The sequence below is a fragment of the Canis aureus genome, chromosome 33, assembly GCF_053574225.1.
Source record: "Canis aureus isolate CA01 chromosome 33, VMU_Caureus_v.1.0, whole genome shotgun sequence".
NCBI lineage: Eukaryota > Metazoa > Chordata > Mammalia > Carnivora > Canidae > Canis > Canis aureus.
Genome location: NC_135643.1, coordinates 8,361,661 through 8,419,494, shown reverse-complemented (window position 1 = coordinate 8,419,494; position 57,834 = coordinate 8,361,661). Strand labels below are relative to the sequence as shown.

The window sequence follows — 57,834 nt, the reverse complement described above, 5'->3', positions numbered from 1 at the left end:
GGTTTTTCAAAGTGTTGGTGTCTTCAGTGGTTCTATATAGTCAGAAGATCATAGGTGATGATTTTGATCAAGAAAAATGGGAATAGCAATATTTACTCCTTTGTATTGATGTAGAAATTAATTTGGATGAATCTAAAAAGTCTGATGCCAAGTAGGAACTCAATAAATATTAATACCTATCCCCTTGAAACTGCAAATAAGGAATATTGAGAAACTTCACATTATTTATTTATTTGCACATCTATCATCAATCTCCACCCTTTGCCTCAAACCACGCCATCGACATCTTTTCCCCCAGTGCCTAGAATATTGCCTAGCATACAAAAAGATGCTTGTAAAATAATTGTTGAATTGATAGTGGAAAATGATGTAGGATATATAAAAATATATATGTAGGATATATAAAATGAGGTTAAGTTATGGAAGACTAGAGAGCAACAAAAAGATGCTTTTTCATTTCCTATTTAGTAAATATTCATCTTCTTTCTCCAAAACTCAGTTTGCAGAGTTACTCACGTTCCTCCACTAGAAGCTTTGAAGCTGTGTTGAAATCTATCCTTTTCTAGCACCAAATCTTGTCATTTATACCTTTAAATTTGTGGATTCACATTTTCTTCTTTAAAATTCACACTTGTTGAGAGTTTTACTCTATGGTTTATTTCAACAGTATTAAATTTTCAATCCAGGCCTTTGGTCTCTTTTTCTCTTCAACCTCTCCATGTGAGTTGAAAGACTAATCTCTCTAGAACACTCATTTGGTTATTTTTTGACCAGGTTCAAACTTATGAATTTGTCCTTATGACCATGTCTTTCTTCTGCTTAGCAAAACATGTCCAGATTTTTAATCTGGTGATCAGAATCTTCCATTGCATGGAGCCCATTATTTTCATCCTATCTTATTTCTTTCCACATACACCATGAATGCTCTACTCCAGGAAGACTACTATGCCTATGTTTTCCCCCACATCTTTTGACTCCAGCTACTTCTTCCTGCCATTTTACTGTGGTCATTCTTTCCTCTTTTCTGAAATCTTCTCCCTTCTCCCCCACCACACTTTCTTACATCCTATTCATACGATCAAGTCCATCTCCACCACAAAGACTTCTCCAGGTTTCTTAGCTGGTGTGTTATTTTACCTTATTTAAAAACCTCTGGAGTTAAATGCTTTACAATGTTAGTTTTCCCTTTCCTGCTTAATTGTAAGGCTCTTGAGTCCAAGTACCAGAGCATTTATATCTTTTGTGTTCTTCTCAACATAAATAGGAGTTGAAAAATTCTTTTCTTGTTGATGAACTGAATTAGAGAACCATTTAAAATGACTGGGCAAGAAACTCTGTCCAATAAGAAAAGTAGTTCTTAAGGAATATATCATGGTCCAGTGCAGACAATGGAATGGAATGGAGTGAAAGGGGAACTTGTATAGGAATAAACCACTTTAGGTAAATTTGTGAATTGTTGCTGAAAGCTACCTGAATTTTATGTCCAAAATGTGCAGATACTCAAGGATATGGTGCAGAAATACTATTAAAATCTCTTCAGTGTCTCAAGATATAAATCATATAATGGTGTGGATCCCTTGGGCAGCCCGGGTGGCTCAGCGGTTTAGTGCCGCCTTCAGCTCAGGGCCTGATCCTGTCGGGCTCCCTGCGTGGAGCCTGCTTCTCCCTCTGCCTGTGTCTCTGCTTCTCTCTCTCTCTCTGTCTCTCATGAATAAATAAATAAAATCTTTAAAAGAATAAAAAAATGGTGTGGATCCCAGTTTTGAGCTTTTCAAAATTGTTACATGAGACGCTGTGTTCTGTAAGAAAGCAACATTTTTAAAGAAGTGTTTTAGGGTCAATATATTTGGGAAATGTGATTAACTTAAAGGTTTTTTTAACTGTAGGGGCTCTCAGTCTTTTGAATGCTAATCTACCCTATTAGTCTCCAGATTTATGACTATGAACTTCTCCCCCCTTTTTATGAGGAATACAAACTATATCACAATAAATGCTGATGTTCCACAGAACATACTTTAGGAAACAAAGCTGTAAAAGTCAAAGACTTTTCAATTGTTTGAATAATGCTAGTCATTTTTTGTAATTTAATCTAGGTAAATTTAACCTGTCTAATTAGGATATGGTCCCTTCAAATTTCCCAAATGTGTATGACATTGAGATGGTTAATGAAAGTCACTTTACTCAAAGGTAAATTCACAGTAAGCTCTTGAAATGGGCAAGGCATACTCTTTCTACAATTGTGCTATCATCCTGGCAGCTCCAATTTACAAGCTTAAAATATTGCCAATTTTGCTGTTCAAATCCCTATCCTACAGCAATTGGATTTGCAAACCGGGAACTGGTAAATGGATCTTGGATAAAGTTCACAATGGAGACATAAATGCTTTTCTGGCATCATTACTTGGCATGGATGTATGTCAAAGCTTATTTGCTCATTTTTTCCTAAATTGGAGGCATTTTAACCTATTTAAAGTTCTGGATTTTTAGAGTAAATTTTCTATGAGTTCATTATAAAATTGTACTGTAATAACCTTCTGGAAAACTCAAGTTTTTCTAATTCAGTATTCTAGGTCTATTCTTGTTTAAAGTTCCGTGTTTCATTATTCCTTTAGCATACAACCATGACCCAACAGTGACGACCACCATCATTACTTCTATTTATGGTGTTAATGATAAGTACTCTTACTGTGAGCCAGGCACTGAATTAAAAGTACTACATGTATTATTTCACTTAATCCCTAAAATAATTGTTTGAGATAAAGTTTTAAACATGTGAGGAAATTGAGTTTGTGAGAGATTGTAACATTTGAACTCAGTTCTGTCAGATTTCAAAACATATACACTTAACCACTGTACTCCGTGAGTTTAGGCACAGTCCCTAATGGGTGTACACACACACACATGTGTATAAAAAAAATCACATACATTCTTTGGTCCTTTGGGTATTTCTTGGATAAGATGGTCACATCTTGTGTTTAGCTAGGTTCTCTTACCAATTCCAGAAGGCATGGATATCAAATATAGGCAGTCATCACTTTACAAGGCTCTGATATGAGTATATTTCAGTTACTTGGTTTACATAAACAATAACAGTACCCAACAACGTGGTTCAAATTTTAGTTACCATGGTATATTAACTGTGAATAATTGCATAAAATATAAACTTCAGTGCTAGCTCTTTAGTCTATAAATCACTATGTAAATGATGCATGTGTTATGATCAATGACCAATCATCACTGTTTTCAAACTCTGTCACTGATTGGTTATTGAACATCTGTTATTCAGCTCATGCACAGACTACAAAGTAGTTGTTGTGTTGCCTACCTGTTCTTTTTTTTTTTAATTTTCACTATTTATTGAATACTCACTATGTATCAGGCATCATGCTGAGTGCCAGAGACAAGTTGAAGGGTAGATGCATGATGGATCTGGGAGACCGACAAAGCTAAGTGGCATTTTATAGAAATGGACAATAGAACAAAGGGAGTTGACCAACAAAGATGAAATTGCAGCAAAGAAATGAAAAGTGATAATCCTGGAAGTGAAAGTCAAATCAAACTTAAATGGGGTTATAGAAGAAATAACTGATAGAGAATGTTGACACAGTCCTTAAGGAAGAGCCCTCGAACATGCAGTCAGAGGACTTAGTGAAGGGAAACTCACCAAAATAAATGAGGAAAGTGGTTGTAATAAAAAGAATGAACAAGTACTGGATGAACTGAAATTGGCAAAAAATGTCAAATTAAAGGAACTCTCAGAGATAATTCATGTCATTGATATCAAAAGGACAAAAGATTGGAAGCTGATCTATACTTAGAGGGGAATATGACAATTTATCGGTTATTTAGAACGTATCATTTCTTTATTTGTTTGCATATTTATTATTTATTTATAATTTATCAGTTATTTTTATTTGCATAGGAATGATGCTCACTTATATATGAGAAGGAGGCAAGTACTGCTAACCTATTCTTAGTAAGTTTTTTTTTTTTTTTTACAAAGGAGTAAAGCATTAGTGTTCCTGATGATTTAAATTACAGTGTACAGTTGACTCTTAAACAGTGTGAGGGTTAGGGGTATAGACTCCCACAAACTCAAAAATCTGCCTATAACTTTTGACTCCCCTCCAAACTTAACTACTAACAGCCTACTATTGACTGGAAGCCTTATTCATAATATATGAATAGCTGATTAACACATATTTTGTGTTATATGTATTACATACTATATTCTCACAATAAAGTCAGTAAGAGAAAAGAAAATGTTATTAAGAAAATCACAAACAAGGAGAATACATATACAGTTATGTATTATTTTTAAAAAAATCCTCGTATAAGTAGACTCGTGTAGTTCAAATCTGTTGTTCAAGGGTCAACGGTACTAAATAAATACTAGTTTTAGTATTTCAATTTTATTAGAATTTATAATTTATAGTAAGAGAGTTTTGAACATTTAGGCAACATTTTTATATACTGTAGGACCATCATGATTTTTTGTTGTATTGAGATTGCTTTGCATGCTTTCAGCTAGTAAGGTCTCTTTTATGGTCTCATATTACTGTGCAAAGTGAAAGCTAGCTGCATGTAAAAAAAAAGTGGATTTCTGGTCCATTTGAATTCTCTGTTACTCATAAAGTAGGATTTTCAGACACTATTTTGTTGAATGGAAGTCTATAGTCACTATCTATGCTGGAATAAAGAACTTTACCTGCTTAAGAAGACTCTGAGAACATATCCTTTACAACATTGCAAAAGAAAGTGTTTTGCAATTGTTGAGTGGCTGATGAAAATCAGATTCATGGCACTGTGATGGATTATATAACATATTAATGATATTTTCTTATTAATATTCTGATACCAAATACTAATCAAGATGTGGCGATTAAAGAAGCAACTTGCCAAGTGACTAGGGAGGAAACTCAAGGCTAGTGGAAAATATTTGACCCTATCTCAACGAAAATGTGAGAATGGAAATGCTACTGTTAGGTTCCAGAATATCTTTTTTTTTTTTTTTTTTTTTTATGATAGTCACACACAGAGAGAGAGAGAGAGAGAGAGAGGCAGAGACACAGGCAGAGGGAGAAGCAGGCTCCATGCAGGGAGCCCGACGTGGGATTCGATCCCGGGTCTCCAGGATCGCGCCCTGGGCCAAAGGCAGGCGCCAAATCACTGCTCCACCCAGGGATCCCCCGGAATATCTTTTTAAGGTGAAATTACATTTTCAGTCCCTGGTTGTATTCAGTAAAACCAGGCAGAACTGGGATGAGAGTAGGGCTAGACAGGCAGATACCTTGGGCTGATTACCTGACCATTCACTCTTTCATTCATTCAAAATAGTTTCTATCACATACAAGGCCCTGAAGTCTTAGTTGAGTAACTCAGCCATTCCTGTTTTTGTCTTGGGAGGATGTCTTAATTTTTTTTTTATTTGAGTACAGTTGATACATATTGTTATATAAGTTTCAGGTATACATTATAGTGATTCAACTTTTCTGTATGTTATGCTGTGCTCACCACAAGTGTAGCTACCATCTGTCACCATACAATGCTATTACAGTTTCATTGACGATTTTCCTTATGCTGTGCCTTTTATTCTCATGACTTATTCATTCCATAACTGAAAGCCTGTTATCTCCCACTCGCCTTCACCACTCTTGTCTAACAGCCTCTTCCCCTTTGGCAGTTATCAGTTTGTTCTCTGTATTTATAGATTTATTTCTCCTTTTTGTTTGTTTATTCATTTTTTATATTCCGTATATGAATGAAATCATATGGTATTTTTCTTAGTCTAATTTCACTTAACATAATACTCTCTAGTCAATCCATGCTGTTGCAAATGGCACGATCTCATCCTTTCTTTTGCTGAGTATTATTCCCTCATGTATATATATATCACATTTTCCCTGTCCATTCATCTAGCAACATCTATTATATTGCTTCCATATCTTGGCTATTGTAAATAATGCTGCAATAAATCTAGGGGTGCATATTCATATTTCAAATTAGTGTTTATATTTTATTTGGATGGTTATTCAGTAGTGGACTTATTGAATCATATGTATTTCTGTTTTTAATTTGTTGAGGAACCTCCATATTGTTTTCCACAGTGGTTATACCATTTTACATCTTGGGAGGGTATCTTGACTATATGGATCACATATTTGAGGTGATAGCCGGCAAACTCCAGCTACAATGATGTAAACACTCTACATAATGCAGAGGGTTGTTTAAGAGATGCCATTTTGGAAGGTAAAACAAATAGTTTGACAATTTTTACACTTGATCAAGACCTGGGGGAGATGTTCATCTTCATTGTGGAAATAGCTCTTTAGAACATATTTAACTTGACAGTTGTACTACACTCCGTTTATGCATTGCTCCAGATCAGCTCTGTCACATCTGCCTGTCTCTAACCCCCCGATCCTTGAGTGTTTCCCTGCTTTCCAGCTGAATCAACTCCCAGTGACAGCTGACATGCTTCTGTGAGTGTAAAGCTCTGGTGCCACATACTCATCTTCTAATGCCTGGTTTTGTTTTAGCTTCCCATGTGGATGAGCACTGGGCTCCACCATACATAGTTTTCACTGATTCCATAGAAACATGCAGCAGGTAAGTCACCATATTTTAATCTAACAAGACTCAGAGGTCTCTGGATTCCCCAGTGACTCCTTTGAGGGACCATACAACACAAGTGAGAAGCTTTGGATTGTTAATGCCACAGTGACAGAACCTTCATTAATGAAAGATAGGAGTTAGAAAGGAATCAGTGTGGACATTTGCTTGTCCTTCTTTCTTCTGACAGACTTCTAAGACATAGTGATTCTCTGTGTCCTCCTCATAGCTGGTCTAAACCACAGTGATTCTTGGTAACATATTACCTTATATATGCCTTCCCCCTTTCCCTAACTTCATTTTTTTTAACCTCACCCTTGCTTCCCTGGGATTGTACACTGTATAAATCATTAACACTAAGATTTACTTTATGCTGTATTTACTAAGAAATCAGGCAAAGACACTAGTGTCTGCTAAAAATTAATTATCTATTCTTAAGATATTCTGGTAGTTTTCTCATGGCTGAATAATATTCCATTATATCTATTTATCTATCAATCATCTGTCTATCTTGCATCTTCTTTATCCATTTGTCCATCGATGGGCATTTATGATAATTATGTGAAGTGATAGAAGAGCTAGCTAATGCTACAATGACAATCATATTGTAATATATAAATGTATTGAATCAGTGTGTTTTATACTTTAAACTTACATAATGTTACATGTCAAATACAGTTCAATAAAAATATTTTGATAACTGATAAAGACTGATTTCTGTCATTATTAGATATATTTTTAGTAGTTTCTTGATCTATTATAAAAAGAAAACCAACCAAACCCTAACAAACAAACATATTCACAAAATATGTATTTAATAAGCCTTACTTTGTGTATCAAATTATTATACTAGTCCATTTGAGCATTTAAGATGGCACCATGTCTATATGTATACAATGGAATATTACTCAGCCATTAGAAATGACAAATACCCACCATTTGCTTCGACGTGGATGGAACTGGAGGGTATTATGCTGAGTGAAGTAAGTCAAACATTATATGATCTCATTCATTTGGGGAATATAAAAAATAGAAAAGGAATAAAGGGGAAAGGAGAGAAAATGAGTGGGAAATATCAGAAAGGGAGACAGAACATGAAAGACTCCTAACTCTGGGAAACGAACAAGGGGTGGTGGAAAGGGAGGTGGGTGGGGGGTGGGGGTGACTGTGTGACGGGCACCGAGGGGGGCACTTGATGGGATGAGCACTGGGTGTTATACTATATGTTGGCAAATTGAACTCCAATAAAAAAAATTTAAAAACAATCCTAAAAAAATAAAAAGATGACACCATGTCAAAAGCAATGTTGAACTATTAAGCATATGTAAACTATCACCAAAATAACTTAATATGTTATTTCTAAGCCCTCAAAAATTTTCAGGCAATGAATTAATGATTTGTAAAAGTTTTTAAATTTTATTATTAAAGCTACCAATAGTGGTAATAAAAATTTTAATATAGGATTAGAAGGGGGAGATAGATCACTTCAAAAGTTAAATTTTAGAAAATTGTCACTGTTACGCTAATCTTTACCTATTTTCCTTGGGCATAAGGCTTACCATCAGCTGCCTGAGGAACTTACAGTGTGGAGGAACATAAAATACCATAGATAAAGTTATCCAAAGTAATTTTCATTGGAAAGAGAAGTCTCATTTTAAAAGACAAGGCAAGGCAATCAACCTATCATTCTGTAGCACCCGGCCAGCAAGGTGCACAGCCTTAAAAAGATGCCAGCACATAGCTGCCAGGCCACATAGGATGGGTTCTGTTCCTTCTTACTGCCTTTAAGTCCTGAAAACCATTAATCCTATTAATTGCTTATCAAAAGACTGGTAGCAATTCTACAAATGAGTAAACATAGAGATAAAAGTGTAATCATACTAGTCCAGCAAATTGGATTCAGGTCTTCATTGAACAATCCTGTTTCAATTCAGCAATTTTATTATCACTGTTACTGGAACAAATCACTTTATTAAACAGAAAGAGCTTTTGTGGAGAAATTTCTTCTTGTGGCCAACATTATGAAGCTCTCTAACATAAAAACAGCACTTATATTTGTCAAGGGATTTCTTTAGGCAATTCAACTAATGGCTTGTGACAGGTAGGACTTGAAATGTTCATTCAAGCCTTCCATTTTGCTATACAGCTGTATTTTTTTTCATTCTAAGGAGAAAAAAGCTCTTTTGATGCTTTTAGTGGAATTAATATTTTCAGTAAGGAGTTTGCTGACAAGAGGATCCCTCTCTCTCTTCTACCCTTTCCCTCCCCACTCTCTTTTCCTCTCTTCCTCCCTCCCTCTCTTCCTTCTACCCTCCCTCTTTTTCTGGGGACAGTGGGGTTTGAGGAAGGAAAACATTGTAGAATCGGACAAAATGTATTTGCGTTTATTTGAGGAAGATCGTTCTCCAGAAAATTTCACACAGGGACCCTTAAATTATTGTAACAACTCATCCTATTGCTAGGCTAAAAAATGAACAAAATGGAAATGATCAACTGTGAGCTTACTTTCTTTTTTTTTTTAAATTTTTTATTGGTGTTCAATTTACTAACATACAGAATAACCCCCAGTGCCCACCCCCCGCCCTCCTCCCCTTCTACCACCCCTAGTTCGTTTCCCAGAGTTAGCAGTCTTTACGTTCTGTCTCCCTTTCTGATATTTCCCATACATTTCTTCTCCCTTCCCTTATATTCCCTTTCACTATTATTTATATTCCCCAAATGAATGAGAACATATAATGTTTGTCCTTCTCCGACTGACTTACTTCACTCAGCATAATACCCTCCAGTTCCATCCACATTGAAGCAAATGGTGGGTATTTGTCATTTCTAATAGCTGAGTAATATTCCATTGTATACATAAACCACATCTTCTTAGACATGGCCAACATGCATATGAGAAAATGCTCTGCATCACTTGCCATCAGGGAAATACAAATCAAAACCACAATGAGATACCACCTCACACCGGTGAGAATGGGGCAAATTAACAAGGCAGGAAGCCACAAATGTTGGAGAGGATGCGGAGAAAAGGGAACCCTCTTACACTGTTGGTGGGAATGTGAACTGGTGCAGCCACTCTGGAAAACTGTGTGGATGTTCCTCAAAGAGTTAAAAATAGACCTGCCCTACGACCCAGCAATTGCACTATTGGGGATTTACCCCAAAGATACAGATGCAGTGAAACGCCGGGACACCTGCACCCCGATGTTTATAGCAGCAATGGCCACGATAGCCAAACTGTGGAAGGAGCCTCGGTGTCCAACAAAAGTGAGCTTACTTTCTAAATTCCCTTCTTTCCCAGAAGGAGTTGAAACCAGGGGCAGGAATGAGTCTAGCTCATTAGTTTCTGTGGGGCACAGAGCTGAGGGAATCAAAGAATCCTAGAGAAAAGGTAGGGTCACAACACATTAGATAGGTTCAGAACTTTCTGTGATAATGAAAGTATCCCTTATCTGTGCTGTTCAATATGGTAGCCACTTAGCCACATGTGGCTTGCTGTTGATTGCTTGGAATGTGGCTTTTGTATGACTGAAGAACTAAAATTTTAACTTACTTAATTTTAGTTAATTTGAAGTTAGGGAGCCACATGTGGCTGGTGGCTTGCACATCTAAGGGTACAGGTCTAAAGTGTCAGAACAATGAAGTCTGAGCAGAGAGGTGAAAACTTTTTCCAAAGAGAAAGGTATCTAGTAAGGTCAGGTAAGATGTGGCAAATGTTCAGGAAAGTGAGAAAAGGTTGAAAGAAATCAGTAAAAACTGAAAAAATTCCCATATGAAACACTGACATTTGGTCATTGATTAAAATAGACTTTTCTGAATATTAAATATAGTTCTAAGGATATAACTCCCACCTCCAAATATGACCTTAGGTGTTAACAAACTGAATATTCCTTAGAATGCTGTTCTGAAAACAACATAAAAGCTAGTCAGCCAAGGCTACTGATCCAATACAAATTGCTGTAAACTTATATAAGTAGTCAAAGAGGTTTCTTTCTTTCTTTCTTTCTTTCTTTCTTTCTTTCTTTCTTCTTTCTTTCTTTCTTTCTTTCTTTCTGCAAATCAATAAACTTGGTAAATTATGAATTGAATATTTGGTAAATTGATTTTTTAGTAAATTAGCCATTCCACAAATTGGTCAATAAGCAATATGGCTTTTAGTGGATCAGATATCTGTCCTCATTTCTATGCTTCTCCACATGCTCCAATATGCTCAAGTTGTATGGAACAGTATCTCAAATATAGAAAGCCTATCTTATCCTATCCTTCTCCTGGGAAACTCCTACACATTACCAAAATGCAAGTAAAGGTCACTTCCTCCATAAAGTCACCCTTACACTTTCTGATTACCTTTTGGTTCTGGGAAACTGCCTCAGTTTCTTTTTCTTTTTCTTTTTTTTTTTTTTTGATTATGCTATTTTGAGCTGAGTTTTTATAGCTGAGACTAATAAAATTACTCAAAGTAATTTTCATTGAAAAAAGAAGTCTCATTTTATTTTTATTTTTATTTTTTTAAAAGATTTTACTTATTCATTCATGAGAACACAGAGAGAGAGAGGCAGAGACATTGGCAGAGAGGAAGCAGGTCCCTGCAAGGAGCCCAAAGTGGGACTCAATCACTGATCCTGAGATCACGCCAAGAGCCAAAGGCAGACGCTCAACCGCTGAGCCACCCAGGCGTCCCAAGAAGTCTCATTTTAAAAGACAAGTTATAGGAAGTCATAGGCATGCCAATCTGTGCAGACATATCTGTGTTTAGAAAGTTGAAAGTTATACTTCTTTGAACTCCTACCAGTTAGCCTTAGTTCTGCATTTACTTTCCTATTTCAAGTAGAAGATGGTCATTTACCACCATGTCTTAGGTTACCTAGGATAAATGCACCCAGGTTCTGACAAGTCTCTTGTGAAGCAGTTTTTGGTAGTGCTTAATTAAGAACCCACACCCTGAGCCCTGATGCATGGGTATAAATCCCTGTCCTATCAGTTAGTAGCTGTGTGACCTTGGGAAAATTACTTAACCTATCCAGTTTTTGCATTTGAAAATATTAAAGAGAATACTACTTTGTAGTGCTATAGAGGACTTTGTGAGACATTAATAACTTTGCTCTTTGGAATACCTATTCCTAGGACCTTGTAGGGCACCTTGATATGCTTAAGGTAGACCCTGTCCGATAAAGAGAAGCACAGGACAGAGCTGGACATCCTCTAGCTTGTAGACCCACCAATTCTGAACAGCCTGGTGTTGCTATCGAAGGAAAGCATGTAACTCCACCCTGGTCAATGATGGATAGCTTTGAGACAGTTTAACCCTGAACTGAAGAAGCAGTTAAAATGATCTGGATGAAGGAAGAGGCATGAAGCTAGACTTCCCTTGATGTGGAAGACTTAAAAGAAAGTAACAAGGGGAAGGTGAAAGGATTTGCTTCCATTTGAAAGCATTTTAGTTTTCTTATTTTCTTGTATCTGGACCTCCTTAATTACCTCTGCTACTTCCCAAATTTTGTCATGTAATGGTAACAAATGCCTTAAAACACACAAACAGGGATGCCAAGATATCTCAGGTATCTTTCCCAGAGATGCCTCAGCATTGTAAACGACACTTAGCTTTGTGATTTTTCTATCTAGGTTTCAAAGTCCAGATCTCCTTATTAAGCAAGATTTTTAATTTCTTTCTCTCATCTATAAAATAGGATGGATGGTGACAATACTACCTTGAAGAGTTGTGTGAAGATTAAATGAAAAAATGCAAAAGAATCTATAAAAGCATAAATATATTTTTTTATTTCCTACAGTTTTAATAATCTTTCTGTTAAACTTACTGTGTATAGGCTTTATACTGTATAAATAGTCTCTACAAGATTCTGGTTCCTGATTATAGCTACTGAGAGCTTATCCATGAGAAACATACAGGAGGAAAGTAAAAGAAATTTCAGATAGACATAAAGGAGGAAAGCAATAGGATTTTGGTAATTTGTACTAGAGTGTGAATGACTATAGATTTCTCTTACTCTTCCCAGTGATGTTTATTATTTTTGTTGAGACAAAATTGATATTATGACAGTATATTAGCTTCAAGTATACAACCTAATGATTCAGTATTTTTATATATTGCAAAATGATGACAATGTGTAGTTAAAATTCATCACCACATATAGTTACAAAATTTTCTTGTAATGAGAACTTTCAAGATCTATTCTCTTAGCAGATATGCAGTACAGTAATTTTAACTACAGTCACTATATGGTATATTACATCCCATGACTTACTTATCTTATAACTGGAAGTTTGTGCCTTTTGATGCCCTTCACCCATTTTCCCCTACTCATCCCCTGCCCCTGGCAACTAATGGGTCTGTTTTGTTGTTATTGCTTGCTTTTAGATTTCACATGTAAGGGAGATCATCTAGTATTTTTCTTTCTCTGTCTGACATATTTCACTTAGCATGATGCTCTCAAGGTCCTTCTATGTTATCACAAATACCCAGATATCCTTCTTTATTTAGGGCTGAATAATATTCCATTTTCTCTAGCCATTCATCTGCTGAGTGTCCACTTAGATTGCTTCCATGTTTTGGCTCTTGCAAATAATGCAATGAACATGGGGGTTGCAGGTATCTTTTTGAGTTCATGTTTTCATTTCCTTCAGATAAATACCTGGAAATGAGATTGCTGGTCATATGAAAGTTCTATCTTAATTTTTTGAGGAATCTCCATATTGTTTTGTATAGTCATTGCATAAATTTGCATTCCCCCCAAGAGTGTACAAGTATTCCCTTTTCTCCATGTCCTTAGCAACACTTGTTATTTCTTGTCTTTTAGATAATAGCCATTTTGACAGGTGTGAGGTGATATCTCATTGTGATTCTGATTTGTATATCCCTGATGACTGGTGATGTTGAGTACCTTTTCATGTGCCTGTTGCCCATTTGTTTATCTTCTTTGGAAAAAAAGATTTATTCAGATTCTCTGCCCATTTTTAAATTGGATTGTTTGCTTTTTTTTTTTTTTTTTTTGCTGTTACTTACTTATTAATGTGGATGCCTCTCTAACTTTTGAACTGAGCCCTGAGCCAGGCAGTAGGAGAAGATACTTTTTCTTAAATCCACCCACAAGGCCGTGTGTGTGTGTGTGTGTGTGTGTGTGTGTGCACGCGCTAAGCTGGTCTTGAAAGGGAAAATGGGGACATGAGTAGAATCTTGGGCAGCTTCCATGATTGAAAGATAATTAGGTCAAAGAGTAATCTGCCCTGAGATCCCTTGCAATGATTCTGGATCCATTATTAAGAGAGATGAGAAATGGCCTTGGAGATGAGAGGAAATTAGAGTTATGGTTTTCATTGTCCAGAAAAGACTAGAATACCACCATGGCCTCCTCATTTGTTCCTCTGTCCCACAGTAAAGAGGGGACAACACAGCTTCAAGATGGCCTGAGAGTTTGACCCATCTGGGTTGTGAGCACTTTTGATTCTCTCAGCTGGAATGCTGGGAAGACTCATGTCTTTGGTGCTTGAAATCCAGCATTCATAACATTTTTAAGAGTCATATCTTGTTCTGAACAGATCACTTCGCCCCCAGCTACAGTCTGGCTCTAGAAATATTTGGTTTGTAAGTACAGTCAATGATGTGAACTCCATGCCTAGTTGTAATTCATTATGGCAACCATTCACTCATTCATTCAATGAGTAGTTTTGTAGATAAGAATGTGTGTGTGTGTATATGTGTGTGTACAAAGGAAATTAGGGGTCATATGAAAGATAAGGCAGCTTGACTTCACTTTCAAATTATTTAATTTTCAGTTTTGAAAGACTTTTTAGCAGTATGTGATGTGGATATGCTCAACCCATCTCAGCCATATTCCATCCAAGGACATGGAGTCAAGGATGATGTAAGTCTGAGAGGTAACTTTTGCACAGATTACTTGGCATTAAAAAGTGAAAGAAAGAAAAAAGCAACACTACTCTTTTTACCTCATTAAAATGGCTGTATCCAAAAGCTAATATTAACGTCCTGGACTGAAATGCTTCCAGCAGCTTCAGTAAGTCGCCTACATGGAGAACCCTTGCTCCTGGGATCTGCAATTTGAGAAATAATAGTGGTGGTGAGGCAGGTAGCTACCTGTTCATCTTGTCCTTGTACCTTCTGGCTTATTCCCTGAGTGCAGCTAAGAGTTTATACCCTGTGGAGTGGCCAAGGATTGTCTTCACAACTAATTGCTCAACATTTGTTAGTACCAACAATGAAGTGAATCCACTGCTTAAATGAATTTAGGAACATTACAGCTTAAAATATGAGTATTGAGAATAGGTGACATCAAAAGAATTCATTCATTCATTCATTCATTCATTCATTCAACAAACATTTACTAAGTACATCTGTGCCAGGCATTGATCCCTAGGTTATTTAAGGTCTCCTAGATGAATTAAGTGCTTTTCATTTTAATGACACTAACAATTTATTTTTGTCATCCTCAGACTTTCTATGTGATCTGTTCTTTGCCATAAATGCAAACCAAAACCTTTCATTTTTTCCTATCTATCTCCTGCCAAAATTTTCCCAGCAGTCCAAAAACTTAAATTTTCTTCCATCAGTTCTTTTTCCAGAAGTACATTATGTTCACTGAAGCTCTGCTTTCAGTAAAGGGGCAAGAAATTAAACCAATTTGTCTGACTAGAGGAGCTTTTAAAAACTCTACTGTTTGGGGATAGTCATATAATTTCCAGGTTTTCACAAAGGGAATGGAATGAAAATGAAGGTCATCATTAAATTGAAACAAAATTTACTCCTTTTGTACCTCATCAGCTACTAATTAATGAGACTCTCATGAGTACTGAACAATACTATAGATTAGGGGGCTCCTGTCAGCACGAACACTTAGATTGAAATCCATAAAAGGCCCACTCTCCCAGGGATGGCTGGGTAGCAGCCCTGGGCCTGCCAAGTCTCTGTTATTGAGGATTTATTTAAAGATACTTTTTAAAGCATTTCCTCCTACAATGAAGACTTTTCTGTGTGCATTTCGGTAGACATTTAAAACCCCATCCATAATCTTTTTGAAATCTTTCCCTCATTAAAATGACTTGGCTTGAGAGCTACTTGGCATTGCAGTCTCTGATTATGGAAGGAAAAGCTGAGAAAAAAAACAATTAAACTGAAATGAGTTTCCACTGAAGATAAACACTTTGCCCTGAGTTGGGGTGAGTATTGGACTTGGGGATTGGTGAGCATGAGACCTGAGAAAACAAGTTTTTCTTTGCCCATGGCTCTTGTCCTTTCTTTGGAGTAACTCCGGGGACTTAGAAAAGAAGGGGCTGGTCCTGGAACTCCAAAAAATGAACATCTCGCTCTCCCTCATTTTTTGTTTTTGCCTTCTATTCCACTATTTCTATGTGATTTTTAACTTTTCCTTGCTTCTGCTCTTTGTTTTGGGATTCCAAAACAACTGAGTAAGTTTATGGTCTACAGCGTGATGATTTGATATGTGGTACATATTGTGAAATGTTATCACAATAAGTTTGGTTAACACATCTATCCTCTCACATAATTATCTTTTGTGCGTGTGTGTGTGTGTGGTGAGAACACTTAAGATTTGCTCTCTTAGGGATCCCTGGGTGGCGCAGCGGTTTGGCGCCTGCCTTTGGCCCAGGGCGCGATCCTGGAGACTCGGGATCGAATCCCACGTCAGGCTCCCGGTGCATGGAGCCTGCTTCTCCCTCTGCCTGTGTCTCTGCCTCTCTCTCTCTCACTGTGTGCCTATCATGAATAAAAAAAAAAAAAAAAAAAAAAAAAAAAGATTTGCTCTCTTAGTAGATTTAAGTATACAATGCAGTATTGTTAACTATAATCACCATGCTGTACATTAGATCCTCAGAACTTCTTCATCTTATAACTAGAAGTTTGTATCCTTTGATCAGTGTCACCTTATTTCCCCCACCCCCTATTCCAGCAACCATCATTCTACTCTCTGTTTCTATGATTGTGGCTTTTCTAGATTTTGCATATAAGTGAGAACAAACAATATTTGTTTTTCTCTGCCTGACTTATTTCACTTAACATAATACCCTCCAGGTTTATCCATGTTTTTTGCAAATGTCACTGCTTCCTTCTTTTTAATGGCTGAATAATATTCTATTATAGATATAGAAGAGATTTGTATATAGAAATTTGTATGCATATACAATTTTATCTCCGTTCATCTGTTGATGGACACTTAGATTGCTTCCATGTTTTGGCAATTGTAAATAATGCTGCAATGAACATGGGGGTGCAGATATATCTTTGAGTTAGGGTTTTCATTTCCTTCAGATAAATACCTAGAGGTGGGATTACTGAATCACATGGCAGTTCTATTCTGAATTTTCTGAGGAATCTCCATACTGTTTTTCACAGTGTTTGCACAAGTTTACACTCCCACCAATAGCGCACAAGGATTCTCTTTCCTCCACATTCTTGCCAGCACTTGTTATCTCCTGTCTTTTTGACAATAGCCATTGTTACAGGTATCAGATGATATCTCATTGCGGTTTTGATTTGCATTTCCCTGATGACTGGGAATGTTGAGCACTTTTCATGTACCTGTTACCCATTTGTATATCTTCTTTGCCCATTTTCATTTGGGTTACTTGATCAGTGTGTTCAGGTTCTTTGCCCATTTTCATTTGGGTTACTTGCTTTTTTTCTGAGTTGTATATTTTTGATCTATATAACTGTCCCTCTTATGGGCTGAAGTCATGTACATGTTGGCAAGATGGATAACCAGTTAGCAAATTGGTAGGGTTTTGTCCTCTTTGTGATAGATATTCCAAGTTCAGGAAAAAACCTTGAATCAAAGTACTGTAGATAATATTCTTATATCTTTTTAAAAACTCTTTCCATCCATGCCACTTTCCATATGACTATTAAAGAAAGTCTAGAAGAGAATGGAGGCCACAATATGAATTGCTAGGTGGAGACATAAAAGAAATCTGGAGAATGTTTGCCCAACATCAGTCCTCAGAATGACTGGAAGCAGGTGGGAAATGGTGGTGAGGACAGAGTGAGAGCACATTCTTTATTTTTATTATTTTTGCACATTCTTAATTAGAAGGCTACTGCACACATGGATTAGCCTGGTGACAATATGAATGGACAATAGGAGAGCTCATTTTCTCAAGCAAGAGATGACTAGACTTAGTAATGGATTAAATGAAGATTGAAAGAGAGGGAGGGAAAGATAATGCCTTTGGTTTTTTTTTTTTAATTTGTTGTTGTTGTTTTTGCTTTGACCAGGTGGTTTTCAATAAAGGAGAATAAACAGTTAATCAACAAGTCATTTGTTAAGCACCCTCTGCATTTAATATTGTGCTCATGGCATCAAGGGATGCAAAAGAAATGGAAGACCTATTTTCTGCCTTAAGACAACCATAATGTAGTTTGAAATAGTGAAGCAGTCCATACACAGGAAAGTATAAACTGATAATAACAACAATAATAATTTCCATTTATTGTGGTTAATTGTGAGATGGATCCATTGCTAAAAACTTTATTTCTTTTTCTTTTCTATTTCTCTTTGTCATTATCTTCAGAGACAACTATGACAGCAAAGCTGTACAGAATTAAAAATTAATAAAATAATAACTTTCACTGAGTTACTAAAGGGGCAAGGAGCTGTGTTATGAGCTTCATAGGGATGCTTATCCCTCTGAGACTGGTACTATAGTTGCCTACAAATTCCAGAAGAGGAAATGAGGCTTTGAGAAAAGTTCCTTGTTTAAGGCACAAAGCTAAGGAGCTTCTAGTAAAGATTGGGACACAAAACTAGATATGGCTAATTCTAAAGCCAAAGTTGTTCATGTACAGTACATTGCTAAATTGTCTGGATCAAAAAGAAATTCTCCTTCATTCCTAAAATACAATTAAGATTTTTTTTCAAGGCAATGCAAAAGCTCTAGCAGAACCAGCATTCACATAAAATTGCCTTACACTTATGGTCAAGCCTTATTCATGAGAGCTTCGTACCTTCCATTTCCTGTGTTTGTTTTGTTGACTCACAAAGAACTTTATTATTTCTAAATGGACACAGTTGATTGCTGGGAAGCTTTGCATTTACACATGCTACCTATGAAAATGCTATAAAGAGTCTCCATTTGCTATAAAGCATAGGCTGTGCTTTTGAAAGTGAAGTATTGTCAAGATAGATCAGGAAAAAAAGAATCCAGAACTGAATGCTGTGTTGGAAAGTATCTTAAAAAACCTATGCTTAAGAGATATTTCCTTGGAATGCTTTAAAGAAACACAACTTGTTTAAAAGATCAAGCCACCCTTTGCACTCTGAAGCATCAAAATGCTCACAGCTGGCTAGAAGTGCGTAACAAAGCAGTGTAGTGTGGTCCCATCTCAAATCCATAGGCTCTGTGGGTTTCTGAGTTTCCCTTTTGTATATGATGTGGAGTAAACTTTCAAGAGAGTTAATATAAATCCTTACATTCTCATTCTGCATCTAGATGGCCGATTTTGGATAAATGGTCTCATATGCAAAAGGCTCTTGTGAGTTCAGTTCAGAGTTCTTCCAACAGCTCCATTCAGTTTTGGGGGTCTCCAATCCATTCTTAAATTGTTTAATTCCAAAGGCAAATCTTTTAAAGTCACTCTCCCGTCTCCCTCCCTCCTCCAAGCAAACTTTGGTACAAAAGCAGAGGCCTCCCCTGGCCCTGTTTACTTAGAGTGCAAACCGTATTCAAGCCAGCGTTGTCAGATTAAAGGAAGAAAGGGGAGAGAAATCAAAGCGTTAAACTGCACATAAAAGGCAATCGCTGGCAACCAATCTGTTCGACTTCCAACTATTTGCACTTTATGAATAAAGGTCAATCTGTTATTGGCACCCAAATGTTAATGTTCTTATGAGGGTTTAAGCTGCTTTAACAGCTGAATAAGTGAGAGCGAGCTATAGGGCCACACCTAATCATTCAGGCCCAGCTGGGACACGGGGGAGATTCTCAAAAAGGCGAGAGATGCAGAGGGTATGGATATGGGGGGCTGGCTGAAGGGAGAGAAGTGTGCATTTTGTGATGGGGTTCTGAGGGGGTGAAAGACGAAATTACTTCTATATTACATACAGGCCCCTGTGTCTTTTCTCTTTCCATCCATTTTGCATGTTGCTTGCTACCTACAGCAGCTACCCTTGCCCTAAATTTTTGCAGCTTTATATCATCAATAACCCAATATGTATTTGATTTTTCTCTTTTAAAAACAATACCTCCAAACATTTAATATCCCCTCCTATCAGAATATTCTCTGGGTGGATGGTGGAGAATGCGGTTACTAGGCAAACCTTTGACTTGTCCTGTTGTTAGAGCTGTCTTCCCCTAATCTAGTCTGTGGCCACACTCAGATATATAACCGCACCTAAGGTGTGGAGTCTCCACCTAACAATAGACCTATGACTAAAAACAAGGTACTAATGATAGTCATTACTTTTTTCCTAATACATTTCTAGGTGGTTGATAGATATGGACACTTGTAGTGTATATGTTTATTTCTGTATATAGGCAGAAAATTAGTGTATATACGTTAAATGTCACTTGGCAGTGTTTGACTAGAAGATGGATTTGTTTTGTTCCCTGTGAGTCTGAGGCAAACAACCTCAGAAATTTCTGGCTCTTTTCCTAACTGAATATCACATATTCTTTTTTTTAATTTATTTTTTATTGGTGTTCAATTTACCAACATACAGAATAAACCCCAGTGCCCGTCACCCATTCACTCCCACTCCCCGCCCTCCTCCCCTTCCACCACCCCTAGTTCGTTTCCCAGAGTTAACAGTCTTTACGTTCTGTCTCCCTTTCTGATATTTCCCACACATTTCTTCTCCCTTCCCTTCTATTCCCTTTCACTATTATTTATATTCAAATATCACATATTTTTGCTATGTCTCAGTTTCCCCCTCTGTGTAATGACAGTTTTTTTCAAAATCCCATTCAACTTTGCTGTCCTCTCATAGCTGGATTCTCCAACCATATAGTGAGGACATATTATTGTGAAGTTAAATGGGATAGTTTACTTGAGAAGACCTTTTAAGAACTAAAATGTCATACTCATATAAGGTATAATTATTACAAATAGGACTTTTGTGAAAAATGTAGGGTATCCTCATGGCTGGGACTTGGGAGGAACTAGGGATTACTGCCTGTCTTCACCCACTGCAGTGTGACCAGAAGCAAGTTAAATGTCCTCCTTCATTTCCCCTATCAAGCTTTTGCTGACAGTTCTCCCATTTGGTATGTATCCTTCCCCAATTCTAACCATCTGTTCGTAAGCAACTCAGTTGCACTGAGTTGAAATGACCCTTCTTCCATCTTGATTCTGTGACCTCACACATTCCATCCTGGATTATCATTGTTTCTGTGCATTTCTGTCTCCTCCTCAGGATAATAGACTCTTTGAAGTCTGGGGTTATGCCTTAGTTATCTTTATGTCCCCTGTACTTGCTAGAATGTTTCATAACATGCAGTAGGTGGGCAGTACCTCCTTGCTGAGCAAAATTCACATACTTGCTCTTCGCATCTTTTTAATAAGCTGATTTATTTTTCAATTAGATAATAAATTCAAATGCTATAGCTGTCATAAGTTACAAATTAACTCATAAAAAATAATTCTCCTTCCCACTCCTTTATTCCTGTAGGAAGCAACTGTTACTTCTTGAGTTATTCTTGTGCTATTCTTCTCCTCTTCAACCTTCATCTAGGACATGGTAAGTAAAATTGAGGCCATATCTCAAAGTGGTTTGAATGCCAGGGAATGGAGAATCTCACAAATTACAAAGAATCATTTTTAGGAGATAGTACTTTTCCAATGCAAACAACATTTGCCTCAATCCCGCAATCCAGGATTTAGGAGGGTGGAAGAATGTTATTAACACACTGTATCTTGTTGGGCAAGACCTTTAACTCTGGTTGTACCCTTTGGGTTCATGTCTACTGAACCTGTCATCTCTATAGTTCTCTGATACTTATCTAAACAAGAGGAATTTTGCAATATCAGAGAATCAGTGTTTGAGAAAATGAATTCCATATTAGCATTTTCAATCAGAAATTTAACTTTTGAGCTGGCAAAGTGGCTTTGCCAAATCAATCTATTTAGGAAATTAAAAATAAAATTAGGCACATTTATTGCAAATTAAAGTGAAATGGAATTGAACATCTCTAACTGGCGCCAGAAGAGAAATGTCCCTTTGAGGTCTTTGTGCCAGTAAGGGAACAGAGCCAATCTTGAGTGCTATGCATTTCTTCTGGAGCTAGGATTTTTATTCTTGCCTCCTTGGGTGGGCTTTGGGATGAGAGTGAGGGCAAGGCTGGGGCTGTAAAATCTGTAGATTTGTGCCCAGTCTCTTATGCATATATGTGTTGAATTAGTCAGGGTCCTGACAGAAAACAGATATCACAGTCAGATTGGGTAGGGGAGTTCAAATGGGCTGTTTACAAAGAACTGGGAAGGGTTTTTAAAAATGAGAATGGGATAACACAGTATCCTGATGTTAGCTGATGGGAAACAGTTATCTCCCACCCTATGACCTCAAGGGGTAGGGAGGAGGAATGGTCATGGGATCTGGAGAAGACAGCTGTGTGGAGAGGGCTCCTTCACAGTACCTTTCACTGGCTGCATCCACCTGTCTTCTTCTGCTTGGGTACCTGCAGCTCATCCTTCAGGATCCCCTAGCTATCTCCTTGGGAGAAGGCCTTTCTTGAGTTCACCGTTTGGGCTGAGTAAACAGCTTGGTTGCCATGTAAGAATCATGTGAATATTTTTATCACAGCACTTTTCACACTCCTTTGTAATTGGTTCTTTACTTTTCTGTCTCCCATTTCTGTGTGCTTCTTAAGGGCATTGATTCTATTTTATTGGGCTTGTTTCCTTGGTATCCAGTCAAGTGTTCGTGGAATGGCAGGGAGGAAGGACAGTGCCTCATCTCAGCACTGTTATGGCACTATTGTTTGGGGGCCTAAACCTACAGGCAGTTCTCCGAGTGCCCACTGAGGCAGAAGATTTCTAGACAGGGGTTTATTTGAAGCAATGATCACACATTGGGGACATAATTTGCCAACTTGTGAAAAATCTGAAAACCTCCTGCCAACAGCTGTTGAGTTTATATGATATCCATTAAGGAGGCTGCATGATTGGTGCAGTGAGAGCAAGCCTGTGAAGCCAGCAATCAGAAGACCTAAGTCTTGCTCTAAATCTCATGTGTAGGAATGAACCCTAAGGAGATTGCCAGCTGAGTGTGAAAGAGAGGATGCTCATGATTTTCATCATAGCAGTGTTTACAAAAGAAAAAACTAAAATAACCTCAAGTACCTCAATAGGGATATGTTAATTAAATTATGGTACATACTTACAATGAAATGTACGTGGCCATGAAGCATGATGAGGTGGGTAAATGAAAAGATCCTCATGATATATTGTCATGTGAAAAAGCAAGTTACCTACTTATATGATCAGTGTAATCATATTTTTTATAAATAACCTTTAGAGTTGTATGAATTTGGCCGAATTACATAATCTCTCCAGATCTTACATTCCTTATTTATAAGTTACATCTACCTTACAGAATTGTCCTAAGGAAAGAATGTAAATATCCAAAATACCAAGGATAGTGCCTGGCTCATTGTAAGAAGTAATATATGCTAGCTCCTATTATTTTTTTTTTTGCTAGCTCCTATTATTATCATTGTTAATATTATCTATCCATATGCAAAGAAAGATTTATGAAATGTATGCAAAATAGTTTCGGTAATGATTGGTAAGCATTTTACTTTCTTTGTACATTTGTGTATTATTTGAATTTTTTTCCTCAATAACCATCTATTAATTTCACAACAACACTGAAGTTATTGGAAGAAGAAAGCTTTTGTGTTAATTCCTCCTCTGCCACTCACTAACTCTGTGTTTTGGGAAATCCACTGGACACCTCTGAACTTTGTTCTCCTTATTTATTTAGAAAATTCTTTTTAAAGATTTTATTTATTTATTCATGAGAGACACAGAGAGGCAGAGACACAGGCAGAGGGAGAAGCAGGCTCCATGCAGGGAGCCTGATGCGGGACTGGATCCCGGGACCCCAGGACCCCGCCCTGACCCAAGGCAGGCGCTAAACCACTGAGCCACAGTGATGGCTGTGAGAACAGGGATTCCTGTTCTCCTCATTTATAAAACAAGAAGAAAGCTATTTATTTCTTTTCTACCCCAGAAGATTTTCCTATAGATGAAATAAATAATTGGATTTGTCTAAGGTCTTGGGAAACAGCAAAGTACTATACAAATATTAGGTTTTATTATTATTATTAGTTGTATTAACTTCATTGGGATCATTTCACTGGAATTTTTTTTTCCTACTGCTTCTCTGGGTGTTTTGTAGGAGACAAGTAGCCTTTATGAAATGAGGCCTTATAAAGTCCATAAATCGTGTTGTTTGTAATACCAGGGATCTGCTACCATCTTCATGATGAACTGAAAACTTCCAGCCACCAAATTATTAACAGTGCAAACTGTTTCATGGGCTTACCTTTGCCCTGTGTTATTTTCATTGCATGTGGAGATTACTCTCTTTTCTTTCAGTCATATGACTCCCTCCTTTCAGTATTCATTGGTCTATTACCTTGCTTGCTGCTAACTTGCAGTATTAACTTCACGAAAGGGAGAGATGAGCCTATTAACAAATCTTTGGTGAATCCAAAAAAGGAACGTATGGATTTGGAAGGTGAATCACTGCACAGGTTCACAAAATTGAACAGGCTTTGGGGAGTCACAGGGGATTTGGTAATATTTACCGGAGTTTCTGACGCATCATCTCCTTCCTCTTCACTCATGAAAGATGCAGACGCCTTCAGGGAGGAGGTCCAACTGGAGCTTGACAGCATTCTGGGAACACAAGGAGGGACCTGTAGTCAAAGTGCGCAATCTGAAGGAGGTCTTTGTGCACAGAAGCTGTTCTGCCTGCAAACGTCCTCACCAGATTAGTGCCAATTTATTTTCCAGTGAAGACACCAGTGGTTTGGAGGTGGAGTGGAGTTAGCAGGAGGGAAGAAAAAGGAAAAGGCACACTTAGTACTCACCAAATGAGCCTCAATGAGTGTCCATCGAGTGGAGTGGATGTCTGCTGAGGTGGTGCTCATGCCCTCAGAACGTAACTCGGTGCACACGTGCTTGGGTGAATATTTGTGGAAAAAATTAAGAGTATTCTCCTTTTGTGATACCTTTAAAAACATGACTTTTTTTTTTTTTTGAGAGGAAGGAACAGAACAAATCCTGTAACTGAGAGATAGCATTTTTTTTTTGAAAGAACATATTTGTAGTGGGAAATGATGAATGAGTTTGAGTGTATTTCACTGCCCATTGCCCCTACTGCTCCCCTCATGGCTTTTGACCACATGTTTTAGTACATACTGGGCTCTTGGTGTGTTCAGGATTTAAGGCTTCCCTGAGAACCAGAAGCGGTACATTTTACTCTCCCCTTTCCCACTATTTGGGAGGTTGCAGTCCAAGCTCATAAAAGCCATTTCCATTTTCAAAAGCAGAGTTGGTGAAACACTTTGGAAACTTTCCCCACACCCCACACCCCCGCACCCCGCCCCACTCCATCTTCTTGTTCGAGAAATGCAAATCTAAAGCCAATCCTATTTTATGTTAAAAAGTGAAAAACATTTCAATGTATTCTTGTCTTGTATGACTGGCTGAGAGCCTCTAAATCCCCACCATTTACCAAATTAAACTAATTGAAAGTGCTTCCAAAAGCCACATCTGTAGGCTGACGTTTGTCCCTGCCTTTCACTTTCGGCTCGGGAAACTGTTCTCCATTCCATTGATCCCTGAATAGTCATGCCTGTCAGGAAGCCACATCAGCCATTATCATTCTAATTTTACTGCCTTTCTTGGTCCCTAATCTAATTTGCAATGATGCTTAAGCATTTCGCAAGGCCATAGCACTTTCTTCAGAATTTCAACAAGAGCATTAAACCCCCAATTTACATTAATGAAGTGCACATTTAATTAGGGGAGAGGGTAAATGGAGGGCTTTTCAGGAGCAGTTTGTGTGATATGATAAGCACTCGAGAAGGGAAGGAGATAGATCTGATAAAAGACTTGCCATATATCAGATGGCTGGATTTCTTTCCCTCACCCTCTATCTTTTTCCCAGCCTCATCTTCCTTCTCATTTCCACCCTTCCATCAACTAACTCTACCTCTCTAAAATTTGCTTCAGAGCTACGACAATAAAATTATGAAGGCAGACCTGTCAACAGGGGAGGAGCAGGCAAAGAACTATTTAAGAGGATCATGTGGTTTTCAGTTCCCCTGCTGCCCCCCAAAGGGGAGATTAACTTGTTCTTTTAAATAATGAGAAACATAGGAAATCATCTCCAGTCTCCTGTTTAATGAATGCATTAAGCACACTGGCTGAGCAGCACAGTGGTACCACACAAATTTGGCTTGCTGTTGTGAAAGGGTTGGGCAAGGGGGAGGACAGGGATGAATTTCTGGTCATAGATCCCATGCAATGAATTCATTACCACATAGTACCCAAGGTGCAGTGATGTCACATAGTTGAGTCTCTGCCATAGGCTCTGTTGGGCCAAGGCTTCTGATGCATGGGAGGTTGAGTGTGTGCATGTCTATGTCCACATGTGTATTTATCTTTAGACAGAATTTTTTTCATTCCTTTAGCTTAGCCCTTGGAATATGAATATTAGCTACACATGCTTTTCTCTTATATTTTCTTGTTAATCCATAGTTCATTAGGTGCAAAGGTGGGGGCAAGACGTATATATGAGTTTTATTTTTGGAATCTTGATGTTCTTCCTTCAAGTTCTCCTTCTCCATTATGTGATGATGATGATGATGATGATCATGACGATGATGATTTTGATGATGATGATGATAGTGATGATAAGAGCCGTCTCAGAAATATAGTGATGTGAATAGAACAAGAGCAATTCAATAATGGAATGCTGTTTTATGCTTAACATCTTTGCAAAGCTTAATATATTTTGGAGCTAAAAATAAAAGCATTTGTTCATGATAGGATTTTGTTTGCATTTCTCACAAATATAAAAACTACATTTCATGGGAAAACGTACATATTTTACTAACTTACCAACACTAGCTAGACACTAACATATAGTCAAATACAATCCCTCTCTTTCCATTACTTTACTAAGATACTTGATGACAGGTCACCTATCTTTGGGGACAAGCACCATTTTCAAGCACAGACAAGGATAAGAATTTATCAAAGGGTCATAGTGGTAATTAAGCAGGAAATCACCTCCCTTGCAAATACATAGCCCATAGTCATTGCAACCATGGCTGTGCCTGCACTGTGACTCTCAGTGGTAGGAAAGAAGACCCTGAAAAATAATAGCCTACTTGTATTTTTGACCTGAGTTAAATAAACAAATGAACGAATGAATAAATAAATAAATGGAAGATGGTACCACCTGTGCAGGGGTAAACAATGGAATACTGAGGGAAAAAGGAGAGGCAAATAATAGGAGGGCATTTGACAGTGAACAGGAATTTGAAAACAAAATGAAATTTGAATAAAGAGATTAAAGGGTAAGGTACGAATAACACTTTTACAACTTAGTATGTGGGCTTTTAGTGGGCCCTTCTGGGTTAACCGCAGAACCTGGGTCAAGCACTTCATTTGTCTAATATCTGATTTTCTCATTTGCAAAATGACAATAACAATGGTACTTCATAAAGCTCTAAGATTAAATGAGATACTGCACATAAAGCAATGGCATCTAATAACTCAAAAAATGACATTAAAGAGAGAGTATGCTACTAGAGAGGAAAGGAAAGATAGATAAATTAAATGATGGAAACCTATGGAGGATTGAGAAAATTATGCAAGGAAATACATACTGAAAAAAAGGGATGACGAGGGCAAAGGAAGAACAAATCATTTTAGATAATCAGCATTTTAGGTGTGGAACCTTGTGTCTTTTCTATGGATGTGTCCAACAGAGAAGAGGAGACTGCTAAAGACCATGTCAGAGAGGGAGAAAATAAAGTAGGTTGATGCCACATTCAAGGATTTGCATTGTAGACTGACCATTGGAATTAATCTTTTCTGATAGCCATCTTTTTGCAGGTTTTGATTTGTTTTATTTTTTAAATGCAACTGGGGGAGTTTTACCCATGTCTGAAATGAGAAATGTTTTTGTTTTCTATGTCAAACAAAATTGCATCTCTCTGAAAACCATACTACCTGCCCCCTTCTCCTCCTACTCCTCCACCAGTGATGGTGAATGTCATTGACATCTTTTTCCTCAGCACCCACCTCTCTTCCCAGAGACAACCACTGTTACTAGGGTATTGGGATCCTTCCCGAGGTATTTTGTGCATATACATGAGACTCACTTTTAAATTTTGCTCTCCTTTAATCTCTTTGATAAGGCCCAGTCTTGGAAGGAATCATATAAAATGTCAAACATTCAATTGGTTTACTTTTCTAATTATAGAAATAATATCTGATCAATTACTAAGAAGTTAAGAACAATGCAGAACTGTATAAAGTCTGCCTGACTCTTTAGGATAGTTCAGAAACTGACTGAAAATACTGTCTATGAGGAAGATACAGAAAGACAGTTTACTTCCTGTGGACCTGTGTACCGGTGTTGTGGATATCTGCAAGTCCACTCAGATCTTCAGTTCTGGCCATCCAAACTCACTTCATGAGATGGAAAACAATGCAAGAGAAGGTAGGCTTAAAATTGGCATGTATCATCGTTGTGCAGGGGCACCACTGGCCTGGTGGCCCCCTGGAGCCAAGGCTGACTCCACTCCTCCTTCATCCTGAGGAAGGGCCTCAGGAGCTTGATCTACAATTACAACATTCATTCCTCGTCTGAAAGGTGAAAGGGCTGCTGTATCCTGGTGGGGACTAATTCCTAATGAAACGGGTGATGGTTTTGTATTTGTGTATTTGCACAGCAGATGGACTGTGACTCTTTTTCAAGCAAAAGAAACTTGGTGCAGAGACTGAAGGATGTGCAGCCAAGACTTGCTCTGAGGACTGTGAGACTGTTCATAGAGCGAGCTGAACCTGGCCCTCGTGTGGTCCACTCTGCCTCTACCAACAGGCACCAATAGGGATTGCTATGGCCTGGACTTGGAAGCTCACATAATCTATAGCATATGTGGAAAAATATGTGAACAAAGAAAAAAAATGACTTTAGTCAAGATTTCTAACAATGTACTCAAAGCCTGTCAGAATGAGATTGATTTTTCATGTAATTATGCAATTTTCCCAAGCCTTCTTTAACCCAGTTTAATTAGAGAAGGGTAGACTGCAAATAGAATACAGTGCTAAGCAATTTTCTCTAAAGGGTTTAGCAAAGAATATTGAAGGTATATTTGCCTTTTCTTTAAATATACTACCTGGTTGGTTGTGAGAATTAGAAACTTGAGCTCTTCAGTAAAGAACTTAAACTGGTTCTTTTGTGAACATCATCCCGTGTACAAAACAGACAAGAGGAGGAACTGAAAAGACGACAAAACTTTGAGCACACAGACTTTTCAACATGCTATACTTAGGAAGAAAACCCATGTCACCTAGCTATCTTAAAAGTCTCAGAGATCAGCTAGGTTCTAGTCTTTTGAGAAATAATCACCTCAAAAGCAGCCCTAGCAATTTTGCAGTGTCTTCTATAGCCTGAGGTGGGTGGCATTTTCCATACTCTGTAGATGGAGTAACAGGGGTACACTGAGAGATTCAGTAGCTGTCTGAAAACTCCCAACAAGCTGAAAATAGAGCCCCAGATGGCAGCCAAGTTTCCTGCCCTGAAAGTGAAGAGAGACCTAAAAAATAGGATTAGATTTAAAAGAACATATATACTTTCCAGGGGCTTATCTGAACCGCGTCTCCTCCCTGACCCTCTTTGAGTTTACCCATCGTAAGTAATAGCATGACCTCTTCTTCAAGTCATTCAAAAATGCATTTGTTCTCCATAATAGAGAGAGAAGTCCCAGCCAAATTATATTCTAATGTATCATAGCCTTGAACCTGGGAATCATTTTGCATTGCTGACTAGGTGGCTGCTGAATACATTATTAGTCCGCCAATGTTTGTGTCAGCTTTGTGAAGAGGCAGATTTCCCAGCTCCTCTCCAATATTGCTATTGTTGGGGCTTTTTTAGGGGGTGGCCAAAAATAAAAAGGAGAAAAAGAGTGAATACTTGAGTATAATCTTGCTTTTGTGGCTAGGTAAGTATAGCAGCCCCATAAACTCTTATTCCTGTGTGAATAGATAATAGTCATGTTGAAAACGAGTGTGCTTCCGACTGAATTGCCATGCTCCTAGCTGGAGCAGGCGTAGTTGGGTGTAGAAGTGTCAGAGAAACTCAGGGAGGTAATTATCTAATGAAGTGATTCGGAATTTCCAAGGCTCCCCCTGGCCTGAAGGAGTTGTCAGTTATCTACCCAGTGACTTGGACATAGAAGAGTACATAATACCTGATACTCCAGGCCCCCTTTTATATGGAGAAAACACTGAGACTCACTCTTCCATTTTAATTTAAAAGTCTAGACTCAGATTTGTAGAAGAAGCAATCCAAGGAAAGCATAAAATGACTTACCGATGAGAAATATCTTCTTCTACCAGAATAAGCGGGAGCCAGTCAGTAAATGAAGCCAATGCAGAAAGTAACAAATGCAGCATTGTAGTTACCCGTGCTTTGCTAGCTCATCTATAACCATAGCATCTAGATTCTTCGCCAGTGAATCTATGTTAGCCAGACCCCTGACACTGCATTACTAATACAGTGCATTAAATGGTCCCCTAGTGGCTGCATAGAGGGTGTTCCTTCCCAAATACTCTCTTAGTGCCACAAAGGAATAAAATTGCGGGGCCTGGGGGTGAGGAGAGGATGGAGTCCAGTGTGCTGTTGGACAGAGGCTTCACATAATCCCATGCCAACTTGGCATTGCCACCATTTGGGATCCATGAATCCCGCAGGCCCAGTCTTGGAGCAGTTTTCATGCATGAGGAGGGAAGTTGGCAGGGTCAGGGAAAATGTTTTTCTCTGCCTAGAGGCCCGAGTGGTCGGATTGGGTATTTACACTGCCTGAGTTTGCCAGATTATCACTCAATCCTCCATTCTAGCCCACTTTGGCTATGTAGACTCTGCCAGTGTGCAACTAAGAGGAAAACTGCCCCCCTCCCCAACCGCTAATTCTGCCAACTTCTCTCTGCACATGTGAATTTGGCCACTTGGAACCTAGTATATTCATGGCAAGGTAAAAGTCAGTGTGATAAGGAAAACTATACTGTCCATAATCTTGGAAGCATCCACTTGCCATCTTTCCCATGGAAAGCAATAGTTTACTATAGACTAGTTAGGAAGGCTGAATATTATATCTTCATGAGGGATGATAGATGGGCTAGAAGTAACTGGAAGGAGAACAAGAACAGGTGTAACTGTTTCTTTTCTTTTCATTTCTTTATTTGCCAAGCTTGAGGTTCATGTTGCAAAGAGAGTGTAGTGAAAAAGTCTCCCAGCTCAGAGATTGGAGATCTTTATTTGAATCTCTCTCCTAATGTGAACTAGTTACCCAGCCATTCTGACTGTCTTCCTCAGGAACATTGGAGGGTTGACCTTGATGCTGTCCAGAAAGTCCCTTCAGGTCAGATGTTGGATAGTCCATCTGAGTCTTTCTGTCTCATGGCTCCTCTATACCCACAAGCGGCAGGACCTGTTCATTTAATTACTCACTTATTCAGATAAGAAGCAGGTGTTAAGTCCTTTCCCTTCAGTTCCAGTTTCTTGAAAGTGGCCCACAGTCATTGCCTTAATTTTCTCAAGGCTTTTGGAGGGGTTAGCTTTTCACAATGGCCCCCTGACTCCACAAGGATAATAACTCTGCTCCCTGCCAAGACAATGGCTTTTTCTCATCCTTCCTCAGTTTCCTCTGACCCTGATATGTTTGACAAGATTGACCACATGCTCCTTCAAGAAATTCCTCTCCTGCTTTTCTCCCTCTGGGACACTCATGGTACTCCTATCTTTTCTTGTTGCTTTGTCTCAGGCTCCTTTAAAACTTTTCCTTTCTCTTCCTGTGATTGTGGATCTAATCTTGGAGGTTTTCTCTTACTTCTTTTCATGTTCTCTGTAATAATCACATCTCCCTCAGTGTCTTCAGTTCCTACCTTTGTGCAGCCAACTCTCACATCTATGACTAGTCCAGAATCTTCTTCTGGGCTCTAGAATTATCCAGTCAGCCATGGAGAGTATTTCTATTTATATATTTGACCAAACAGCCCTAGTCAACAGGTCTGAACCACATTAATTTTCTTGCTTCTGAAACCAGTTGCTGAAAATGTATATTTTTTGTATATTTTTTATTGGAGTTCGATTTTTCAACATATAGATAACACCCAGTGCTCATCCCGTCAAGTGGCCCCTCAGTGCCCATCACCCAGTCACCCCGTACCCCCATCCACCTCCCCTTCTCCCACCCCTTGTTTGTTTCCAAGAGTTAGAAGTCTCTCATGTTCCGTCATTCCACTCATGAAAATGACATTTGAATCCTAAAAAAAATGCCAGTTTCTCTTAATCCCCTGACCAGAATACTTGACCTTTCATTGTTTCCTCTCTGTTACCCTAGGGTATCTAAAAAGTTACTAAATCCTGCTGATTCCAGAAAAAATTGACAATCGTATGTCCCTTTCTTTTCCATTTATACTCCCCTCTCAGCTCCTTTTCGTTTAGTCAATAATATTAACCGACTCCTACATGAAAGGGACTGCGTGACATGCTGTGAGAGGCAACGTGTGCAAGATATGGTATTTTCCCTGTAAGAGTAACAACTGAGAAGCGGCCGTCTTTATGCAAATTAATTATAAAGGAAGATAGAAAGGGATAGGTGACAGAAGAGAAAAAAATACAGTATGTGGGAGTTTGTGATAGCTACAAAATATATCTTTGTTAAATTTGATTAATCCCAAATTCTATTTTTATCTTTCTAAGTGGCTCTATCTGATTGGTCTGAATTACATTCATAGTTCTCATTTCTTCCATTATCTTCAGTGTTTCAGGCAAGTCAGTTATTTATCTGATGCCCTGCTTTCAGCATTTGTAGTCTCCTAAAGCTCTCCCGGTGGTTGAAGTCTCCTAAAACTCTATTTTTCCTATTTTTTATTAGTTTTTCCATCTTTATTATAGAGGCATCATATCTTTGCCTGACCAAGGAAACTGAGTATGCTCCCAGCTCAGTATCACTTTATTTAATTCTTCATCTATTCTACCCTAAGTACTCTATTTGATCAACAGTTTCCAAGCTGTTATATGCTCTGTGGTATGAGTTTGGGTACAGAATGTTGGATGAAACCTGCTTTGTCCTTAAGGTTCTTATTTTCTAGTAACAGAGTTAGACAAGCAAATACATATTTTGAGTCGGTATGGTAACATGCTACAATAACTCTTAGAGTTAACATTTACTGAGAACTAAATATGTCCTTCGTACTGTTCTAGATTTCTTACATATATTAATGCATTTAATCCTCGCTGCACTATAGGAAATCAGTATTGTTATTTCTGCCATACTATTCCCCATGAGGAAACTGAGGCATAATTATGGGAGAGTCAGGATTTAAAAGCAGGTGGTCTAACTCATGAGCTCACACTCAACCACTTTTATTGATGGTCTTCTCTTATTCCAATTAGGACCCTATAATATGTGACTGAACAATTAGACTACAAAGCAGGATTGGTAATTTCAATAAAGAAGACTAGCTTCATGGTGTTTCAACAGTCTTGAGAAAAATAAGTAGAGTTTATTGGCTGGAGAAAGAAAGAAATAAAGAAAGAATGGCATACTACTTGCTGATAAAGGCTTGAAGGTGTTATTGTTTAGAAGTTCCAATAAGTAGTTAAGATGTTACTGTGGAAGGTGAGTCTGACAAGGCTAAATAAGATTAGAACACATTTAATGTTAGCTAAGGCTAACATTTAAAGGATGGAGGAAGAAGAGCAGTTATGGAGAATGAGGAAGAGTAAAGACAAGTAGAAAAAGAGACTAGAGGATCATTTAGTGCCATGAAGTCTATGAACCAGGAGTTTCAGAAAGGAGGAGATGCTCAACAGTAATAAATGCACCAGAAAAGTCAGGGAGGATGTGTGAGGGAAAAGGCTAGTAGATTTACTCAGAGAGTTAGTAATGAGATCATAGAGTGAAAAATAGTGGCAGTGCAAGCTAAAATCAGAGGATTATTGAAAAAATGAAAATAAAAAAGTAGAGGCAGCATGGGTGGGTTTCTTGTTGGCTGATTTATTCATGCCTGTGCTCATATAGATGCCAAAGCATGTCTATGTGGACTCTTAGTGTTCAATAAAGCACAATGGCACAGTTAACTTAAAAAACAATTTAACAAAAGACAGAAAAACAGACTTGAAAGGAGAATGTGCTTCTCTCCATGATGACCTGTGTTTAATAACCTTCAGTATATTGTAGTCTGTGATGCTTTGATATGGAAAGAGCACCCAGTAGTTTGATGGGTCTCTTGGGGTACCTGCTTGCTCCCTTTTATGGCACCAAATTATACTGGGCATCAAATTATATTGTTATATCTGGACTTACTTCTTCCCTGTTAAAAACAAAATGATTAAATAAGTCTCTTTTAATTAACATCTTTATTTTGTTTTATTTTATTTTATTTTATTTTTTATTAGAGGGCATGAGTGAGTAGGGAAGGGGGAGGGGCAGGGGGAGAGAAAGAGAGAATCTTAAGCAGGCTCCATACCCAGCCAGAGCCCAATGTGGTCCTCTATTTCACAACCCTGAGATCATGGCCTGAGCTGAAATCAAGAGTTGGACATGTAACCAACTGAGCCACCTAGGTGCCCCTCTAATTAACATTTTTAAATGATCCAATCAATCACCTCTTAACTCACAGAAATCACCAATGTTACATAGCAGGTGGCCACTCTTTAATATTTTCTCCTCCATGACATGGGGGAAATGATTTCAGCCCAGTGATCTAAGCATCTCGCATTCTGACAATCAAGAAACATTTTAAAGTCTTGTGCTCTAAATTCTCTTCATTTCAGCATTGTTTACCTTCTGTCTTTCTTTTTCAGAGGATTATGCTTAAAGTTCCTCAGTTTCAGTCAAAAGAGTGAATTTGCTCAGCTGGAAGAATTGAACCTTGAAAGTGCTGCCTTCCTTTAACCTTATATTAAAAAATAAATAAAAAATAAGAATATAAGGCCTTATTCATCTCTAAATATGCAAGCAAGACAACTGATATTTTAAATAGAAAATTGCCAACCATGAGGGAGGTCACTAACAGAGGCAAGATTGAAACTTAGAATCAGATGCTTCTAGCAATTTGTGAATATGTGAAAACCCTCCCGAATTATCAGGTATTTGACATTACGTAGAGTTAGCCTGAGTCTAGCTCACCCATCCCCTGTAAGATTTGGTTAAAATGGACCTGAAGTGCATCTTGTGAGATCCTTGTGCTAATATCTGTGAGTGTACTGGGTGGGAGTTAAGTTTATATGCAAAGAAATATCCTGCACTTCAAGTCATTCATTAATAAACTAGTTGAAGGATCTAGGAAGTTTTAAAATGCTCAGCAACATTTTACTCAAAGAAATTTCTTTCCCTGATGGGAAGCATGCCAAGAAGAACAAATAAAACGAATGAGAAATGGCAAGTCAGAAAATAGCAGAAAGCTTTAGCCCCTGTAAGTTTCTTTATACATTTTTATTTATGTTTTAATTCATTTAAAAGTACTTACTGAAACATCTAGCTTGTTCAATAAACTATTTTTTTATGCAATTAAAAATCTTAAAAAGAAAGAAAGAATATTGCTTCCTTGGTCATCATCAATAAGAAGAAAACTATCCAGGGGTGCCTGGGTGGTTTAGTCAGTTGGGCATCTGCCTTGGGCTCAGGTCATGATCTCTGGGTCCTGAGATCGAGCCCTGTATTGGGCGCTCTGCCCCTCAGGGAGTCTGCTTCTCCCTCTCCTCCTCCTTCTTGTGTGCTCTCTCTCTCTCACTCGCTCTCTCTCTCTCGCTCACTCTCTCTCTCAAATAAATAATAAAGTTTTTAAAAAAGAGAGAGAGAAGAAAACTATCCCAAAAAGTAGGATTGGAACAGCAGAGCTAATGCCACACACATCTTGTAAATTAGAAATATCTTTTGTTAAAACTACTTATTCTGGAAGAGAGCTGGAAATAAATTTCAAATTCAGTTTTGTCCCCAGTGCTTGGTATAAGATTTATACAGAGGGGTTGTTCAGTAACTATGTGAGGAATAAATAGATGATTAGAAATTAAAAAAATGCTTTTTGAGTGTCTCCAGTGTGCCACAATATGTTCTAGGCTCTTAGGTTATATCAGAAGATAAAGCCAACAAACAAACACAATCTCTGTTCTCATTAGCTGCCTTTAAATTTATACCATTGTGTAAGGAGAATGGGTGCAATTTTATTTTTTTGAGTGATATATTTTTAAAATTGATTTTATGTTTTAAAACAGTTTTAGATTTACAGCAAAACTGAAAACCCAGTTCAGAAAGTTCCCATGTACCTCATACTCCATTTCATCTTTTATTAATATCATGTATTAGTGTGATATATTTGTTATAATTAATGAAACAATATTAACTAACAATAATAGTTTATTTATATTTCTTTAGTTATCTAATGTTCCTTTTTTGTTCAAGGAATCCATACAGGGTATCACATTACATTTAATAATCATGTCTCTTAGAGTTCTTTTGGCTGTAGCAGTTTCTCAGATTTTCCTTGTTTTTGATGACATTGACTGCAGAGGAACCTAAAAAATAAATTACAGGCATACCTCAGGAAAAAAAAAAAAGTAATAGCCCACCACAGATCTTCAACCGTGAGCATGACACGTGATCCCAGCGCTGCTCAGGACACAGTATGGCCCCAGCACCAGCTGCAGAGCAGACATGCTGGAGGCTGAGCCTTGAGTGATGGAGATGGACCCTTGAAGAGTACAAATTTGCATAGATTCAGTTTTGGGATTTCACCTTGCATGTAGTGTTTTTCATTTTCCCTAACCTTAGGAGGCATGGTGTCATACTCTAAAACTAGTATTTTAACCTCAATCTCAGATCTCCCTCTTCTTTGCAAATACTAGTTTTGAGGAGTACTGATCAAGTTTTGGGGGGATACCCCACTATTGGAATTTGTCTGAGGTTTTCCCCATGATAAGACTGAGGTTTTGAGTTATTGGGAGGGAGACCACAGAGGTAAAGAGCCATTTTTATCACATCATGTCAAGGGTACATACTATCAACATGGTTTATGACTGTTGATATTGACCCTTTGTCACTTCACTGATGTAGTGTTTGTCAGTTTTCTCCACTGGAAAGCTACTTTTTCTACCCCCTTTCCACACTGTATGCTTTGGAAAGAAGCCACTATGTGCAGACCACATAAGGCCTAGGAATCATGACCCCCCTCCCTTGAGGGTGGAGTATCTACATAAATTATTTTGAATTCTGCGATGAAGATTTGTCTTGTTTCTGATTTATTAATTTATTCCATCATTACGTATATCACTATGGACTATTCATGGATATTTATTTTATACTTTGTGCTATAATTCAATTCTGCTTTATTTATAATGCTGTTCAAATTGTTCTAGTTTTGTCATTGGGTGCACTTTCAGTTGCTCCTATATTCCCTTTTTTTTGGCCAGAAAAATTGTAACAATTTTAATTTTGACTTGTCATATCTTGATTCACTCTTAAGGGCACTAACACTTTAAAAAACACATCTTTACCAATTTAATAAAAGGAAAAGTTATGTATGTCTGTTATCTATTGTTGTAAAACAAAGCCAAACTTAGTGGTTTAAAACAACACGATTTATTCTTTCTTATATTCTGTAGGTTTACTGGACTTTAGTGAACAGTTCATCTGTTCAGATCCTATGGCATGAGGTCACTCACATAGGTATTATGCTCGTTTGACATATCTCCAATCTGTGTGTGTATATGTATATGTTAGCACTTTGTTATTTTCTGATAATACAAGATGTTCCAAGATCATCTTGTATGTTTCCTGCTCCAGTCCTAAAATTGGCCATCTCTGTAAGAAGTCTTAGTTCTTTTCATTGGAGAATGGTATTAGAAACCAAGATCTGGGCACTAGGTATGCTTGTTTTCTACAAGGGTGTCATTTCTCTTATGGTTGTTCAACTGACAGAAAAAAACAATTTGTTTTAAAGTACTTGCAGTGGTTTAAATAGTGTTCACTCAAAACTTATGTTCACCCACTTGAAACCTCAAAATGTGATCTAATTTGGAAATAGGGTCTTTGCAGATGTAATTAGGATGAAGATCAAGATGATTGGATTAGAGTGGACCCCAAATCCAATGAGAGTGTCCTTATAGGAGACAGAAAAGGACACGCAAAGGCACAGAGAAGACCATGTGCAGAGATTAGAGTTTTGCTTCCACAAGCCAAGGAATGCCAGAAACTGGAAGAGGCAAGGAGAGATTCTTCCCTAAAGCCTTTCTAGAGAATGTAGCCCAACGAAAACCTTGATTTTGGACATCTGGACTCCAGAACTGTGAGAGAAATAAATGTTTTTTTAAGCTACCAAGTTTGTGGTACTTTATTATGGCTATCCTAGCAAATGAAGAGGCAAAGATAGTATCTTTACGTCTTCATTCAAGCTTGCATGCAGCAGAAAACTCCATGCTAGGACACTAAATAGGAGGAGGGAGAGGCAACTTGTTGGAAGCAAGGATGCAGTATACTTCCAGAGTAGGAAGGGGCTGCTTGGTACTGTCCTTCTTCCCTGAACGGTCTGCGTTTCTAGGTTTCCCAGGTGAAGTGAATATTAAGAAATTTTGTCATGATGGTCTCTCTCTGTGCCTTTAGACAGACACTGTAATAGGTTTGGACATTGGGTTATGAGAGGGTAAGAGAGTACTATTGATTGAGTGTCTAACATGAGTTAGGCTCTTTGCGTTGGCTATCTCCTTTCATTCCAACAAAGGACCCTATAAAGCAGGCACAATTATTACCATGTTTTACAGATGAGAAAACAGAGTTGGAGAAATTAAGCTATACTGGTCCAGAGCTATACTTAGTTATATTGTAAAGTGGTTTTGCCTTTAATTCTTGTGATGCTTGTCTACTATGCCACCGCAAGGTTTAACCCTTTTTTGTTTGCTTTAGCATGATGGTTACTTCATCTGAATTACTTTTTATAGATTTTTACTTTAGGGATGCTACTGTCTTGACACTGGTTGATAAAATTTTAAATCCTTTATTTTACAATTGATACATATTTATTACTGAGAAAAATAAGTCATAAAAAGTCCTAAGCAAACACTTTTTAAAAAATAGATTTTATTTATTTATTGATGAGAGACACAGAGAGAAAGAGGCAGAGACACAAGGCAGAGGGGGAAGCAGGCTCCAGGTAGGGAACCTGATGCAGGACTTGATCCTGGGACTCCAGGATCATGTCCTGGGCCAAAGGCAGGCGCTAAACCGCTGAGCCACCCAGGGATCCTGCAAACACTTTTTTAAAAAAATGTAAAGTCTACCCCTAATGTGGGGCTCAAACTCACAAACTCAGTATCAAGAGTTGCATGCTCTACTACTGAGCCAGGTGTCTCTAAGCAAACACTTTAAACCTACTATCCAGAGATGATTAAAAATGTGATTTGGGGGCACCTGGGTGGTTCTTTCAGTTAAGCGTCTGCCTTCAGCTTGGGCATGATCTCAGGGTGCTGGGATCGAGCCCCGCATGGGGCTCCCTACTCAGTGGGGAGTCTGCTTCTCCTTCTTCTTTGCCTCTCCCTCTGCTTGTGTACTCTCTCTCTCTCTTAAATAAATAAAATCTTTTAAAATGAAAACACGATTTTGTGTGATTAAATTATACATTTTGATTTGTGATCCACTCTTAAAATTTTTTTTCACTTAAAAAGTCTCATGAATGTTTGATGCATCTTTTTTCCCCCTTTCTTTTTTATTACCTTTTGCCACTCCTTTGGTTTGGATCTTTGTTGCCATTTAAGGGACAATCTCAAAAATGCCTTCACTGATCTTCCTAGTCACTTCTTGCCTGGTTCCTTTCCTGCTCAGACAAACATACACAAAACCCACAAACCTGAGAAAGGCTACTCATGATCTGATATCATTTGCTTTGTCAGCCCCATCTTTCACTTCCGTGTGTGCCTCTGCCATACTGCATTATTTTCTGCTAATTGGATGTGCCATGTGCCCTTTCTTGTCAGAAACTTTGTTTATGCAGTCTCTCAACTCAGAGTATGTCCTTTCCTCCATTTCCACTTGTCAAAACTATTTAAGCTTTGGTTCAAAACCAATTTTGTCCTTGAAGTCTCTCTAGGTTTTTCAGCTCAATCATATCTTTCCTTCATCTGCCCTGAGGTACTTTACCCAGAAGAGATGTTATATGTCCAGATGAAAAATTCCTTGAGGGCTGTCTTCATCACCATGTCTTCCTTGAGCATTACATTACTGTCTTGTTTATTGTTTGCTGAATACATGACATAGATATATTGATAGATAGATAAGGGGGGGCATTGATGATGCATGCAAAATTTACTTAATGCTAAGCCTCCACAAAAAACAATGATACCGTAAATCTGGGCCTCATTGAATTTTCAAAGTGTGGAATAATTAAGCCATCCAAAGGAAATGCAAATACCACTTAGTTAAATTGCCTTGTAATTATTTCTATCTTGGCATTAAAAAGAATCTGACTTGATTGTTGAGTTGCCATACTATATGTTGGCAAATCAAACTTCAGTTAAAAAAATATAAAATGATTGGGATGTTATAACGATCATACATAGAGAAAGTGAGAAAATAAAAACATTCATAATAGTATTAATCAAATTTATATTTATAATGACTAAAAATGTTGCACTAGGAGGTACTGAAGGCATGTTATATCACTTTAATATGGCTTTTGAGAAAGATTGGGAGGGGGCTGAGGAATTAAATAATAGAACAAGATAAAACAGAATATAACTACAATAGAGTCATGTCCTTCCAGAGGAAAGCTTGTACTCAGCATGAAGCTGCATCAGATCTCAATTCAGAGAAGCTTAGGACTCCTGTAGTGTTTCCCTCTTCAAAGCCTTGTGCAAACATGAACGAAGTTAATCTAATTAACTTATTAGCTTTTTAAGCTAGTGGTACCAATTAGTCACCTCATCAGACTCTGGCTCTGGTCTCATTGCACAGTACTTAGCTATAAAGGGGCTTTCATCAAAACCCCCAGGAGTGCAACACATGGCATTTGCCTGTGTTTTCCAGAGAATGGCAAAAAGAGCCATGTGCAAGGCAATTACAGGGAACCCTCTCTGGGAAAACCTTAATCACAAGGACCATTCTCATCACCTCTTTTTAGAAAGTAAATCACTTCTTAGGTTCATTCCTAGAAGTATGAACCCTTCCCTTAAGCCTGAGTCCAGAGAGTGATTATAAATCTTAGACCTAAATTCCTGGATGCTCATTGCGGGAGAAAGCCCCACTGGCAACAGGGAATCATAGAGGGTCTGGCAGTTTGGGTGGTATTTTTTTTTTTTTTTAAAGAGGGAGAAAAGGGGATTCAAGCATAGTGCAATGAGAATAGTGATCCCAAAATACAGCCCTCAAGGAAGACTTCCAGAGAGACAATGGGGAAGGAATAAATAAAAAGAAAGTTATAAATTCATCTATTTGCTCTTCCCTGACCCTTGCTTTTACTCCTCTTCACTGCAACTACCCTGGGAAAGGCACAATACTTTCCCCTGTCACAATATTGAGAAAAATTGAAACGGGGAAGAAAGACCACCAGATGCTTTATTGTCTTAGACGTTTCCACATAATTAGCTGGGGATAAAGGGCCTCTGCATGGTTTCATTGCATTGAATGAACTTGGATATTGCTACACAGTAGTGTGTTTTATGATTCATGCTCTGTTATCCTGTGGCTTTTTGAAAACTGCCAGCTACTTTATCACTGCCGGCCAAGCCTGGGCCCACCACTTAAAATGCAGCAATGCAAAGTTAACTGTGCATGACAGATGTCCATGAAATTGTTTAACACACACATACACGCTCACACAGAGCACAAAGCTGGCTCCAGCCCTCTTACGAGTCTTGCTGGCTCAATGTCCTTATTAAACATAAATAAAAAGTATATAGGGCTAGGAAAGAAAAATTCATGAAATGACAAAAAAGCGCATTTTGGACTCTGGTTACATTGGATGTATTTAAAGTTTCAAAAACCCTTGAAAAAGTTAGAAATAATGAAGTCATAAGAAAAACAAAGGACTGGGGTAGGCAGGGGTTAGGTTAGGAAATTGGGTATTTGAGGTCATCTTCTTTTCTCTCAGAACTGGTATCACCAAGGTATTACTGTCAACTCCCTGGATCCTCCAGTCCTGGTGCCATGGAAAGCAGTTTCTCAGTATGGCCCTTACCTGTTTTATCCCTTGATACCCCATGTCCTAACATTCCCATCCTGTAAGTCTCTGTATCTTACGTTTTGACGCTACTGCACATTCCCCTCTTCATTCTTAAATCAGGTCCTTTCATACTTTTGGCTTTTGCAAAGGAATGTCCTTTTACAGAGGGAAGTGCTTTTCCAGGAGAGTTACTCTCCATTCCACTCTCTGTAGAATAGTTTTTATATTGTGACATATATTGAACTGTAACATTTGATGTGAGTGCCTGTCTCCCTCAAGATTTGAAGCTCTTGAGTGCAGGGGCTGTGACTCATTCATTTTCATTTATCAGAGCTCAGTGTAGCAGCTGAGATATAGTAGATGCTCAACCAATGTTCGGTGTACAGTGATGTCGAATGAGAGCCATGTCCAGACTTTGCCAGGGTAGGTGAGTGAGATGTAAGCTTCTCGTAGTTCCTTGAGTGAGGCTTCCTTTACTTTGATTTTGCGTATGCTACTTTTTGGCAGTGACATGTCCTATTTCTCAGAAAACCCTGATGAAATGTATTTTGGGAGTGGAAATCACTCAGGGAATAAGTTCAAAAGAATAGGAGACTAGTAAGGATTGAGGTAGGTCAGGGTAGAGAAAAGATCCAACTCCAAACAATCCTGCCTCAGGGCAGTCTGTGAAGGGATACCCTATTTTTGACAGTGGCATCCATACTCATATGTTCTATCACTTCTCTGAAACTATTAGTCATCCTTACTTCACCTTGGGGTGTGTCTTAGCTCAACCTGCCCTAACAAAATACCACGGATTGGGTGGGAAATGTATTTCTCACAGTTCTGGAGGCTCCTAGTTCAAGATCAAGATGCCAGCAAAGTAACTTTCATTCTAAGATATCTTTTCCTGGCTTTTAGGTGATCACCATCTTTCTGTGTGCTCATGTGACCTCTTCTTTGTGTGTATGGAGAGGTAAAGCTCATTCTCTGATTTCTTTTAAAGATGTTAATCTTATTGGTTTGGTTCAAGAACCACAGAGCAAAACTCAAGCAAGCCAAACAGCAATTATCTGGGATGGAAGAAGTCAAGACCAGCTATTCCAAGAGAAATACGGATGCACCTGCAGGATCCCCTCATGGTGTCTACCCTGCTTCTCTGGTTTACACGGATCATCCGATACCTTCCTTCCAACTCAGCACATGCTCCAATTTTAAGGCTCTCCCAGACCATTCTGTTGGCCACAATATAGTCCATTTTGGCTGCTGCCAAAATCCTAACATCTACTCCCTCTGTCCCATTACGGAATCTCATATTCTTTCCACAGGCTTCACTACTGATTCTTTTGGTTCTTCATCTCCACAAAGAAGCTAATGAAAAAAAGGTCATATACTGTAATGATTTGCAATAATTTCCATACAAGAGACAAATACAAGATCTACACAGCATGGATGGATTTCAAAAACATGCTCCAGGAAAGAAAAAACACAAAAGTGCCCATGTGGTGGAATTGAGTGAAAGAGGTGCTAAACAAATTTGTTGAGATGGGGATGTTTTGTCGTAATTACGACGGCAGTCACCTGGATGTGTACATTCATCCAAAGACACGGAACTGTAATACGCCACAAAAATACCAATCATGTGACAGGATGGAGGTGTCAGCTAATGTCATGACAGTAATTCTGGAATATATAAATGTATCAAAACAACACACTGTATACCTCACTCTTGCACAATGTTGTGTGACAACTATATCTCAGTAAAGCTGGAGAAAAATTTTAATTATAACTGAATTAAATATGTATTTATAAAAAATAATGAGGGCCTTATCCTTATGACCTCATTTAATCTTAATTATTTCCTTAGAGGTCTCGTTTCCAAGTATAGCCACATTGAGGGTTAGGGCTTCAACATATGAATTTGAGAAGGATACAAACAGTTAATAACAAGCTGAAGCCCTTAAGTTGTGATTAAAGTGTTTGGCTAATTAAATAAAACTCCAAGTAGAATATCATGTCTCAGCTGAATAAGAATAACACTTACTCTTCAATAAGTCTAAAATCATTCCAGGGAGGCTGCAGGTAGCTTAGCCTGGCTGTCTTGGCATTTTCCACCTTTTATCTTCTCTTCTCCCTCATTCCCAGGGCAGGTTTCTCCTGTCATTCTCTATCCCCTACAGAGAAGGAAAAGCCGGCTTGCTACTGAACACCTGTGCTGCAGGTCTTTAGGTTTTCCAACTCTATTTTGTTGATCACAGTTTATCCATTCTTTGTTTCATTCAGTTGGGAACATCTATTCTGTACTCATGTGATTATTGATAGAATTGAATGCTAACAACTTCGTTTTAATGTACTGGGGGAGTGTGTTACAGATTCGCATTTAAATAAATAAATAAATAAATAAATAAATAAATAAATAAATAAAAATAGCTTATAGCTTTCAGGAGAGAAGGGATTCCAATGATGGAAATGTTAAGTACCAGAATAGGCCTCTGCATGAGTTTGTTAGAGAAGGGGAGACAAAAAAGAGAATTACCCTGGGAGGCAGCTGTTTCCTGTGTCCACATATAGGGTTCTGCTCTTTTCTAAAACTCTTTGGCATTCACAACCCACCACCAACAACCAGAAAATGCCCTCACAGAAAAAAAGGCAAGGGGACCTACTAATGGTGTTGGATATAAACACAAGAAACTGTAAGTATAGATACTGTATACTTTAAAGAAGCTACATTCAGAATCTCTGGAACTTTTCTAAATAAAACAAAAGCAAAGAACACACTGTAGAAATAAAACGAGAAACTTCAGTCGAGATTTCCACTGTGAGGATTTTGAGTTTTCATTCTCCATTTTCCTTCTTTCTTTTCCCTTAACTTATGACATTATGGAGAAAGGCAACTTCCTCTCAGCTGGCTGGCAGCCAGCACTTGGGCCCAATTCAATCCATGGGGTGCTGGGTGATGAGATGGGCAACTTCAGCTCTCCTCCTTCCTGAAAACTGGGTTTCAGCAAAGCTTTGCAACGGAGTTAGTCTTTTGTGCTCTGGCAGGCTAAGCCATGCTTTACAAAGAGCCTCTTGATAAGTCAGGCTACTCCTGTATCCAGGGACCAAAACTCAGAGAGAAGGGGGCTCATAGACACCTTTCTCCCAAAACCAAGTGGTTAATTTTTATGTTTTTGTTGACATTTCCCTCTGTTTATATATTGTTGTTCTTTATGAGAGGTTAATATCAAAAAAGTGAATATGCTTCCTATAATGTTGTCATTTTAATGTGGAGTAGTTTAATTTACCTGTAAAACACTTTCTGGTGTGTTTTAAAGATTGTGCCCCAAAGGATTATTGTTTCTGTGTGACTAGAGATACGTGAAGAAAAAAGAAAAAAGATCTAAGCTCTTTTTTTAACTTTTACAACACTCACTCACTCACCCTCCCCCAACTTAATATATTTTTTTTACCATTATTAAAGGAATCAAAGTCTACGTCTCCTTATAAAACTGTTACCCCTCTAAAGAAGCATAATGTATCTCACTGGGGTGCCAATTAAATAGTGTGGAAAATAAAGAAAATGTGTGAGGGCCTCAGATCTGTGTGTATTCATGCCTATGCTATGCATGTGTGGGGGTTGTGTGGGGTGTGACTGTGTATTGTGTGTGTGAATTGTGAGTGTGTGTGGACTGTGTGTGTGTGAAGACAGTGGGTGTGTGTGGGCTGGGTGTGAGTGTGAGGATTGTATGTGTGTGAGTGTATGTGTGTGCATGTGTGTATGGACTGTGGGTGGCCTGCTCAACATTTTGGTGGATGTTTCATTCCCACCCCTTTTACTACGACCCTGGTCAGACCACTTTTATGCCCGTGACAGCTTCATGAAGCACAAAACATGGAGCAATACATGGCATGAAATTGGCAACAAAGCCGAGCAAAAGGAGGAACAATTCTCTGGCAGGATGTGTTCACAATATGGCTGATTGGATCTGGAAGCAGATGCCAGCAGCGGGTATTGTCCTAGTGACTGAAAAGACATGACCCCTGAGAAACCGAAGACAAGGAGGCTCTCCTCCCGAACCAAGGGGGAGGGGAGAAGAGGTGAAACCAATGAATAAATCAGGCAATGAAAACCAAGGAGAAAAGAAAATGCTAACGAGGACTTTTTATGGGGAAAAGGGGGCAGTTCAGTGTGCAATCGCTCCCGCTCCCCAGCTAGCTGAACACTTTCTCAGACAATGGCTTTTTAACAGATGGGAGACCCAGTGAAAGAAGCCAACTTTTGCGCAGTGGAGAATCCCTGTTTGTTTAGTCTGCTGCTGGGCAGGTGTCTGGAGAAAGGCGATCCAGCAGGTTAAGTGCCTTGGTGCCAGTTTAATGCAGAGCAGCCAGGATGTCAGAGGCTTCTGGTTTTATTGGGCAGGACTGTGCTTCTCAGAATGGTTTGTGAGATTCTGAAGAAAGGAAGTGGACTGGAAGTTGCCTCCTGAAGTGCCAGCCCTCCCTCTCTGTCCCTTCCCCCCTGCTTGCTCCCTCACCTCCCTCTCACCAGCCCTGGGGCCAAAAACTTGTTGCAGAACTGTCCATCAGTATAGGATGAGGAGGGATGGGAATACCACACAGTCTGCATTCTCAAACCAAACATCATATCTCCAAACACTTTTAAATACATAAAGATAATTAAGTGGGTTTAAAAGTGGGATGATAATCTTATTTTCATCAAATGGGTTCTCTGGAAGTTTATTGTGCCATAGAGGCTTTGCATTATCCTACAGATTCCAAAGCTATTTAGACTTGGTTGCTGCACCAGAAGTTCTCTTCTTGGCTTCCAGGAGTGTCCAGCTCTGTGGACTTGCTTGTGGATTTTGAGAAGGATAAATTGGAGCTGTGGCTGGAGAGTCTGCAGATCTTCTTTTCCAGGCCATTGGCTCTACTCTTCCAGAGATTCTCAAGGCGAATGTGCTTTTTCAGGGGTGAGATAACTCTAGCCGAAGAAAGGCTTGTGTGTGGGTGTTTTGCTTGTGAAGAGGAAATGTTCAGAAGATTCTCTCTTATTACAGAAAGTACGTATAATAGAGGCCAAAGGAATATCCACGTGAGGAACCTGGGGCTTGGTTTCCAGCCTTAGTAATATGAGGAGGACATGTTCAAAGGTGAATGAAGGATCTGGGTTGCTTGAGGGTGGCAGGGATTTTTTCCCTTTTATTTGTGACACATGGGTTATATAAAACAGGAACACAATGCCCACCATCTCCTTACCCTTTATTACTGGCTAATTCTCATGAATCAATAGTTTATTCACCATTTTCAGCCACTTTATTTCTAGTGTAACAGAGGTATTATCGAGTGGGCTGGTATTTGCCTCACTCTGAGACATGATTCACCAGGTTGCAAGCTTATAACTCAAAGCGACTCTGGTCGCAGGCCTTCACAAGGCAGGGCTTGTGGCCATTCATGAGACAAAGAACACTTTGAAAAGATTTGAGAGAGCAGTTGTTGGAAATTGTAGAAGACAACAAACTTCTCCTTACATGTTAATAACAGAGTTTAATACTTTGTTTCTGTGCAATCTCATGAAATTCATTTTATTTTATAAGAACTTTTAAAAGGATTAGCTTTTTTTTTGCATCGAGTTATCAATTTGCTATTAATAGCTTTAAAATATGTTGAATGTTTTTGTCATGAAAAGAAAATATTTCATTTTACTGTTATCAAAATATTTAGTGAGCATCTCTTAGGTACGAAGAGCTGGGTTGAAGAGTCACAGGACAGAGCCCTGTCCCAGGGAACTTTGATACTCTATCTCAATAAATGTTTGTTTTTTGGAGTCTTTGCAGTGGTTTAGATATCACCAAAGAGCATGTCTAAGAAGTGGGGGCAGGGGGGTTGAGATACCAAAAAGGACAGGAACACATTTTGCCGCACTATTTTGTGCATCTTTAAATGCCATCCCTAAATAACAAATGAGGATGATAAAATTACAACTGTCATTTATTGGAAACATACAATATCAAAGCACTGTGCTAAGTGATTTAAATGATTATTAAATTCTCCCAGCTGGGACGCCCGGGTGGCTCAGCAGCGGTTGAGCATCTGCCTTCGGCCCAGGGTGTGATCCCAGAGTTCCGGGATCCTGATCAAGTCCCACATCCGGATCCCTGCGAGGAGCCTGCTTCTCCCTCTGCCAGTGTCTCTTCCTCTCTCTCTGTCTCTCATGAAGAAATAAATAGAATCTTTAAAAAATAAATAAATTCTCCCAGCTACTCTATGTGGCTTCTACTTGTATTATTCCCATTTTATACATGGAGTCTGAGGCTTAGAAACTGTAGTCTTTTTTTTTTTTTGTATATATTTTTATTGGAGTTTGATTTGCCAACATATAGTATAATACTCAGTGCTCATCCCGTCGAGTGCCCCCCTCAGGGCCCATCACCCAGTCACCCCATCCTCCCTGCCCACCTCCCCTTCCACTACCCCTTGTTTGTTTCCAAGAGTTAGGAGCTCTCATGGTTTGTCACCCTTTCTGATTTTTCCTACTCATTTTCTCTCCTTTCCCCTATACTCCCTTTCACTATTTTTTATATTTCCCATATGAATGAAACCATATAATGTTTGTCCTTCTCCGATTGACCTACTTACTCAGCATAGTACCCTCCAGTTCCATCCATGTTGAAGCAAATGGTGGGTATTCGTCATTTCTAATGGCTGAGGAATATTCCATTGTATATATAGAACACATCTTCTTTTTCCATTCTGTGTGGAGGTTCCCCAAAGAGTTAAAAATAGATCTACCCTATTACCCAGCAATTGCACTACTGGGGATTTACCCCAAAGATATAGATGCAGTGAAAAGCTGAGACACCTGCAACCCGGTGTTCACAGCAGCAATGTCCACAATAGCCAAACTGTAGAAGGAGCCTCACTGTCCATCGAAAGAAGAGTGGATAAAGAAGATGTGGTCTCTCTATATAATGGAGACTGTAGTCATTTAAGAAGTGACACAGCTTGGATTTAAGCACAGATCTGTTTGACTTCAAAGGTGTATTCCTATTTTGCCCTGTTGCTTAGTTCTGCATGGTGTGCAAATAAGAATGTATTTATTTGTTTAAACTTATTTATTTCTAAATAAGAAAACATAGTTTTCTACTATGTGAAAACATATAAAAATCACAGGCAAGGTTTTTTTTTTAAATAAAGATTTTATTTATTTATTCATGAGAGACACACAGAGAGGCAGAGACATAGGCAGAGGGAAAAGCAGGCTCCCTGCAGGGAGCCCAATGCAGGACTTGATCCCAGGGTCCCGGGATCATGACTTAAGCCAAAGACAGACATTCAACCACTGAGCCACCCAGATGCCCCAAAATTTTGATTATGAGGCAAAGATTTGATTAAATGCTAATCTTAGGAAGGTCTGGTGGTGAAATGTGGTGAAATACAAAGTGACCAAATCTTTGTTTATCTTGTCAAATGTATGAGCTCAGGATAATGAGAGACAAAAAACATCAAAAGATCAATAACTTTATATTCCAGTTTCAGCTATCTGTATCTGTTTAAGGGTATCACAAAATCACTTCAGAATGTTGTACTTTTACTCTCTCCTTCATCAATAAAGCAATGACATAGAAGTCTATTTTATTCTTTGGTTATTCTTTTAAAGACTACTCATAAAGATTTAGAGTAAAGGTTATTAATAGTTGAAATGATTATTGAAATACCAAAACCAAACTAATACTGAAATCCTCCAGGTAGGCCCTGTCATCAAGCACCAACCTGACTCTGCATTCATAAAGGGATTTTTAGTATAGATGAGAGGTTTCAGGTAGTACATGTCATTTCTATTAAGCTCTTCAATCAGTGGCCTCTCCATGGTTCCTGCATCTCATCTGACATTCAAATTCAATATAAAAATGATTCAACTTGAATGAAATGAAAAAGTTATTTTAGGTTTACATAAAAAGACCCAGAAATGGATGTTCTTACTATTTTTGTTGTGTGTTTGTGTGAGCTGTGGTTGTATAGTTCTTAACCAGTATGAAAATGAAGGGATCCAGAAAGGAAACTAGGGTTCTTGTCTAACTGTCAGTTGAAAAAAGAATGCTCAGGTCAAGTCTCTGTGTTTACCAACCAAAAACTGGAAATAGATGATTTTAAGGTCCCACTTAATTAAAATCCAGTTTGAGAAAAAAATTTGACCTTTACAACCTTGACTCCATTCTGTTACACAGCAGGGATTACACAGATGCTTCTATTGGTACTTTTTAAGTACTATTAAATATTTGTTGAAAGAATGAATGAATACACATCTTTTCTTCTATTAGTCTAGACTGTATACCACTTGAAAGCATAGACCATCTTATTCTCCTTTTTGCTCTCAGCCATTTGCTGCATACTACATCCTCAATACATTTTTGTTGAATGAACACATTTATTATCCCCATTTCACAGGCAAGGAAACCAAGTTCGAGAGAGGTTAAATAATTAGCCATGTCACACAGCTGGCCAGTGATGGAGAGTCAGGATTGCAAGCAGGAGTTTTTAACCATAATGATAATGGTGTGGCAGATTAAAGATGTCCACAAATTCTCTGACATTTCATTTGGAGATGAGATCTTGCCTTCCTGTGACTCTGGGTCAGTTATGTGACTGCTTTGATTAACAGAATATGTAGGAGATAATATCACAGTTGCTTGGCCTAGGATTTAAAAGATTGGCTGCTTTCACTTCCTGTCTCTTTAGGCTATGTGGGTCATGTAAAAAGTCTCACTATCTGGAGGCAGCCGTATTGGAGAGGTCTTGCAAAGGTGACCCGGCTTTGACCAGCCTTCCAGCCATCCCCACTAAGGCACCAGACATGCAAGTGTAGTTATCCAGTCTAGTGCCTCTGCCAACTGAATACCACCAAATGGACTCAGTCAGTGACACGTAGAACAGAAGAAACTTCCAGCTGAATCCTGAAGTCCTAACTCATGAAATTGTAAGGTACTAAAAAACAATTGAACAATGATGACAATGATACCACCACCACCAATGATGTTATTTATATCACTGAGCTTTTGGTAGTTTGTCACATATGGCAATAGGTAACTGAGAAGCATGTCTATAATTGAATCGAAAGCTATGAAAATCCACAAACCTCACGATGAAAGAACATCTGTGTGAGGAAAGAGAAAAATATTATTATTGTCATTGGAAGTTACTATAAACTGCTTACTCATATAGGTGACACAGATCATACTCTCTTGACAGAGAGGTAAAATACAATAAAGATGAATGACTTATTCTGTAAAAGTGGAGTATGTGCATGATCTGGACTCATTTTGCTAATAATTTAGTCACCCAAGTGGTAGAGGATGTAACAGAAAACTGTTCTTTTAATTTTAGGTTTCTACTTGGATGTCTGACATTTAGCATGTCTCTCAAATTTAGTATGTCCAGCACCAAACTCAAGGTTTCTACGTTTTCTTTCCTAAACTACTTCTTCATTTTTACACACTCAACAGATGACAACTATATTTTCCAGTTTCTCAGGTTCAAAACTTTGGAGTTTTTGACTCTGCCCATGTCTAATATTCAATCCACCTGCAATTTTATCTATATATTACCTTCAAATTATACCAAGGGGACAGGTTTTGTGTGAAGAAAAACAAAGAGCTCCATGATCAATTATGGTTGAAAAATTGATAAAGTACTTTATTGTAGGATTTTTAAAACAGAATTTAGAGGGCAGCCTGGGTGGCTCAGCGGTTTAGCACTGCCCTCAGCCCAGGGTGTGATCCTAGAGACCCGGGATCGAGTCCCACGTCAGGCTCCCTGCATGGAGCCTGCTCCTCCCTCTGCTTATGTCTCTGCCTCTCTCTCTCTCTCTGTGTGTCTCTCATGAATAAATACATAAAATCTTTAAAAAAATTATTTAAAAAAGAAAAACAGAATTTAGAGGTGCACCTGGGTGGCTCAGTTCGTTAAGCATCTGCCTTTGGCTCAGGTCCTGATCCCAAGGTCCTGGGATTGACCCTGGTGTCAGGCACCCTGCTCAGTGGGGAGTCTGCTTCCCCTTCTCCCTCTAAACACCCCCCTGGCTCTTACTCTCACTCACTCTCTTTATACTCACAAAGTCGGGTGAGCTAGCCAATACACTGGTAGATTCAAACCCTTTTCTTTAGATTGGAATGTAGAACTGAAAACATCAAATGATATTGTACAGACATAGTAGAAAAAATCTGCATACTTAATTTTCAAGAAAAGTATATTGATTAAATATAAGATTGGAGTAGATTTGGCCCGACAGCAGAAAAGACAAGTTTGTGTGGTTGCAAAAAATGCTTATGCAGTACTCATTTGTATTTATAGAGAAGTCTAGATAAATAGACCTGATAAATAAATATGTATATATCATAAACTTGCTCAAAGCAAGATTTCATGTCATCTGTTAATTCCAGAAGTCTCGTCACCCTTACTCAGTCATGCAGTTTTTTATTTCTTTCTCATCAATGACTCCCCCCCGCCCCCCGCCACTGGCCATTCCCAAGCTTTGACAGTTTCCCTTCCCTCAATCCCTTCCACAAGCCTTCCCGCCTTCTCTTTACTTCCTCTTCTTCTGTTTTACTCAGGACACATTTGCTATTTAAAAGCCACACAAATGTCTGTATAAATCAGTGTAGTTGTTGGCTATAAGATAAAACCCTCAAATTTCAGTGGATTAAAATAATGAGGTCATTTTTTTTTATCCACACAATAATTTAATGGAAATGTTTCTTGTTGGGTAGATATCCTACTTCTAACTTGTCTGACTTACCTAACTTCTGAGTCCAGTATCTCTAGAAAAGTTCTAGAATTAGTTATTGAGCAGATAGTTAATAGAAGGGAAGATGTACACTTATTCTAATATTTCTAGCATCCAGCAAAGTGACATTCATTCATTGATTTAACAAATATTTATTGAGTGCCAACTTTGTATTAGCCACTATTCTCAGCTCTGATAAAGCTGATAAACAAGACAGAAAATGTTACTGTTTTCATGGAGCTTGTGTTATAGTGGGGAAAGACAGATAATAAACATATTATCAATGAATGAGATAATAATAGGGCTTTAAAGAAAATACAGCTTGAGTGATGTGAGGGAGATTGTGCATGTGGGAGCTACTTCAGATTGATAAACCCCTTTGAAAATATGAGCTTTTAATAGAAACTTGTCAAGTTGAAGCTGACTCTATAAAGATCTGGTGTGAGGGTGTACTAAGCAGAGGAAGGAGTGGATGCAAAGGCTCTGAGCAGGAATCATCTCCGTGTGTTCTAGTAACTAGAAAAGGATAGAAAATGAATTCCTAGAAGTAACAGGGATTGGGGTATTATAGGGCCACATAGGCTATCCTAAGGAGTTTGGATTTTATTCTGAACGTTAGTAATAATAAAAGTCACTTGAAGGTTTTTAGCAAGGAGTGATATAACCTGATTTACTTTTTTCAAAGTTGGTTCAGCTGGTGCATGAAGACTAGATTTTCAAAAGGGCTAGAGCAGAAGCAAGATTAGCAGAAGTAAGAAGTTGCAGTAATGTAGGCAAAAGACAGTGGACCTAGTTGAGGACGGTAACAGTGGAAATGCATAGAAATGGACAGATGTGGTTATGTTTTAGTGTGAGCATTGGCAGGACTTGATAGATTTAGATTTGCCAGTGAGCATCTGGATGAGTGGTGGTGACACTTGGGTAAAGACCTAATTTGAATATGCCAACTTTGAGGTACTTTAAATATGCAGATGGGATTATCAAACAGGCATATGGATGTCCTATCTAAAGTGTGGGGGAAAGATTAGAACTGGAGATAACAGATTTGTACAATGGCTACAACAGTCTCTAACATCCCAATCAAATAGGCAGAAAAGAGTCTTCCATACTTTGTCTCTTTCCAAGAGAGCGGAAAGTTCTTCAGACCTATCCTCATGCTCATTGGCTAGAATTGCATCACATGACAGTGCCTAAGCCACCCATTGGCAAGGGGAATGGGATCACCTTGGTTGACTTGCTTAATCAGAACTGACCTGTAGGCCGGGGATGGTTCCAGCCTTCCCCAACATCTAATGCAATATGGAGGAGGGTGGAGGTGTGAACAAATCAAAGGAAGGAGAAAAGAGAGGGCAGATATTAAGAGGGCAACCAACATTCTAGTTAAAGCCCAATTCAGTTTTCTCGTCATTAAACAGGACAGTGCATTACCTCACTGAGTATGTGGAAGATCAACTGAAACAATGGTAATGAAAGCTTTGTAAATCATGAAGCAGTATAAAATAGTTAAGTTAGTCTGAATCAAACTGTTCCTAACTTTGCTCCATTTTCTCTGTTTTACTCAAGGGTTGCCAGTGCTCAGGCCATATTTGTTGTTATGTTGCTTAAATTTTTTTTTTCAAAGCTTTCAGAAATGAATTGAAGATGAAAAATCAGTTTAGCTGCTCTTAATACATTTTCTTTCCACCAGTAGATTTGCATGTTTTTCTCTTAACGTGTGTCCCTAATGTTTTTTGGTCCTTTCTTGTATCCACAAACTATACACGTGAAACATGTATTATTTCAAAACTTAAGGAAGTGTCCATTAGTAAGAGCCTGCTGAACTTTCTGAGGCATTCGTTTGCCCATTGGTGGTGAGCAACACATAAGCAAGTACCTTAGCTGAAGTTGGCTGCTGGCAGAGTTGAAATGATAATTTCTCAGTTATTAAGGGCCTACAAGGTGGTAGGTGTTGATCAGGATATATAATAAATGTCATCCCTCATCTGGAATACAGGGATCACCAGTTCCAATGATAGGTTTAATGCACGTTGTGCTTTACCAACTCTGAAACGTTTTTATATAGATATTAACTTTTATCACAAGGGCTTTTAGGGCAAGGCACATGGCTATACTGTGTGCCAATGCTTTGTTTTTAGCTATTTATTCATTCTACAAGTATTTGTTGTATGCCTAGCAGGTGCTAGACCCTATACTAGTGTTTTAAATAAAATAGATATGATCTTAAAAAAAATAAAATAGATATGATCTTTTATTTTATGGAGCATATCCATTAGCAAGGAAGACAGTCATTAAACTAATAATCAGATGCGCATCTGACATTTGTGGGGTCTGGGGCAAAAGGACAGGTGGCTGCCATATATCACATATTTAAATATTTAAAAGTGATAAGCTCTGACCTTGGCTCAGTTCATGTTTTCTTCTGGAACCTCAAAGCTTACACCCTGGGTGTTTCCTTGCAACTTTCCTTTAAGCTCCTTGAGGTTAAAGGAGCCCTGCTCTCTCCCAGGTCAGTCCTGCTAGCTGTGACCCTGAGTGGCAACAAGGAGCTTTCGGCATAGGGCAGGAGAGAAGGTGGGCTGTGTCCTGGGTGGTGACTGAATCAGACACTGCCATAGGAGCAGACATTGTGCAGCTGCCCAGGGAACTGGGCTGGGAGGTCCCATGACTCACTTTCTCATCCCCTTTTAGGCAGGTGTAGAGGAGAGGGATGGAGTGTAGTCATCTGGGAAACCCTGTCTGCTTTGGGTGTTCTGGGGTTGACAACTTCAAACAAAGAGGGTTTCCCGCTATCCATTTTCCAGGGCAGAGGCTAAGGTTTTCTTCTTTCTCAGCTAACACAGGCTCCTTTGCTTTCAGCCTGGCATGCTCTGTCCTGCATGGTGCCACTTACTTAATACATCCCTCTTCCACCATTCACTCAAAAATAGACCGAACTCTCAACCATCTTTCTTTGGAGTCTGAAAAAAATAGAGCATTTATTTTGATATTTATGATATATGTGGTTCTCTAAAGCAAGGGGCCTAGGATAGAATTTCTTTTTCCTGGGTTTAAGTGCAGCTTGCCGCTAACCGTACACATGTGTATGTAGCTACAGGCTGCGAGAAGGGCTATGGAGGAAGAAGCCTGAGGCTAGGAAGGTTCTTGTCCAGAAACCCTGTTTAGAGTAGTGGTATGTGGTCAGTGTCAGGGAAGGCCTCCTGGAGAAAGTTTATGTCAGCTGGGACTAGAATGGAGGCTTACAATGATACCTAAATTTGAGCAGTATTCTCAAGTCAACTAGCATATTTCATGGAAAGGTAGTGAGATTGCAGATTAGGTTTTTTACAAAATGTAATCTTCATGTTTAGTTTCTTTTTATAAGTGATAACTGTTCATTATGAATCAAGTAATATAGACAGATAAGATTAAAAAAATAATCATTTCCTGTAAGTCTGCCTCTCGGTAAATTTGAAATTAACAATGTGACTTAATTTCCTTCTATATATTTTTCTTATGCATACCCTTGTTTTTTATGTGCATATAAAATAATCACTTATTATTTTGTAATCTTTCACTGCTCCAACGTGGAACTCTTTTTCATTTCCATGGTAACTGTCAGTTGACCAGTCACCCACTTTCCAGCTCCCAGCAGTAAGATCCATAGAGGACTGAACACGTTCAATTTGTATACTTTTATGAGGGTAAATAAACTGTGGATAATTAATTGCACCTAAAGCTAAGATCCATATAGTTTCTGTGTCATTTCTGCATTAACCTGTCTCCTGGCTATGGTGTAAAATCTAATAGGTTGGAAATGATTGTAACTCAGTTATTGTTCCCTTTTCTGATTTTCCATCATCATCATCATCATTTGTGTCCTTTTTATTTCAAAATAATACCTGAGATTGCTGTACTTGTTCCCCTTTTAATGCCCAAGGGCCATCTTCTTTCCCTTTATGTTTGTAAATACACTTCAAGTCAGTTGTGCGAAACAGGGTCCATACCAAATAATGAACTCTTTCTTGGTCTCATTAGCTATTGTTGTCTATGTTGATTCCAGGACTGAATTTAGAGAGTCTTAAACCTATATTCAGTTTTTGATTTGATTGTTTACTTATGGTGTGAGTGTGGACAGGCAACTTCAGTTCTCAATGTCCTTCTTGAAACGCAGAATATCGGAGTTCACTCTGTCCTCCTGTTAGGGCTATTGAACTATTACAGTAGGGATGCCTAGGTGGCTCAATCAGTTAAGTGTCTGGCTCTTGGTTTCAGCTCAGGTTGTGACCTCAGGGTTATGAGATCAAGCTCTGTGTCAGGTTCAGGCTCATACTCAGCATGGAGTCTTTTGGAGATTCTTTTTTCCCTCTCCCTCTGCACCTCCCACTCAGTACTCTCTCTCTCTAAAATAAATAAATCTTTTATAAAAGATTACATTAAAATGGAGTGTGTGAAAGATCTTTGTGAGCTGTAAAGTTTGTACCAATATTTTCTAGAATAAGTTTTCATTTAACTGAGCAATGACTACTTCTCTCTGCTCTTTTATTTTATTTTTTTTTAAATTTTTTTTAATTTTTATTTATTTATGATAGTCACAGAGAGACACAGAGAGAGAGGCAGAGACATAGGCAGAGGGAGAAGCAGGCTCCATGCACTGGGAGCCTGATGTGGGATTCGATCCCGGGTCTCCAGGATCGCGCCCTGGGCCAAAGGCAGGCGCCAAACCGCTGCGCCACCCAGGGATCCCTCTCTGCTCTTTTAATAACTGCTTCCATAGTCTAATGCTCTAAGAAGCATGTCCTGAATCAAGACGGAGGATAAGAAAATGTGCCCATTTTAATTACTCCAACATGCGTATGCTTTCTTTTAAATATGGAAAAGTTTTACTTTTGTGTATAGCATCCTTTATTTTAGTATATAGCCTGAAACTTATAAATAACTACCATACAAATATTTCCCAATTTCAACCATACCTCCTCTATGGAAATTCTGATGGTAAGATGAAGGGAACCTGCATTTATAATGAGTAGGCAGCTGACTTTTTTTATGGTTGATATAG

The 57,834-nt window shown here is 38.4% G+C and overlaps 1 long non-coding RNA gene across 2 annotated transcripts; it reads left to right on the top strand.

Moving 5' to 3' along the window:
- Positions 1 to 14,358: 14,358 nt before the first annotated feature.
- LOC144304213 (uncharacterized) lies at positions 14,359 to 34,980 on the top strand. Of its 2 annotated transcripts, none has more exons than XR_013371157.1 (4): positions 14,359 to 14,492; positions 17,873 to 18,048; positions 21,268 to 21,332; positions 34,716 to 34,980. It is a non-coding gene; the product is annotated as an uncharacterized LOC144304213 (long non-coding RNA). The 2 variants fall into 2 exon arrangements; XR_013371156.1 differs by lacking the exon at positions 34,716 to 34,980 and adding an exon at positions 33,303 to 33,929.
- The last annotated feature ends 22,854 nt before the right edge of the window (positions 34,981 to 57,834 follow it).